The sequence below is a fragment of the Lissotriton vulgaris genome, chromosome 3_2 (assembly GCF_964263255.1).
Source record: "Lissotriton vulgaris chromosome 3_2, aLisVul1.2, whole genome shotgun sequence".
Classification (NCBI taxonomy): Eukaryota; Metazoa; Chordata; class Amphibia; order Caudata; family Salamandridae; genus Lissotriton; species Lissotriton vulgaris.
In genome coordinates, this window is record NC_141690.1 from 167,796,690 (window position 1) to 167,868,778 (window position 72,089).

Genomic DNA, 72,089 nt, shown 5'->3' on the forward strand with positions numbered 1-72,089 from the left:
CAAATTGATACACCCTTTAAATCAAAAATCAATCTTTATAACAATAATGCTGCAATTGATATTTTCAGTGAAAAAGCTCAATCACACTATTCAAAGAACACGAAGAAAGCAAGGAGATCATAACAGGAAATAGTACAATCGAATCAAGAAATTACAAAGTAACAATCAGATTGTAATACGAAATGCTGACAAAGGCTGCAATATTGTTATATGGCCAAGATCTGAGTTTTTGTTGGAGGCAAGCAACCAGCTAAATGATACCAATGCTATTTGAGGAGCAATATCTAGGATTTGAGAGCTATGAACAATAGGTTACAGCTGGAACTTATAAGATGGAAGAAGAGAGGCCTTTTGACCACGGAAGAATTTCAATTTCTCCAGCATGATCATCTGACAATGCCTGTATTATATTTTATTCCAAAATTCCATAAGAACATGAGACCACCCGCTTGGAAGACCCATAATTTCTGCCAGAAACAGCATATTTTTAATGTACATCACAATATGTTGACTTCTTTTTGCAGGAACATCTGCTCAATCTGCCATCCATTATTTGGGACACAGGTGACTTCTGAAAAACAATCTATAATATCCCATTGAATCAGGAATATTTGTTAATGACATTAGATGTCACGACCCTCTACACAAGAATAAACCATCAAGACAGTTTAAATGCTGTAGAACATATTCTTATGAGCTGACTGTTGAAACTTTATGAACACAGTAAGATACTTCTCTGCATGATAAAATTGTGTTTAGAAAACAATTTTTTCCTTTTCAATAATTAAATATTCCATTAGATACGTGGGGTAGCCATGGGTGCTTGCTTCTCCCTCAGTTACGTATGTTTTCACTTGTGCTGGTGGGAGGAGCGGATACTTATGGTTGACCAAAATGAATGTTGAAAAAATATGTTTTCTGTTACCTCCGTTATATAGATGACCTATTTATTATGTGGAAGGATACTATAGATTCTGCCGAAAGATTTGTAGAAAATATAAACATCAATTGTGTCAATCTTAATATTACAAAATCAACAGTTGATGGACAGAATGCAGAACAATGTCATACATTCACCACAGTACAGAGATCTGGGCCTAAATCTATCATTCTTTTTGCTCACCATGCCATTCCAGTTTGAAACTAGCCATATGCAAATCAGTCTTGACCCTGTGCTCCATGGGAACAGTCCAGCCAGAACTGCCAAGCCAGGTCCTCCCTGGACTGGAAACAAGCATCCTAAGACCGGATTTGGGCTTTCAGCCCTCATCAGCCAGGATAGCTTGATTCCAGTGGTATGGAGAGCACAGGACTCATGTTTGAGCATACCCGTCCCACTCGGGGTGACAAATGCAAAACCAACTGTTGATGGACAGAATACATAACAATGTCATACAGTCACCCCAGTACAGAGATCTGGGCCTAAATCAATCGTACCTTTTGCTCCCCATTCCATTCCAGTTTGAACCTAGCCATATGCGAATCAGTCTTGACCCTGTGCCCCATGGCAACAGTCCAGCCCGCACTGCCAATCCAGGTCCGCCCTGGTCTGGAAATACGCATCCAAGGACCACTTTCAGGGTTTCAGCCCTCTTCAGCCAGGACAGCTTGATTCCAGTGGCATGGAGAGCACGGGACTCAGGTCTGAGCATACCCTTCCCACTCAAGGTGACAAATGCAAAATCAACAGTTGATGGACAGAATGTAGAACAATGTCATGCATTCACCCCAGTACAGAGATCTGGGCCTAAATACATCATTTTTTTGCTCACCATGCCATTCCAGTTTGAACCTAGCCAAATGCAAATCAGTCTTGCCCATGTGCTCCAAGGGAACAGTACAGCCAGAACTGCCAAGCCAGGTCCTCCCTGGACTGGAAAAAAGCATCCTAGCACCGGTTTCAGGCTTTCAGCCCTGGTCTGGAAATACGCATCCAAGGACCACTTTCAGGGTTTCAGCCCTCTTCAGCCAGGATAGCTTGATTCCAGTGGCATGGAGAGCATGGGTCTCATGTCTGAGCATACCCGTCCCACTCGGGCTGACAAATGCAAAATCAACAGTTGATTGACAGAATGCAGAACAATGTCATACATTCACCCCAGTACAGAGATCTGGGCCTAAATCTATAGTTTTTTTGCTCACCCTGCCATTCCAGTTTGAACCTAGCCATATGCAAATTAGTCTTGACCATGTGCCCCAAGGGAACAGTCCAGCCCGAACTGCCAAGCCAGGTCCACCCTGGACTGGAAACAGGCATCCTAGGACCGGTTTTAGGCTTTCAGCCCTCATCAGCCAGGATAGCTTGATTCCAGTGGCATGGAGAGCACGGGACTCAGGTCTGAGCATACCGTCCCACTCGGGCTGACAAATGCAAAATCAACAGTTGATTGACAGAATGCAGAACAATGTCATACATTCACCCCAGTACAGAGATATGGGCCTAAATCTATAGTTTTTTTACTCACCCTGCCATTCCAGTTTGAACCTAGCCATATGCAAATTAGTCTTGACCATGTGCCCCATGGGAACAGTCCAGCCCGAACTGCCAAGCCAGGTCCTCCCTGGACTGGAAACAGGCATCCTAGGACCGGTTTCAGGATTTCAGCCCTCATCAGCCAGGATAGCTTGATTCCAGTGGCATGGAGAGCACGGGACTCACGTCTGAGCATACCCGTCCCATTCGGGGTGACAAATACAAAATCAACATTTGATGGACAGAATGCAGAACAATGTCATACATTCACCCCAGTCTTAATTTTTCAGCACATATCATCAGTCAAATGATTAAATTCCTCGATGTACTAGTGTTTATTAAGAACAAAAAGATAAAATTCTGAATATATCGAAAAGAAACAGAAGGATATTCAACTCTGCATGCTAGCAGTTTTCATTCTTGACATTTGAAAAACAGCATTCCGTATGGGGAAATGCTCAGACTGAAGAGAATCTGTAGCTGTGATGATGATCTAAAAATATACCAACAGGAAGTCAAACAAAGATTTTTAGCCCATGGATATTCTGTGAATGTTCTTGACTGGGCCATAATTAAAGCTAATAAGAAAAGCAGGGAAACTTTTTATTTGGAAAGAAAGAGAAAATATGTAAGTAAAACAACAGAAAATGAGATGAGATTAATTCTCACTTACAACAGACAGGAACATTAACTTAGGGCCATACTCAGAAAACAGTTGCCCATAATTTAGAGTGATCCTGTCATTGGATCAAGACCTCGTAAACAAACAACCATTCCTTATAGAAAGGCAAAATCAATGAACAATGCTTTGGTTAAGAATAGCCCAGAGATATTGAACCCACAAATTGGCTTTCATACAGGAAAGGATTTTTTAAATGCAATGTTTGCAGAGCATGCCAAATTGGGGTCATTATGTCTCAGTATTCTACCCCATTCCATGACAGGCAAGTTAAGATTGATACATTTCTTACGTGCAAAACTGAATTTGCAGTGCATGCTTTTTAGTGTTCCTGAAAGCTCTGTTATATTGGAAGCACTAAGAAACAAGTGCATAAACTAATCTTACAACATATAAGAGCTATTATAAATTCCGCTCTCTCCTATCCAGTGACCTGACATTTAAAAAAAAAATCATGAGAATATCCTCAGCCATTTCAAGTAGTATGTCATTGACATGGTTCCAAAGTTGAGACGTGGTGGCAACTAGGAATTGCTGTTAAGACAATTGGAGACACAGAATATTCTGAATGTAGACACCAAGTCACTGAATAGTTTGAACAGCTGTAAGGATTAATATACCTGTCTTTAATTGTAGATGAAAATGTATTCAAATAAGATCTAAAAAGTTACAATTAAATGTCAATTTCATATTAAGATGCTTTTTATAGTCTTAGAAAACGTTTTCAAGTACATCACAGTGATATTTTTTACTAAATATATACACTTTTGGCACTTATCTCTATAGGGGAGCAGAGGATATGTACAGAAGTATATAGAATGGCAGTTTAAAGTCTACTGCATAAATCTGCACATTAGGCAATTTTTTGATGTTAAGTAAACCTTTGGTTAAATAACGGTAAATTTGAGGTGCACACATTTTTACAAATATTCTGAAGATATAAATAGATTTGAATTACAGCATTTAGAAATCAAGTAAAGGCGTAATTGTGGATAACAAAGAGATTTACAATAAAACTCGAGGTCTGTTTAAGCATTACGCACTTTATGTGCAAGTTACTGATTTTTGCAAAGTGTTTAGATTCTGCTCAATTTGGAAAAAATGTATGACAAAAATGATATATATTATAGAACTCAAAATTGGTTTCTGCATTATGCATTTTATGTTTATATTATTGATTTTGCAAATATGCCAACACTGCATTGCTGCTACGTTCACTGGTTATATTCTGACTATTTCTTGAGATTCTTATATATTTTTATATGATCCTATCTATTTTTTGAAAAGAAATATATTTATTGTGTTGTGCTTATCTCTTTGTGTCTATTTCCATTGCATGTGAGTTGTATTTATATGAACAATGATGATCAGTAACTGGATTAATCAGGAAATCACGATAATTGAAATATATAGGCAGAAGTGTATGCCCACTGAGGAAGAGAATTTTGGAACATATTTGTGCTGTGCAGAACAAAGACATGAATTATGCCATGACAAAACACATAGTAACTCACCAAGGGTATAGTTGGCAACAAATGAAATACAGTGGGATAGCCACGATATCCATGAAAGAGAGAGGTGGTGACAGAACATTGAAATTGAGACGCCTAGATTCACAATTGATTATAAGATTCAGAACGAAAGAGCAGCTAGGACTGAACGGGGACGAAGAACTGCACGTTTATCTTTTAATCAAATAATTTTATATTGAAGAACAGTTATATCTATGCATATACTATTTTTATATTATTAGAGATTTTTAGAAATTTCTGAGAAATAGACACAGCCCTGTGGGTAGAGGTAGTGGATGTGGAATAAACCCGAGAAACTAGGAATGATACCCAGGATCAATAAAATATGAATTAGTCATGGGAAAGGTACTGGAAGAATCAAAATATAATAGATTACACCATGGGGCACTAAGCCCAGTATTGTGGTAATAGAGAAATGAGTTACTAAAAATATCCAGATATTATATCCAAATCCGTGCAACTTGTGGGCAACGTGGCACGAAGCCGATAGTGCAGATGTGATGGGGACAGTAAGGCTTACTCCACTGAGGATGAGGATATGTCACAGATAGTGATAGGATTAAACACAATACCATGTAAATTGAAAAAACAATGCGTCAGATGTATTGCACTTAACCCTTTAGGATCAACAGCATAACACACAACTCAGGAAAAATTAGTTGTAGAAAATTTCAATGGTAATAATAAGAAATAATTCTGCACCCAACTAGACCCATATAAAAGAAATGAAAACATCATTTTACATATGTTTACTTTATAAATGAATGTGGTTTTTAATCAAATGCATTTCCAAAATACCTACATATCCCAGAATGCTTAATTTCTGCTAGCTCTGTGGATGTCCCTCAGATCGATAGACAAAGGGTCCTGGCATTACCCTGTGCGGATGATGCCTTATAACTTGGAACAATCGATAATGGCTTAAATACCCTGTTTAAGGAATGTATTAGTTTCATGGGGTCCTTCGGTCTTGCTACCAATCTCTCTAAAACTTTTACCATTGTCTGTGGTTCCAAGTCCCACAAGATGAGGAGTGTATATATTCCCAGAACCATCCTGTTGCTTCCACTCAGGATTTCTCATATTTAGGCATCGTTTTTTATGCCAGGGGGTATTAGGCACCCTGTAAGCACAAAGCCTGCCAGAGATTTGCAAGTGCGACTGGTTGCATCTAGTACAGCTTCGTGCATTTTAATAAAGACAGTGGCTCCTTTGTGGGAGAGCTTTAAGAGTAGGTGTCTCCCTATTCTTTTACATGGTGCTGGCTTCTTGGGCTACTCAAATACTACTTCCCTTAAGGGTGAAGAGAAAAGGGGTTTGCACCAACTTTTGGGAGTCCCTCTGGCCTGCTCAACCTTTATGCTGCACCAAGATGCCGAGTTGAATATGCGGAGGACTGAATCAAATTGGCCCGCTCATGCTGTGGTGTGCAATCTGGGTAACCCTGCATGCTAGTCTCAATAGTGAGATTATCCTCTACTGTCTATCGTGCAATAGAGGTTTGCAAATCCCCTAGCTCCAATATATCAAGAGAGAAATGTCTAATTTGGGGAGGCTGTAACTCTTCTCTAATCCGGCTTCCATGTGTCATAATCGGGCCAGCAGCTCTAGGGTCTCATCGGTAACATTGTCTTCCATGGTTTTTGTCACAAAATTCATGTCCGAATGTGCTGGTTAAGTTTTGGTAGCATTGTTGCTTAGTGACTGACAAGAACATGAAGTAGCTTCTGTTATTCTGAAATTATTATGCTGTGCCAGACTTTCTGCGAACAGTAAGTAACCACAAGCACATGCATATAATACTAGACTTGTATTCTTAATCCTTTGTCAGTGGTTCAAACTGCTTAAGTATAAAGGTTTCCTATAGCTATATTTTTGTTTCTATGCTTCTAACTCTTTTGTCATGTGTTTTGCTGGCAGCACACATATGCAGCTCATAGTGCCATGAATATAGATGGTTCATTTCCACCCGTACATCTCAACTTACACAGGTACTTTATGAGTACAGCAGCCATGTTGAGTGTGGCTCCAGTAAAAAGCAAACCTCGCCTTTGACCCCATGCTTGCTATTCGTCTGTCTGCACGCGGGAGCGGTCCTTTCAGTGTTCCGGCTTCTGCATTGAGTTGGCTGTGTCCTCTTGTCCTTCGGCGATGGCAGCTGGCAATGGCGATCTCTTTGGGACAGCAGTAGATGCAGATCCTAGGTCAGCAGCTGCATATCCTATAACTGCTATATTTGAGATCGGACCGATTTCGGGGGTAAGAAAACTTTGCGCTATAATCATTGACCAACAAACGGTGTAATATTTGGGACATTTGTGCTACTGGTGGGAGACAGGTCCTGCATCTTAATCAAGACTTGTATATAGCTGGGATGAAGAGCATCATAACTTGGAACATTGTAAACCAACCTGAACAAATTAAAATACCACCACTGTTTTTCAGACTATCACCATCGCTCAAGTATGTCAAAGAGCGTGGTTCTGTATGTGTTGTGTAATCAAACTTTCATTCATGATACTTAATTTCCATACAGTTCAAGTGGTATTATTATTATTAGTAGTAGTAGTTAGCATTTATAGAGCGCGTAGCTACCCAGAGGCATCCCAGCGCTAGCGGCATAGCAGTGAGAGGGGTGGCTTTACAAACTGAGATTTTGAAATAGCCACATTTTCGGTGCTTTCGGAAAGTGAGAAGGTGGCTCTCCGAACGTAGCCATAAGAGAAGAGTGTTCCATAGCCTGGCTATACTATACGAGCATACATGATACATCCACCCCTTCCATGCTGATGACGGCCCCCGTCCGTCATGCAACACGGTGGGCGTGTGCTGATGACAGCTGGGGGCCGTCAAGGTCCCGCCCATTCTTCAGATGTGCCACACAGGCGCAGAATCGCGGCCGCGCCCAAGGGGTTAATATATATTGTTATTAGTTGTTTTTATTATCATGTTATTGGTGACATATGTTTAATCAAGTTTAGAACTACTGCAAGATCAAGTTTGTGTGAATAAGATAGATGTGCGACCTTTTGGGAGATAGTAGGGGAGCGTTTCTAAGAATTCGATTATATGCCTTTTTATTCTCTTAAGGGTCTCCCTCCCTGCGGTTCCCTTCCCAATAAGACTTTCCACCACCTGGCCACTCCGACACTCTGCACCATTATGGTATTCAGACTTGGAGCTGCCTGGAAGTGGACTATTCTAGCAATGAACAACTTACGAGGAATTCATGTCTAAATCTGGGTCAAGAAGTTGTTGAAACTGTGAAACATTAGTATAGAGAGGACATTGAGATCCTAAAGACCGCCGCTAGAGATTATGTAAAGCTTCAGACTCCACTTCTAATGGAGCCTTATTTAACATTGGTTGACAGCACTTGGGACAGAGTCCTTTTAACCAGATTTAGACTCAGTTTTGTGAGGTGGTATCTGAGTTTTCCCGTTGGCCAATATGATCCAAACAAAGTTCTAATCTGACCATATGATGAGTCCCCCCCCCATACCTACTTCATTTTACTCTCTTTTGTCACTTTTACACTGTTTATATTAAGAGGTTTCTAATGCCCGTATTAAGAGAGTGGTTTGAGATAATATGATGATGCTGTGACTTATCTGCAACAAATAAACTCCCCCTTTCGCGGTATTAGCATTTGTTCTTTTTTAAAGTGTGCCATTGCAAGAAGAAAAAGTATGGTATTTAGTCACAGCACCTTTAGTTGCATAGGGTCAGTTTATTTGATGTTCATTTTAGGCTACACCTCCAGATGGGTTTGCCAAAATTTTAGAAATGCTATTCTTATAGGACGTCCACTCTGGTCATCTTATATAAATGAGTTTTAACTAATGTATTATTTATTTTAATATTTGATTTATTTATTTCAGTTTTATGCACTTTGCAAGTGTGTCATGATGTGATAGAATTTGAGTTATTTATCTGTTGTGCTTTCATGGCTGCTTTTGTAGCCAAAATAAAGTCTTTGATAGAATGATACGATACACTGATGCAACTTTGCTCCGGAAAACAACTGCAAAAACAGCTGTCAGTAAGGCAAGGGCAACACCAATGGCAACAATTGTTATTACAGTATGCACTTCAGCAACAAAAATAGCTGTCACAACAGAAGGAACCACAGCAGTGGCAGCAGCTGCCTCCACATCACATCAACCCAAAAGGGTGCCAGAATGGTGGGTATGATAGCAGCATCTTTGAATTGTCCTCAGCTGCTGGTAAGTACTCTAGGTCCCATTCCAGTCAATTGTTTTTCGTACTATACCACTATGAATAAGAATAATCCATTTGCAAATCAGCCATAGCTCTGCTTCAATAGGAACAGATCACTCCAACTGCTAAGTCATTCCTCTACGACTAGGAACACAAGCAACCCCTGGCCCGATTTGGCCTGCTGTTCCTCATTCTTGAATGCACACCAAGAATCTTGTTGTACAGCGAGCACAGAACTAATGTCTGGGTATATATCATTTTCTCTTAGGCCATCTCACTTTTTACATTGTACTTGTACTTTACCACAGGTGGTGCTCTGCAGTTGAAGCGGAGATCTCTGTATGGCAAAGTATAGGGAACATTTCATAAGAATATTAAACTTGAAAAAAAAAGGTAGTAAAAATATTTTTATGTTACATATGAATGTAAATTCATTTTACATATCTATTTTGAACGTGGAACTAAAGAAAAAAATGCAAAAGAACCATTAAATTAATTTTTAAATAAATCTTTAATCATTATAAAGATATCAAATTAAATTGAAAAACTTTTTCTCAAGTTAAAATTACAAAATAAATTTTCACTAACAGTAAAAACATTTCATTTTTATTGTTCATTGAAAATTAGCGAAAGTGATGTATAGAATTAATTCAAAGTAGTTTAATTCTATTTTAATAAAATTTATTGTTACATTAATTTTTACATGCAAACAATTTTGATTATTTTATAATTAAATAAGAATATTTACTTGCTCTATATTGTTTTACGACAAATTATGTTGAACTATTTTTACTTATTTGTTTAGCTATTTTATATAATTTAATTTAATTTAAAATAATGTCCTATTGGGCTTTATTTTAAGTCCCTAACTCCATTATTTTCTATAGGAAGGTGTTGCAGTACTAGTGGTTGGCCATGTGTGGCGCTATTGTTTTTTTTTAGGTTTCGACTTCATAGTTCTCGCACTGTGTTTGTGAAATCTATTGTGTTTAATATAAATCTTAAAAGGGGCTTACATTCTACCCTTTCTTTTTATTGGTTTGTATGCTTGCCACTTTTCCTCCTTATTGGCTGTCGCACATTATTACCTGTTGCTTCATGTCTGGCTGCTCTTATCAGTGTCCCAAGATGGAAGTACTTCTTTTATCCACTGAACATCTCTGTGAGGCTGCTCTCTTAGGCGTGCTTGTACAGGATGCTGAGCCAACACCAAGACTCAAACCTAGCACCCCAGCTCCAAGGTTGGCAAATCTGGCAGTTACGCTACATCTTCTGTCCTGCCCCTTCTCTTCTATTTTTGATACTCTGGTTTAGCATTCACAGCTGAGTCATTTCACTGCTTCTCTTTGCAAACCCACTTTACTTGGCCCCCTCTCAGTCTACGGCTCATGCTCTGACTGCCCCATTCGCATCTGCTGCAGTTGTTACAGATAAACCCTACTGTATCTTTTATTGCAGTTTAAAGCTCTCTTGTACCGTACTTTTTGTTTGAGTGCCACACAAAATGGTGAAATAAATATATAGATAAACAAATATTAAAGCTCATCAAGTCTCTTTCTCCTCAGAGGAGATGCAGCCAGCTGCACTGCAGAAACCTCACTCAGTGCAGCCTCCCTTCCTCCAGCAATCACAGCTGGATCACTTACGTAGCTGCTCCTCACAGACCCCCCTCAACACAGCCCCCCATCTTAGTCCCCAGCTGCAGGAGGTGTCTCATTCTTCTCTGAGAAGTTGCAGCCAGCCTGAGGAGAGGGACCTGGGAACCGGACTGTGGGGCAGCAGTCAATGCAAAAGGTCCAACTTTGGTTTCATCTCCATGAAGAGTCATCAAGGCAGATCCTTGGATGACTGTGTTGCATGGTGCAGCAGGTGCAGTGGCACAGGGGCCAAAAACTCCAGGAAACCCACTGCACACCTATGATAGCTATATGTTGCTATAAGCATGCATTCACAAGTGCAGTTACCCTGCAGGCACTTGGTGCGTTATTTGGATGGTACAGCATGTTCAGTGGTAGAGGGTCCGAAAGGTCCAGGAAGCCCACTGAACATCGATTATGTTGCTGTTAAACAAACAGTAACCAGTGAAGTTACCTTGCAGGCACCAGGGCCATTACAGAATCACATCAGATTGTAAATCATTGAAATCACATCAACACCTTAATTATTGATTTACATCTTAAATAATTGCTGTTTGACGTGTTCACAAATAGCAGTACCGTGGCGTTTTCACTGTGCATGTTCACTGGCATTCCCTTCCTTCTGCAATTGCAGCTGGTTCACTTCGCCGCTGCTTCTTGCAAATACCTCTCAACGCGGCCCTCCTCTCAGTCTATGGTTAATGTTCTGACTGCCCCCTCGCATCCGCTGCTGTTGTTACAGATTCACTGTATTGTATCCTTTGTTGCAGTCAACAACTCTCTTAGACCATCATTTTTGCTTGAGTGATACACAAAATTGTTAAATAATTATATACATAAATATGAAAGCTCTTCATGTATCGTACTCCTCAGAGGAAGTACAGCCAGCCAAACTGCAGAAACCTGCCTCGGTATGGACCCTCTTCCTTCAGCAATTGCATCTGGGTCACTTCCCCACTGCTCCTCACTAAGCCCCCCTCAATGCGCCCCCTCTCTCGGTCTCCGGCTGCTGGAAGTATCTTGTTATCCTTGGAGGAGGTCGTTCCAGCTAGAGGAGGCCCCAGGAGCCATGCTGTGGGGCACCATTCATTGCAAGTGGTTCAAGTTCGATTTTATCTCCATGAAAAGTCACCCAAGGCAGCCTCTGGATGACCCTGTTGCATGATGCAGCAGGTGCAGTGACACAGTGGCCAGACGCTCCCGGAAAGACATTGAACACCTATGATAGCTATATGTTGCAACTAAGCGCTCATTCACAAGTGCAGTTACCTTGCAGGCACCAGGGTCATGACTTGGATGGTGCATCAGGTGCAGTGGCACAGGGGCCAAAAGATCAGGAAGCCCACCGAACAACGATTATTGCTATATGTTGCTACTTAGCAAGCAGTCATAAACACAGTTACCTTACAGGCACCAGGGCCATGATTTCAATAATGCAGCAGGTGCAGTGGAGTGGCACAGGGGCCAAAAGCTCCAGGAACCCCACTTAGCACCGATCATTGCTGCATTTTGCTACTAAACAAGCAGTCACAAGCATAGTTGCCTAACAGGCACTTGGTCCAGGAAGCCCACTGAACACTGATCATTGCTGTATGCTGCTACTAAACAAGCAGCCACAAGCGTTGTTCCCTTGAAGGCACCAGGGCCATGATTTTGGTGGTGCTGCAGGTGCAGTGGCACAGGGGCCAAAAGGTGTAGGAAACCCACTGAACATCGATTAGTGCTATATTTTAATACTAAACACGCAATCACAAGACCAGTTACCTTGCAGGCACCAGGGGCATGATTTGTATGGTGCAGCAGGTGTAGTGGCACAGGGGTCAAAAGTTCTTGGAAACCACCTAACACCCATTATTGCCATATTTGACTACTAAACAAGCAGTCACAAGTGCAGTTATCTTGAAGGCACTAGGGCCATGAATTGATTGGTGCAGAAGGTGCAGTGGCACAGGGGTCAAAAGGTCTAGGAAACCCACTGAACATCGAATATTGCTATATTCTACGACAGCTACAGATAACAACAAAAAACAGCTTATTGTGAATCACATAGGTGAAACCTATTGCATTTACCGGTGCTTGTTTTTTAGGAGTAATTTACTTTTAGTAGTAACTTACAGTTGGAAATTTGGCTGCTGGATAAGGGGAGTGTTATTCCTCCTCAAGCAATAGCCCAGTCCTTTTCAGGGTGAACCACAACAAGTCATTACATTAACCCATGCTTAACCCTCTGGTAGCTTGGTACAAAAGTAGTCAGGCTTAACTTAGAAGCGATGTGTAAAGTATTTATATAGTACTCACAAGGTAAAAAAGTGAAACACAAGTCAAGAAAAATCCCACACCAATTCAGAAAAAGAGAGAGTGAAATGTATCACTTAACTTCCTGTTCCCTCTCTTCTTGTGCCCTCTCTTTTATTTGCCAATTTGTGGTGCCATTATGCAGGTGACACTGCTCAAATAATCAGTACACGTGTGTATGCCAGTTTTCAAAAGAACATGAAGCCCTATTGGATTTCGCATTGCTTCTTAAAGTAGCCTTGGCAATAATTGCTTTAGCCATTCCTGCAGATGATACATTATAGAAACTAACATTGTCAATCTGCGACAGTTGTATTTCTAATTGTTTAGTTCTTGTCGAAATAAGGATGACGCTCATGCAATGAATGCATCATTCAGCTAACATCCCATGTTTTGAGTTGTAAAAGTTTTTTTTCAGCTTTCAGTAGTGCGTTTCAGCCGAGATGGGAAGGATGAAGGAAAACGAAATGACCAATTATAAACTGTGTTGTCTTTAGATTAAAGAACCCTTTTGTGGAATTCCTCAATCTCTTGTTTAGGCTGTCAACACCGATTTGCCAAAGTGCTTTCTTGAGCCTGGCCTGCTTTTTTCCAAGATAGTAAGTTATACTGCATATCACCAAAAACCCTTTAGTTAATCACAGGGTGTTCTCAATGTTACGTAATTAGCGTGTTTTAGTGTTTGTAATTGAGAGGCAGAAACAACGAATAGTGTGTTAAGTGCATTTGCCTTGCTATTTTCGCATATTAATTACATAGTGAAGGACATTTTATTTTTATATGAAAAACGAAAGCCTCTTTGCGCTAATCCCCTCTTAACTGCACACACACTTCAGAGGCCAAAGCTCATGATAACTGGTTTCTGATGAATGGTCAATTGTTAGAAAAGTCTAATTGGTTCTGGGTCACTCCCTTTGAAATAGCTGCTGTGCTCTAGTAATTTTTACAATTATATTTTGACAATTAACGACTGACAAACTTCTTGTCAAGAATGTAGCACACTCTTATATCAAGCACCAAATTAGAATGCCAATTCTTTAGGTTTGATAGCATAGATGATTTTGCTAAAGATCTATGTTCCACACAAGAGTGTGTGTGTCTTTGAGCGTGCACGCACGGACCTACCTATACAGAAAAAATACTTAATGCAATTACGCTAACCTTGGCATGACAGTAAATATTTTGCAATTGGATTGCCTTTTTCTTAGTTTTGTGTAAATCCATTCTGTAGTTTTTAAGAAAATTTGCATTACAGCAATTAGTTCGTGGTCTTCAGAGGCTTATATTTTATAGCTATATGAATTGTTTTCCACAAAACTACCTTGGACCCATTTAGCATGTAAAATTAAAAAATAATGCCACCCCGTTTGATCCGGAGCTTTTTCTCTAATTGTCTTGTTCAGGTTTGGGAAGAGAAAGATGTATTTGCAAACCTGAAACATCTGATTGGCTCACTACATAGACATGTTTCTGTTACTGCTGCCATTACAGATTGTGACGCACGATCTAGCTGTCCTAAAACAAAAGTAAAAGGCTACATAAGAGGTCAGGGTAAGGGCAACCTGACCCTTAGTGTATATCGGGAGTGGCCCCAAAGGAACCCACCACAATTAAACTTATACTACGTTTTCACACAAACGCACGCAAACTAAAAAAAATAAAGGTTCATATATGCACAGATTGATGCAAAGTCTGAGCCGAGCCCAAAAACTTTCAAAAACATGGCTCCATGGTGGGTCCAGTCTCACAGTTCATCAACGTGTTCCTGAGTCAAGACGTTTTAGACACACAGTGGGTGCCCTCTCATAGTGCCTGATTCACAAAGATTTTGCTGTATTCCACCTGTCCTAAATTCCAGGAGCAAGCCGGGAGTATACCTTGCTTACAAATATCTGTCTCCTGGAATTCAGTTGTAAGTCAGGAGAACTATAAACGTTAGTCACACCTCTGCACAGCAAACAATCTCTGTGAACTCCATTCTTAGACCATAGACTCAACGACTTGTGGACCCATGTGAGGGTCCCTCTCGTAGTTTGATAAGTATGAGCTGAGTTAGGACTACACTCACCACTGGGTGTGTCATGGGACTCAAATTTAAATATGTGCACACTAAAAAAAAAATATTTACATGTATTATTTCCTCATTATTGTTTTGTTAAGGAGCGGACGGGGTTCACATTGGATTTTATGAGGACAAATCTTAGTGCAGTCAACATTTCAAAAAATGCCCCGAGTCTATATACTGGGGTTTGAGTTTGCAAACGTGGCATGCAGAGCAACAATGGCAGTTTGACCTCTAAATTTTGTCGACTTCTGGTTGAGGACGTAGACTTTCTGGCTAGTTTCATTTGTAAAGAGTTGTGCATTCTTCCACAGAAAAGAAATCCATATACCGTAGGTATTATTAACCCACAGGGGTTGGGGCCATGCCATGGCCAAATGATAGGCCCTTTAGCCATTCCCTGCTATGCACAGGGAAGGAGATGTTGTAATAAACATAGAAATTCATATAAAAGCGCATTTAAAGTGGCAGTAACATAAAGTATTGTTAGAAATAAACCTCAAAACTATTCTTAAAAACACAGGTAGATTTATTTTTTCACTGATAAACCACAAAGGTAATGTTAGGTTAGGATTAGCTTTGACTATAACACCCTTATATATGTTTAACAACATAAATTCACATAAAAACCACGGTTAAAGGGAAACCAGGGTTATAAATGAAAACTGAAAAACCACTGGTTAGGAACAAAAGACATTAATCACAAACAAATGCAATGGTCATGACCTCATACTTAATGAAATAGATACAAAGAAAAACATTCTAACTCATTTTAGAGATGAGACTACATATTACATTACTCCCGCAACTTTAACATAGATATCTATTGCATTGTGTTGTAGGGCAACATTTATATAGCGCTTACTGCCCATATGTGCTTGCCTACATGGGAGGTGACTCAAAGGGCTTGTTGGGCTGGCCTCCTGACTAGAGCCTCGGGGACAGAAGGTTCCAACAACCTTGAACCCAGCACCTGGACTCTGCCATCTATGAGTCACACTCCACCAAGCGGTGCCACCTTGGTTCTGGACCCTTGGAAGTGGGCCTAAAGGTGCGATGCCAGCCCATGTTTGATTTCAGCAGAATCGATGCGTATCCTCTGCTGCATGGCACAACCCTGAGAAGAACCAACACATTGCCTCCGCTGTACGAACATCCCAAGTGCAAGTACATTGCATCACTGGCCGTAGCCTTCCAGAAACAGACGCTGAGCAACGCATCCTCGACCAGGCCTTCGCATCGCAAGCCCCTCATTGACAGTATCCTTTAGGAGGAAACATGACTCTGCATTGCAGGCCCTGCAGCTTCCCCAGAACCAGCCGGTGTTCGAAGCATCGCAATACAGGACTTCACATCGCAAGCCCTTCATCAACGGCAACCTGGACGATGATGCATGACCTCACATCGCCACTATGCAGCTCCTGGGAATCGCCGCTGCTTGTCACATCCTTGGCGTGGGACTTTACAAGGGTCCGTAAATAAGGATTTAAGATACTCTTGTTCACTATCCCTAACTGGGTCCCTATAGACTTCCCGCACGCCATCCTGGATGGCCTCAACTTGTGACTTTGTCCCGTCAAGCCCAAACTGATATCCACAGTTAGTGCTTTGCGGTTTTTGGTGTTATTTTCATTGATATCCCTGGTTCTACTAAGTTTTGTCATTTAGGTCTTGATTTATTTAATACACTTTTGTCTATTTTTCTAATTTAGTGTGACATATTTCTTGTATTGTGTTTCACTTTATTAATGTTTGAGGTGCTGCATAATACTTTACACATGTCCTCCATGTTAAGCCTGACTGTTCCCTGCCAAGTTACCAAAGGTTTGAGCACAGGTTAATTTGGAACTTGCCCTTGACTTCACCCTGATGAGGATTGCTGCTGTTTGAGTTAGGTTTCATCCCCCCCCACCATAAACCCATTTTTTTCCTACACCAACATATATAAATAACTCATGGGTACTGCAATGAGGACCTGCTTAGACCCTAAATATACCAAACTATTTGGGAGGAGCAGGAACTGGGCACAATGCGAGAATACAAAACTGTCATACTTTGAATTAGAGACATTGATGACAGTTTTGCTATATGGAAGAGAATTGAGATTCAGGCTACCTGTTTTATTGAGGAGTTAAAATTTAAATCAAGCTAAAATGACAATGAATTGAATTAGCACCGTACTTCCAATAGACACCAAGTGGAATTTTAGGTTACCAGCCTTACTGTTTGTGGGTTCAAATTGATGGCAGTTCTGTACAGGAAACTCTCATGCAGAGCATCTCTTATGGTGAATATATGAGGACTAAAGGAAGCAGGTGCACTGAAGAAAGCTTCGTTCTCGAACAACAAGTTATGTTCAACAAATTCAAGTTTAGAGATTACTCTAAAGCTACTCTAGATGCTGAAGTTCTCTGTGTTAATCAGGCTGAGAGGAGCTTTTAAACAGGGTCAACATCAAATAGGAGGGAGACAACTCCATCAGATGCATTACTATTTATAGTAGTAAGGCTAGGGAGATCAACCATATCCTACACAAACACTAGTGGAATTTTCTTTTAATCTTACATTAAAATAAAAAGAGTATTACAGACCATCCCAATTTGAGTTTTTGAAGAAATGAGACTTTTAGAGATTAGTTGAGTTATAATTATATAGCATATAATTTGGCCTCTACTAACACAGCCAAAGGAAGGTTCTACACCTGCAGTAAATGCAAAGACTGTAAAAATAGCATAAATGTCTTTGAATAGTCTGTTCCTTTAGAAGTGAAAGGAAAGGTAACCTGATTCATCTTTTGCAATATTAACCATGCAGTGTATGTTCTAACTTGCCCGTGCAATAAATGCTACATTGGTAGCACAATTCAGCCAACCAAAAAAGAGCGATGGATCTTATGCATGCAATATCACCATTATCCTGTTGCTTGGGATTTTAAAGAACAACAAAGCAGCAATAGAAAGTTGCTTAGCTTCTTCTGTTTTAACTGTATTCTTGTTATGGAAAGATGCGGTAACTGGGAATGGTGTCTAGGATACTTGGAATTAAAATATATTATCTTATTGTGTCTAATTCACCTACCGGTCTCACTACCAATGAAGAACTTAATATACTTCTAGATTCCCAGTAATAACTATGCCTTGTTTTCTTGCTGGAATCTACTTTTTTCTTTGGTTTTATATATGCCGATTATTAACATGTTTTTGTTATAGCTATATAAGTTTGTGAGATGGAACCTATTGAGAGTATACTGAAGGAACCTTTCAATCTTTTTTTATTTTTCTAAAATGGAGGTGTTATTGTTTGGGTGTTTTAATTTTACATATCCTATATTTACAAGCCACATTAGGATTAAAATGTTTTGTTCCGTTGGACTAATGAATTCTTGTAAAGAATCATGTGATTGTAACTTCGCATAATCATGTGTGATCACTAGGCCTTATTTTGAATTAAGTCTTATTCTGTATGTACTATTAAACTTTTGGACAATATTGATGTGATCTTGTGGTAAATGGATAATATTGGTGCATGATTCGCATACTAATCTTTCACTGCTGACTTGGCCTTGACTCCTATGAAGATTCTCATATAGGTACACAGTCCTCTTGGTGACATTGTAACACCAATACGCCTTTGGGTCTCATTATACAAAATATAAAATTAGAGTTATTTTGTAAACAATATTTTTCTCAAATCTACTCCTAGACAATATTTACATGTCCTAGAGTAGTCAGTGATTACACACTTTATGTTCATATTGTTCTTTTGTGTGTTATCAGAGAACTACCAGATACCTGTAAACATTAGTACTTTTGTGCTAACTTTGCTTGTACACCACAACATTTCACTTACCCTGCTTGTGATCTTAACACAGTACCTACTGAAAAATTTGCATGATTTAATGCTGTCACTATTATGCATAGTAGGACCCTCTATAGAAGATATCTGTATAAATAGTATGAACAACCACTTTCGCAATATGTGGCCACAAAGTAGTTATAGTTAGGTTTGTTTTTCCATAGAAAGAGCGTTTGTTTGGTTTGCTAATAACTTTTGTTTGGCCCTTTTGAGGGACCGTCATGAAATCTTTCAAAAAACATTCATCTGCCACAGTTCCTTCCTGTAAAGTTTTAGGGCTACAGCAAAAACTGCTGAATTAAATTTCACCAAATTCGGCAGGAGGCTAGATCTTGATCCACAGTTTGTGCTTTTTGTGATGTGGTGTAAATCTGTTCAGTAGATTTGGAGAAATTAAGGGTGAAAAATAATTGTATATTTTGGCAGTTAAGCTCTCGAGAGTCCAGCAAGCCTCCCACGAGAGCAGTAAATGAAAAATGAAGCCCTGTCATTGGTTAAGGTTTTTCCCGTGAGCCTTCACGCTCTTGCAGGAGTGAGCACTGTTTTTGGCTGGCTTTTGGAATGTTAGAAATCAAATGACCACCATGATATTTCACTGTAAAAAATCAGAGGTGTTATGGAAATAAAGTACAAAAGCTATACCAAAGGCATCAGAAAGGCATGCTGCTCCACTAGATTTAAAGAGGAGGTGTCTACGGGACAACTACTGTGAAGATAATAAATGTATTTTATTTTTAACAAATTTTTCAGTGCTGCAGGACTCTCACAGGATTTTGAATAGTAAAAAGGAATAGAGAAGTTCTCAATATACTCTATTAGAAGGAATACATATTGTGGTCCTTTTTTAGAGGAAGTGTTCCAGAGATAAGTACTGTGGGGAGTAAATAGTTAATCTTTATTTTCAAAAATGTTTATGATCTCATGAGACCCCTGTGTGATTGTGAAAAGTAGAAAGGAGTAGGTGATCTTTGAATACACTGTAGCATGCATACCAGCTACTGTAGGAAGAAGTATTACAGGAGATGGTGTTTATCAGAGTCTAGGATGTATAACCTTTGGCTTGGTAAGAGTTGTTAGAAGAGTGAAGTCTCTTTCCACACATATTATTCACATCTGTTATCAGAGAGAGGGGCCCTCTCCACTCACTAATGCACCCATCCATCATCCAAGAGAGAGGTCTCAGCAGAGAGGCCAGTCTCTCTGGAAACACTGTACTATGCACACCCGTCATCTGAGAATGAGGTCTGACGGGAAAGGCAATACCCTCCCACACACTACTACTCACGCCCAGCATATGAGAGAGAGGTCTGAAAGAATATGCCTGTCACTCCCCACACACTACTGTGCACACCCATCATCTAAGACAGAGATCTGAAAGGAAAGGCCAGTCGATCCACACACCCTACTAAACACACCCCTCATCTCAGAGAGAGGTCTCAGCAGAGAGGCCAGTCTCTTTCAACACACCCTGAGAGAGAGGTCTTAAAGAAGTGGCATGTCCTTCTCCACTCATTACTACTCACACCCGTCATCTGAGAGAGAGGTCTCATAGTAGAGTTTACTCCATCCACAGACCCTCCTATGCACACCAGTTATTTGAGAGAAGGGTCTGAAAGGAGAGGCCATTCCCTCCCCAATCTGTACTACACACATCCATCATCTAGGAGAGGGATTTCAATTGAGAGGCAAGTCCTTCCAAACATCCTACTACACACATCTGTCATCTGAGAGAGAGGTTTCATAGGAAAGGACAGTCCATGCACACACCCTATTAAGCACACCCGTAACCTGAGAGAGAGGTCTCAAAGTAGGGGGGATGGGGTCCGCAGAGCCAAGAGGCTGAGAAAGGGGAGCATTGAGGACCCTCTCCCCTTTCATAAAAAATCAAAAGGCCCTGGTGGATGGAATCCCCAGGGCTATGCACTACGGCTAATCTCTCACCGCACAGCGTGGCGTTGGCTGCATGGATGGGGAATTGACTGGAGCCAGTCCCCGATGCGCCCAGCAAAAGGCTGTGCATGGCAAGGGGGTGCATTTACATATAGTAATTAAGTATAGCTTTACGCCAAAAAATTCTAGAAATCAGAGTTGGAAGAGAAGTTGTTTAATTCACAACGCATTTCGCCACACACGATGGCTTGATCACGTGAATACAAGTGCACACCCACAGTTACATAAGTATCACACGGGTAATAAACATAGAAAAGGGGACTGAAAGTCTCATCAACATCTCTAGACCAACAGTGAGTATATTACTCAATAAGATAGTACATAATCTCTGGCTACATATCCACTATTTGTTCTTTGTGCAGTAAATTCATGAATATATAAAAAATGTGCGTACACTGAAAATTCCCCAAAAGAAAATAAATTGGCCCAAATGAAAATACATTGGCGCTTATAATGTTCACTGAATCACACAATATCTGTGTAAAAGGGTACAATGATCTGATCACCTAACAAGATGATATGCTGCTATGAGTGATTAGAACGAATAACGTAAACACAATGTTTCACGTAGAATGGACCACGTGACCGTCAACATACACAAAATGGCTCCCCAGTGAAGTGTCACGCAAAATGCATGAGAGCCCGTTTCAGTATTCAAAAAGGCAATGCACGTATCACCCAAGTCAGGGCTAAATTTGTGAATGAAAAATTAAAGGGCAGTGCATATAGTGTAAAGCGCTATTCAAAAGTGCCTGGTGCATGACATTAAGAAATAGAGCAGACAGGGCAGTAATCATAACATCATACTCGGCAAGTGCCTGTATAAGCTAAGGGACAAAGACCCAATACAGATGGACAGTGGACATCCAGCGACAGAAACAAAGTTGAATGAGGCAACAGTTCCAAATAAATGAAGGTCACCCGTGGTAGTAGATGTGGTAAAAGGTGCCGCAATACCCTGGTGCTTGTGAATGGAAAAGAGGAGAGGGTAAACTGCCCGTGCAGAGTGAGTGAAGGGGACTTGGGACCCTCTTTCTTATACTAAAAAGTAAACAACGGACAAGGTCACATTAAAACCAGAAAGTTACAACTAAAAAGCTATTCACTTGAAAATCAATGTTCTACATATCGGTTACTAAACAACAAGGGCTGATGTCAATACTATTAAGAGGGGAAAGAAATGAAAGAAAACAATGAGAGAAAATAAGAATCCATGCTAAGTAAAATATTCTTTTAGATGAACTGACAGTTCTTCATCTTGATTGAGGCCCCCCCGGGTCTTTGCTAGAGAAATCTATAATCAACTTAGATTCTCTCTGCCGTAGTAAGAGGACCCTGTTACCGCCTCTGGGATTTTTGACAATCTGCTCAAGGACGATGAAACTAAAATCTTTAAGATTCGAAAAGTGCTTGTTTCTAAAATGACGTGCTACAGGATACTTAGGGTCAAAGTTGGAAATTGCCCTGGTATGTTCAAGAATGCGATTCTTGGCCATGCACGTGGTGCTGCCAATGTACCACTTGTTGCATGTACATACTATGGCATATATCACGAACGTGAAGCTACAAGACAAAAATTGTGTAATTCTCTTCATTGTAGCTAACCATACTGTGGCTCTTACTGTTGGCACAGGCTTTGCAGTAGCCACAAGGGAAAAAGGCCTTGAGGCCCTGCACAGTCGTAATGGGATAAGTAGTGATATCATTGTGTACCAGCATGTCTCTGATGTTATAACTGCGCCGGCACGTGATGCTGGGCCTATCTGAAATTATATTACCAATAACATTATCAGACTTGAGTATCTCCCAGTTTTTTACAATGATTTTTCTAATAGCCTGGGCATCAGAGCTATACAATCTGGTGTTGTCCTCTTCAGGTTCACTGACAGAACAAATGTCACTTAGAGTTTGTTGCCTTTCAATTTTCTTAGCTCTATCAAGGTCAGTTTTTAACACCCAGTTGGGATAGCCTCTTTCCCTGAACCTTTCCACATTAACATCACTTTCAAGTTTGTAAGAGTGATCAGTATTGCAGTTACGTTTTGCCCTCAGCAGTTCCCCATACGGGATGGACCATTCGAGGTTGTCCGGATGACTGCTGAAGGCATGTAGGATGCTATTCCTAGCGGTGGCTTTGAGATGTAAAACCGTATGCACCTTGTTGTTAGAAATTTCCACTTTGACATCCAAATACTCAATTTCAGTTCTGCTCATTGTTCCACTCAGTACAATGTTACAGTCATTTTTATTCAGTTTTTCGATAAAGATGCCAGCCTCACCGATAGACCCCTTCCAAACAATGAAGAGGTCGTCGATGTAGCGTAGCCACATTGACACATTGGAAACATCTTGCTGGAATACGGGATCAGCAAGTATATTCTCCTCCCATTTTCCCAAAAACAAATTGGCAAAACTGGGGGAGAAACAAGACCCCATAGCTGAGCCGTTCACCTGTCGGTATAAAATGCCATTGAACAGAAAAATATTGTTGCTCAAACAATACTCCACCATCTCGAGAAGCATCTGTGTGTGTTCTCGGAATCTGATATGTCTGCTAGCAATATAGAATTTGCATGCCTCCAAACCTTGTCTGTGGCCAATTATAGTATAGAGGCTTTGGACGTCGAGAGTCATGAGAACATAGTCACTGTGCCATACCAAGCCCTCAATTTTGTATATATATATATATAGATACATAGTAGGTAGTTATAGTTAGGGCCTATTATCCATAGGAAATTCATAACATTCTTTTCCAAATAACTTTGGCGCCGATTGATGAATCTTCGCAACATTTTTGAAACTCGTGGGGCGCTCCGTTCCGCTCCTATCTTGAAAAACTTGGGGTGATTAGGCAAGCGGAGGCTGAGAAAAAAGGGGGGCCCTAAAACATTCCATTGGAAATTTTAGACACGGCTACAGTTCGAACTGCTGAACGGAATTCCACAAAATTTGGCATAAAAGTAGCCCTTCATTCTGAAAGAACTCTTTTTGGTAAATGGTGTAAATCCGTTCAGTAGTTGCTGAGAAAATAAAAAATAAATGGATATATAAAGGCACGCTGGATCCATGCACACTGCCGATCACGAGCTGTATGCTAATTTGCTGTCATCACTTCAAATCAGGAAATGTTGGCAGTCATCTTGAGCCTCGGTAGAACCGAGACACAAGAAAAGAGAAATACAAACTTGTTAAACACAAAAAGGGGGCAGGGTAGAAACACCCTAGAGAGTTGCAGAGAGGTGTAAATTGGGGCATGGCCTCGAAACACCTCTTCAACGTAGCTCTGTGATGCTTACTGGAGGTACATGGTGGGCTAGTTGGACCCAGGGTCTGTCAGGATTCAAGGGGACTTAATCCCCCAACTTTAAATGTGGCACAGGGCGCCTTTGCATAGTGGTAAAGGGAGAGGGCGAGGCCAAAGATGAAATGTGAAAACACGCCCTGTGGCACGTTTTAAGTTGGGGAATTAAGTCCCCTTTAATCCTGAGAGTCCTTGGGTCCAACTAGCCCGCCATGTACCTCCAGTAAGCAACACAGAACTGCGTTGCAGAGAGGTGGTCTAAGGTCATGCCCCATTTTACACCTCTCTGCAATGTAACTCTGTGGCACTTACTGAACATACCTTGTGGGTTAGTTGCCCCCCCAGGGACCCTCAGGATTCAAGGAAACTTTATCCCCCAACTTAAAATGGCCACAGGGCGTGTTTGCACACATGTCACCTCAGGCCCCCCTCACTTCACCAGTGTGCAAACGCGCCCCATTACGTGTTTTATGATGTAGTTTTAATACCCCTGCCTTATTATGTACCAGGGCCTTACAGAGGAGGTCATGCTGATCACAGGGGTACCCCAACGCATAGTGTTCCCTAGTGTATGTAGGTGTTTTCACTGTATTTCAAGTATCTTTTAGCATACCACTATCTCTAAGCCTGGTTAGTCAGAGACAGTTACCACCAGTGCCCGTCTGAATAAGTTGAGGGCAGAGAATGCTTTTGTAGCAAGGCCTCTTTCTGCTCCTCTGTTGGTTCTGCCTGCACATGTCTTGCTTCTTCCTGTACTTTTCTTCGTCTTTGAGGACTTCTGTTGCTTCTTTCTGCATTTCGTTTCCTTCTTTCTGTGCGTTTTTTCTTCTTTCTTCACATGTCCTCCCTCTGTAGGCATAGTTAGAAACTAACATTTAAAAACCTTAGAAATTCACTTAATATAGAGTTAGGAATTAGCATTTAAAAACCCATTGAAATTCACTGAAAAAAACACAGGTTTCAGGCACGTTATAGTTAGAAATTAGCATTGAAAAACCTTTGAAATTCACTGAAAAAACCATAGGTTTCAGGCACATTATAGTTAGAAATTAGTATTTAAAAAACCTTAGAAATTCACTGAAAAAAACCATAGGTTTCAGGGGCGTCATAGTTAGTTGGACACTTCACTCGTACAAAACCATAGAAATCCCCCCATTATAGTTAGTTCATCTAACTATAACTCGCGTGCCCGCAAGGCTCTGATGACGTCACATATTACATCACTCAATGCATGGTCAATGACATCACTGATGACATCATCCTTGTGATAGAGTAGCCGATCTCATCTCACCCTAATATAACCTTTGCTACACACACTCAAAAAAAGAAACTAACATTTTCAAAACAATGGACATACCAATAGCAGTTGCAACACACCTTTTCAGTAATTTCAAGAACTACACGCACATCCACTCTTTCACCAACAGTTGTGTACAGTCACTCATGCATGTACTCACTCATCATATGTACTCATACACCTATACATCCTGTTAAACACCAACACTCATCCATAGAGTTACTCACACACATAGTCACACATACAAACAAAGTTTCCAACATCCATTTACTTGCATATACAGTTATACACACACCACACCACTTACTTCTACAGAAACCTACACTCTCTTCAACTAACACTTATAGAAAAACATACTTATTTATACAGGAACTCTTTCAATCTCTCACTCTCACATACTCCAATTCTCACCTATACTAGTTTAAAACATATGTAGTTACACATAAAGACACTATTGAGGTAGTCATTCACTCAGGAACACACCCATACTTACACTCATCCACCCATACAGTCCTGCACACTTGCTGTCTTCAACACATACAAACAGTGAGTCACTCATTCATGCATCTATGCACTACGTAATACCCCCACCGAATCATACAGACACTCAGACACTCCTACTGACACTCAAAAAACCAACTATTAACCCATGTAGACACTCAAGTAACTACTCACCAACCCATTTAGCCACTTATACACAAAGTGAGAGACTGATACAGATATTTACATATTTAAACATTACTCACTAACACATGTATTCACTAAGATACACTTAATCACTCAGTTATACAATCAATTTTACAAAAACATAATCATCCATTTAGACACTTATATACCCATTTTCTTCCATCGACCTTGAGATATACATATATAAAACGTATTTAATTTTCAGAAAAACACAAATTCACTGGATGATGTCATCAGTGATGTCATTTGAGATGTCATCAGCGATGTCATGAGTGATGTCACTGACCATGTCATGAGTGATGTATTATGTGATGTCATCAGCAGTGCATTGCTGGCGCCCAGGTTCTAGTTAGCTGAACTAACTATAATGGGGAATTTCTATGGTTTTGTATGAGTGAAATGTCCAACTAACTATAACGAACCTGAAACGTATGGTTTTTAAAGTGAATTTCTAAGGTTTTTGAAATGCTAATTTCTAACTATGATGTGCCTGAAACCTATGATTTTGTCAGTGAATATATAAATATATAAGCACATATATTTACATATATATATATATATATATATATATATATATATATATATATATATATATATATATATATATATATATATATATATATATATATATATATATATATATATATATATATATATTCACAGAAAAAAAACATAGGTTTTAGGGACGTTATCGTTAGTTGGAGATTTCACTTGTTCAAAACCATAGACATTCAGGCTTTATAGTTTGTAGACCTAACTATAACTCTCGCCCCCGCAATGCATTGCTGATGACGTCAATATTACATCACTCATGACATGCTGAGGACCCTTAGGACCCCATCCTCAAGGGCCTAACCCCTTTGTAGGGAAAAGGGCCCCCCACCTAGGCCACTTCTGGCCCCGGGGACCCAATCTCCTGGGGCCTGGCAAATCCTTTTTTAAATTTATTTTTCGCAGGGGGAGCTATGTGGCCCTCGGGACCCCATCCCCCGGGTGCCGGACCTATCTGTTGGGGACCATGGGGGACCCCGATTCTCCCATGGTCCCGTTGGCTCTCCGCCTCTTGTGGGAGCCAGCATTACTTTTCCACATGGGGAGCTGCCAACATGCAGCTCCCTGTGTGAAAAACCACTCTACTTTGGATTTTGGAAGCGAGAGCAGGTTTCCCTAGTCTTGCTTCCTAAATCCAAAGCAAAGTTTGCTATGAAAGGGTGGGAGCCACACGGCTCCGACCCTGCCATAGCAAACAGCAGTGTCCCCGGGGTGGGCAGACTAGGACACTTCAGGAGCCAGCCCTGGGGATAGGTGGTCCACAGGGCAATCAAGGGCTCCTGGAGGGGGGCTGCGCAGTCCAGCACCAGCACCTAAGGGCCATTACAAATTCTGACGAGTTCGATCTGGTTGCAAAGCATTTTAAAGAAGTACATTCAAATGACCTGCAACACCTGAAATACTTTGTAATAGATTGTGTTCTCTGCCCCAAACGTGGTAGGAATAGGGAGGTAACTTTCAGGTGTTTGGAGAGCAAGTATATCTTCTAATTGGATTGTAAAAGTCCAAATGGATTAAATACCACTGAGGACTTATATACATGACTCTGATCATCTTTGCATTGCATTATTGCGACTATTGAGTTTTGTAGGATTTCATGAATTTTTCATGTCTGTACATAAATTGTTTTTAGTGGATTACATGGTGTAATGTTGTAATGATTTTTATATGATGCATTCCGTTGCCTAATCAAGACCCCCTTCCCCATTTTGTTGTTTCCGATTTTGGCTGCTTGGGATAAATTGAATCTCATATCCAAGGCATGCCAAACACTAATGTATGTTCCAAGAGGTTAGGTAACAACCAATGGAACTCCAGATGTATGCACTTTAAGCACCAGGAAGATGCACAGTACAGATGGTATTTTACTGATACGCAAATAGACATTGGTAGGGCTTTGGACAGTATCAGGGCGAGCATTGAGGGCATCCGATATTGACGCCAGCAATTAGGATGATTTGCAGTAAGGCCAGACATAATGAATAACAATGGGTATTCAAACCGGTAGTAATTATGTGAAGCTCAATTAGTTTGTATTGTGAACTATGTTAGTGTGCACTGAAATGCGTTCTTTGCACTGATTAATGTGTTATTTGCATCAAGATCAAGCAGGAGTGTAGACGTTTACATGGGCACAACCTTAGAGATTTGAGCGCACCTATGACAGCAAATATGAATAGATTTTAACAATATTTTTCGTCTTGACCTATTAGAGACTATAAATATTTGTTTTTAGGAATGCTCTATTATATAATAATGTCTTTTGCACAGGGTTTATTATAAATTAGAACTGTTTTTTACTTTTTGAGGATAAAATCTATGTACTGTATTAAGCACTCTATTGCACTTTGCATTATGGTATTTTAAACCGTAGGCAATTAATATGTGCACAATGAAATGAAAATATAATGCATAGCTAGCATGGTTATTGCTGTATGAAAACAGACGGAGAGTCTGTTTTCAGTTGTTATGATGCACCGTCCCTTTAATGGGTAGAGATAACATGAGTATGTCATGTGATCAAGGCCTCTAGGGGCTGAAACAGATCATGGCGGTATTACACTGAACTGAATAAATTACTTGCACGAAGGAAAACTGGTGTCTGTTCCCTTTCTAACTCAGCATTATGGAGTTGTGGAGATTCAGAGTTTGGGATATATATATATATATATATATATATATATATATATATATATATATATATATATATATATATATATATATATATATATATATATATATATTGATGTTATCTTTTAGACCTGGACATTTATTTGCCTTTCTTGGCTTTGATCTTTCTCAGGTAGAATTCCAACTCTTTGCCTTCTGTAGGAAGGGGGAGGCTCTAGTTGGCGCAGTGTAACACTAGCGACAAGCAGGGTCTCTCTCTTCCTCGTCAGGGCTGAGGGTTACCTTCCAGACAACCTCTGCTTACCCTCTAGGTAGTGTGGCTTAAGCAGTCGTAGGCTAATCTTTGGGGCACATCGGGTTAAACACCTGCAACAGTACACCTTTACAACCAACCCACCACACAACGAGACCAGACTGTATTCTTGTAAAAATATATCTCTTTATATAGATTTTACGCAGGCTTGTGAATACAGTCAATAACTTTATGGATACGGTTGCAGGATATTGGATTCAGGTTACCACAGTTCTTATCGCAGTCCTTTTGAGGCCCGTAGGCCGGTGTTAACCAAAGTTCTTTGTGGAGCCGGCGGCTTCCAGGGGATCTGTCCCACGTCGCGTTGCCTTCTCGGTGTCGCTGATCGTTGTGGCTCTTCGGCCGAGCAGGTCACTGGTCGTCCGGGGCAGCGGTGCTCTGTGGCGGCACGGTCCTCTCTTTATCGCCCGCTTCGACCTTGTAGACGGCGGCTGTGCGGCGGTGACAAGTGGCAGTACGGTCCCCAAGTGCAGGACGTACCCAGCCAAATGTCGGTGCAGCTGTGGGCTCACAGCTGGGCTGTCGGGCAGGCTACCGACCTTGTGGATTCTCGTAGGGCAACTGTCTGTCCTTGCAAGTGAGTGACGGCTCGCTATGCAGTCACCTCGATAGCTCGGACCGGACGGGTCCTCCTTTGCTTTGCTCTCGGGCTCCCGGTGCAGTTGTGGTCACGATGTTCGGGCCAGCGGCTGCTGGTCCTCACTTTGCTTCCGCGGTTGCCTTGGGCCCCGGTCACGGTGGTCGGGAGGGTGTGGATACCTTAGAGGAGATTCCTCTTTGTCGATGCTGCGGCGAGGGTCAGCACCCGCAGTCGCTTTCTTCCAAGGGGGTAGCGTCCACTGGTCCTGGGACGCTGGTCAGGGGGCAAGTTCAGTTGCAAGCCCTTGGAGATCTTTTTGCAGAGTTTGGCACAAGTAGCACAAAAGTCTTTTCGTAGTCTTATTGTCTTCCTCTCCTTCAGCAGCAAGGCACCAGACACAGGCAAGAGTCAGCACCCTTCCTTGTCTCTCACGGTCCTTCTCGTAGGGCAGAGTCTTTCTGTGGCCCAAACCGGATCTAATTTTCAAGGAGCAGGGCTCTGTCTTTTATAGGCCAATTCTTTTGTTCTCGCAGGCCAGGGGGGCCTTTGCATAACCACTCTCAGTTCTGGAGTACCCCCGCGGGTGTACTCCGGCTTCTGCTTTCAGTGTGAGGGGCAGGCGCATCAGACGCCCCACAGGAGGTGGAGCCAGCATTGTCCGGACAGGAGTGGCCAGAGTACCTTGTTGATGGGGGCTTCGCCCTTCCTGGGCCAGGTGCCGGCAGAGTCATCCGCCGCTCCCCAGGAGGGTGGAGCCAGCATTGTGGAGGTCGAGCACAGTGACAGCTCGAGTCAAGAGGCACTCCTACCTCCCACTAAGGTATAATCTGCGCATTCACCACCTGTCATCCCTCCAGCCCTGTCACTCACACATCCCAGACAGTCGGATACACATACTGGCAGAGGCAACTGAAATGGTTAAGCAAGCAAATGCTAACTTTCTAAAAGTAGCATTTGCAAACCCAGGATACTAAAATAAACTTGCCTACAAGAAATATCTCATTATCCTGAGTTCAGGCATACTAAACATGACTCACTACCATGCTCCTTGAGCCTGTGGGGGTTATAGGGTGTAATAATCCTCGCAGCTCAGTCTGGCCTAAGGGAGCAGGTAGCCTTCAGTAGTGAAATACGGTCTTCGTTGTAAGTCACTACCAGGACATGCCACGCACATCAGGGCTTGTCCTACCTTACACCTACAATGCACCCTGCCCGCAGGCCTACCATAGGGGTGACTAATATGTAGTCAAGGGAAGGGTCGGTGCTGGCAAGTGGGGACACTTGCCCAGCTAGCGTGATAGTACGAGACCGCACGCGGGTTCTGCGGTCGCAGTTCCCAGACACATCTTTACGGCTGCTTCGGTGGGTGGCGCAACCAGCGCTGCAGGCCCACCAGCAGTATTGGCATCTACAAGCCCCGGCACTCTCTCGTGCGCTTTACTAGGGACTAACAGTAAATCCACTGCACCAATCAGGGATACCAATCGTATATACAGTTTACAGTAGGGAGCACTTGCACTGCGGCACGGATTAGCCGTGGCGCAGTGCCCTGAGTATCGGAAAACCAGCAAAACATCGGAGGCACATCAGCAAAAAGTGGAAGGGAGACTCACGCCAAGGTGCCAGGTCTAACATGTGTCCCCTCCAGCTGAAATGTGGGGGGAACTACCCTTCCCCAGGGAGTTCCACATCACTAAGGCGGAAAAATCTGGACAGACCGTCAGCGTTGGCGTGATCGGTGCCAGGGCGGTGTTCCACCGTAAAGTCCATACTCTGTAGAGAAATGGACCACCTCAACAGTTTTGGGTTCTCACCCCTCATTTGCATCAACCATCTGAGGGGCCTGTGGTCCGTCTGAACTCGGAAGTGAGACCCAAACAAGTAGGGTCTTAGCTTCTTCAGCGCCCAGACCACAGCAAATGCTTCACGCTCTATTGCACTCCACCTACTTTCCCGTGGAAGTAGCCTCCGACTTATGAAGGCTACGGGTTGGTCAAAGCCCTCCTCAGTCATCTGTGAAAGAACAGCCCCTACACCATGCTCTGAAGCGTCTGTTTGCACAATGAACTCCTTGGAGAAATCTGGGGCCAGGAGCACGGGCGCCGTGCACATGGCAGTCTTCAGGGTGTCAAAAGCCTTCTGACAGGTGTCAGTCCAAATCACATTCCTGGGCTGCTTTTTCGAAGTCAGCTCTGTCAAGGGGGTCACGATCGTGCCATAGCCCTTGACAAACCTCCTGTAATACCCAGTGAGCCCCAGGAAGGCTCTCACTGCAGTCTGGGTCTTGGGGGGTTCCCAAGCCAGGATGGTTTCGATTTTGGGCTGCAAGGGGGCTACCTTGCCGCTCCCAACTTGGTGTCCCAAGTACACCACTGAACCCTGCCCAATCTGGCACTTGCTTGCCTTGATTGTGAGGCCTGCTCTGCGCAGGGCCATCAACACTTCCCAGAGGTGTCGCAGGTGTTCGGGCCAGGTGCCGCTGAACACCGCGATGTCATCCAGGTAGGCGGCACTGAACTCGTCCAGTCCAGCCAACACCTGGTTGACCAATCTCTGAAAGGTGGCAGGGGCATTCTTCATTCCAAATGGCATAACCCGGAACTGGAAATGCCCATCTGGTGTTGAGAATGCCGACCTCTCCTTTGCCCCATCGGTCAAGGCGATCTGCCAGTACCCAGACGTTAAATCAAACGTGCTGAGGAACCGGGCAGCCCCTAGCCGATCAATGAGCTCGTCAGCTCTGGGGATGGGGTGCGCGTCAGTCTTCGTGACTGAATTGAGTCCTCTGTAGTCCACACAGAACCGGAGTTCGGGTGTGGCTCCCGGCGCAGCAGCCTTCGGCACCAAGACCACGGGGCTGGACCAAGGACTGCTGGAAGACTCAACCACCCCGAGGGCAAGCATCTTGGAGACCTCCTCCTTGATGCAGGCCCGGACCCTGTCAGTCACCCGGTAAGCCTTATGCTTCACCGGTAAGCTGTCTCCAGTGTCCACATCATGGACGCCCCAATCTGTGACACTCGGAACCAGGGAGAACAGGTCTGGAAACTGTCCCAGCAACTGGCGGCAGTCCTCCTGTTGTTCGGCGGTCAGGGAGGGTGAGAGGTTAACTCCATCCACTGACCCATCCTTCTCACAGGCCACCAAGAGGTCAGGAAGAGGCTCCGACTCCTCCTCCATTCCGTCATCGGTTGCCAACAACATGCCCACTTCGGACCTTCGCAAGTGGGGCTTGAGGCGGTTGACATGTGGGACCCGCAAAGGGTTCCTGGGCGTCTTCATGTCCACCAAGTATGTCACGGGGCTCTTCTGCTCCACAACCTCAAATGGTCCTGTCCACTTATCTTGAAGGGCACAGGGCTCCACTGGGGCCAAGACATACACCTCTTGTCCAGGCTGAAGCTCGACCAGAGTGGCATTCTGATCGTACCACCGCTTCATTTCTTCCTGGCTCGCTTCCAGATTTGCCTCGGCAAGTTGTCTGAAGCGTCTGGTTTGATTTCTGAAGGCCAGCATGTAGCTATATACATTCTGGGGAGGTTTCCTGGGAGATTGCTCCCAGCCTTCCTTTACCAAACTCAGTGGTCCTCTCACGGGGTGGCCGTACAGTAGTTCAAAGGGGCTGAACCCTAGGGACTTCTGTGGCACCTCGCGATATGCAAACAGCAGGCATGGTAAGAGGACGTCCCACTTACGCCTCATCGGACCTTCCAGGCCCATGATCATGCCTTTGAGGGTTCGGTTGAATCTTTCAACCAACCCGTTACCTTGGGGATGGTAGGGGGTGGTGAACTTGTACGTTACGCCACACTCCTGCCAAAGGGACTTCATATATTTCGATATGAAGTTGGTCCCCCTGTCGCTCACCACCTCTAGAGGGAATCCTACTCGTGAGAAAATTCCCATCAGTGCACGCCCCACCACGGGAGCCGTCACTGTCCTCAGAGGGATGGCTTCAGGGTACCGGGTGGCATGGTCCACCAAGACCAGGATGAACCTGTTGCCCATGGCTGTCTTGGGGTCCAGAGGCCCAACGATGTCAATACCCACTCGCTGGAATGGCGTACCGACCACAGGGAAGGGTTGGAGGGGAGCCTTGTTCTTCCCTCCCGTCTTCCCACTTGCCTGGCAAGTCGGACAGGTTCTGCAATAAGAGTCTGAGCTTTTATGCATTTGGGGCCAGTAGAAGTGGGTGACAAGCCTGTCATAGGTCTTGTCCATCCCCAAATGTCCTGCTAAAGGCACATCATGAGCCAGACCCAGTAGGAAGGCTCTGAACTTCTGGGGTACCACCAGCACACGGGCTGACCCAGGTTCAGCAGCCTTAGGCTCCGAATACAGGAGGTCGTTCTCCCAGTACACGTAATGTGTTTTGGCCTGAACACCATCGGCCTGGTCTGCAGCCTGCTGCCGCATACCCACGAGAGAAGGGCATTCTTTCTGCTCCCTGCAGAATTCCTCCCTGGAGGGTCCTCCTTCTTGCTGCCAATGGGTCAGCTCAGGCAGGTCCCCCAGTTCAGCGATCTGTTCCCCTGTAGGCTCCAGGGCATCCCCCTCAAGGTCTGCCTCCTCCTGGACCGTAGGAACTTCAGGGGCCGGTTTCCCGCGCCCCCTGCGCCTTCTCCCTAAAGCCTGTTCCTGGGCCTCTCCATCAGGCCCCAGGACCTCTCGATCACCCTTACTGGCTGCCATCGACCGGGTGGTCACGCACGCCCAGTCAGGCAGACCCACCATCCGCAGATGAGTCGTTTTCTCCACCTTTTCCCAAGGGGAGTGCTCCAAGTCGTTCCCTAGCAGACAGTCAACAGGCATGGTTTTTCTCACACAGACCTGCAGAGTACCAGAGACCCCCCCCCACTCGAAGGGAACTTGAGCCATCGGACACTGACTCTCAGAATTATCAGCGTTGATAACCCTACAGTAGGCATGGGGTACAACCTGCTCTTGAGACACCAGGTGCTGACTTACCGCAGTCACACTGGCTCCTGTGTCTCTAAGAGCCTCAGCCTCCTTACCATTGATGATCACCACCTGCCCATATTTCTTAGTGTTAGAGGGCAGGTAGTTCGTAGGGATCATCTCGCTGTCTCCTAGCGAGACCAGGGTCATGTGAACGGGATCTCCACCCCCCGGGACCATCATTTCTTCTCCCAGGTGAGCGCTAGTCACTTGTCGGGGCGGAGCACCAGTGGGTGCGGGTTTACCAAATAGGCGACACTTGGGGTCACTGGATATGTGCCCAGGCTCGCCACATTTGAAACAATTGAAGGGCCCCTTTGGAACAGGTTTACCTGTCGGGGCCCCGTTCTGCTTCGGGGGTGGGGGAGGCTGAGAACCCTGCTGCGGATTCCCTTGGGAACTACTTTGTGGGCCTTTTTGGAACCCCTTCTGTTTTCCCCCCTTGTCCCCCCCACTCTTCTGCTGGGGACCCTGCCCACTCTTGGCGGAATCTCCCACGGGACCCTTGTGGACCCTGGTGCTGAGCCAGCGGTCCGCCTCCTCAGCAAGCTTCCTCGGGTTGGACAGCTTGCTATCGATCAGGTGTTGGCGTAACTCAGGAAAACAGTGATCAGACAAGTGCTCCCATGCAATTAAATCAAAGAGACCTTGAAAATCATTAACTTTGTTACCTTTCACCCAACCATCCAGTGCTCTGCAAAAGTAAGTCACATACTCCACATACGTATTCCCAGGCCGCTTAGTACATCCCCTAAACTTCTGTCTATACATTTCAGGGGTAAGCCCGTACCTGTTCAACAAAGCTTCTTTCATGTGGGTATAGGACCTCTGATTCTCAACGGGCAAATCTAGCAAGGTATCTCTCCCTTCGCTAAGGAACCTTCCCCACAACCCCGCTCCCCAATCCTTGTCAGGGACCCGGTGGGAGGACATGGCTACCTCATATGCCCTAAACCATTGTCCTATGTCATCCCCCTTAAAGAACTCCTTGACTACGTCCTTCGGGATATGCACTCTTGACTCTACCTGCACTGGCGATGTGCTGCCACCAGAGGGAGGCTGATCCAAGTCTCTCTCCTTGAGACTCATCTCCCTCATCTTGATTTCGTGATTCATTTGGTGCTTTCGTTCTTCCAGCGCCATTCTTTTTGTTTCCAGCTCCAGCTGGATTTTCAATTCTGCCAACTTTCTTTCGTGATTCCGGGTTTCCTTCCTGTCCGCCAGCTCCTCTGGCGACAGGCCTTTACCAAAGCTGTGCTCGCTGTCTTGCCTCTCGAGATCGATCAGGTCCCCAGGCGCATTCTGCTCCTCCGTCGTATTCTGCTCGGCGAGGACGTCTTGCTCTTCCGGGGTCTTTCTGGACTCCACCCAGGCTTTCAGGGCCTTGTAGAGCTCCGGCTTGTTTTTGCAACCAGCGTGCGGAACCTTTAGTTTCCTACAAAAAAACTTCAGCTCCATCTTTGAGTATTTGTCCAGCTTTGCGGCGTCCCATTCCACCTCCAACACCTCGGAGGTCGTGGACTCCGCTCCATCCAGGCTCTTTGTGCCCGGCATGGTTTCGGCACTCGGAATCTTCTTTCAAAAAAGCAAAGTCTGTGGTTTAGTAACTGTACCGTAATCCTTGTGTAGTGATCAGAAGCTCAGGTATAACTATCGCAAGTGTAAATTCGAAATCCTCACCGCTGCGTCCAATGTAGGAAGGGGGAGGCTCTAGTTGGCGCAGTGTAACACTAGCGACAAGCAGGGTCTCTCTCTTCCTCGTCAGGGCTGAGGGTTACCTTCCAGACAACCTCTGCTTACCCTCTAGGTAGTGTGGCTTAAGCAGTCGTAGGCTAATCTTTGGGGCACATCGGGTTAAACACCTGCAACAGTACACCTTTACAACCAACCCACCACACAACGAGACCAGACTGTATTCTTGTAAAAATATATCTCTTTATATAGATTTTACGCAGGCTTGTGAATACAGTCAATAACTTTATGGATACGGTTGCAGGATATTGGATTCAGGTTACCACAGTTCTTATCGCAGTCCTTTTGAGGCCCGTAGGCCGGTGTTAACCAAAGTTCTTTGTGGAGCCGGCGGCTTCCAGGGGATCTGTCCCACGTCGCGTTGCCTTCTCGGTGTCGCTGATCGTTGTGGCTCTTCGGCCGAGCAGGTCACTGGTCGTCCGGGGCAGCGGTGCTCTGTGGCGGCACGGTCCTCTCTTTATCGCCCGCTTCGACCTTGTAGACGGCGGCTGTGCGGCGGTGACAAGTGGCAGTACGGTCCCCAAGTGCAGGACGTACCCAGCCAAATGTCGGTGCAGCTGTGGGCTCACAGCTGGGCTGTCGGGCAGGCTACCGACCTTGTGGATTCTCGTAGGGCAACTGTCTGTCCTTGCAGGTGAGTGACGGCTCGCTATGCAGTCACCTCGATAGCTCGGACCGGACGGGTCCTCCTTTGCTTTGCTCTCGGGCTCCCGGTGCAGTTGTGGTCACGATGTTCGGGCCAGCGGCTGCTGGTCCTCACTTTGCTTCCGCGGTTGCCTTGGGCCCCGGTCACGGTGGTCGGGAGGGTGTGGATACCTTAGAGGAGATTCCTCTTTGTCGATGCTGCGGCGAGGGTCAGCACCCGCAGTCGCTTTCTTCCAAGGGGGTAGCGTCCACTGGTCCTGGGACGCTGGTCAGGGGGCAAGTTCAGTTGCAAGCCCTTGGAGATCTTTTTGCAGAGTTTGGCACAAGTAGCACAAAAGTCTTTTCGTAGTCTTATTGTCTTCCTCTCCTTCAGCAGCAAGGCACCAGACACAGGCAAGAGTCAGCACCCTTCCTTGTCTCTCACGGTCCTTCTCGTAGGGCAGAGTCTTTCTGTGGCCCAAACCGGATCTAATTTTCAAGGAGCAGGGCTCCGTCTTTTATAGGCCAATTCTTTTGTTCTCGCAGGCCAGGGGGGGCCTTTGCATAACCACTCTCAGTTCTGGAGTACCCCCGCGGGTGTACTCCGGCTTCTGCTTTCAGTGTGAGGGGCAGGCGCATCAGACGCCCCACAGGAGGTGGAGCCAGCATTGTCCGGACAGGAGTGGCCAGAGTACCTTGTTGATGGGGGCTTCGCCCTTCCTGGGCCAGGTGCCGGCAGAGTCATCCGCCGCTCCCCAGGAGGGTGGAGCCAGCATTGTGGAGGTCGAGCACAGTGACAGCTCGAGTCAAGAGGCACTCCTACCTCCCACTAAGGTGTAATCTGCGCATTCACCACCTGTCATCCCTCCAGCCCTGTCACTCACACATCCCAGACAGTCGGATACACATACTGGCAGAGGCAACTGAAATGGTTAAGCAAGCAAATGCTAACTTTCTAAAAGTAGCATTTGCAAACCCAGGATACTAAAATAAACTTGCCTACAAGAAATATCTCATTATCCTGAGTTCAGGCATACTAAACATGACTCACTACCATGCTCCTTGAGCCTGTGGGGGTTATAGGGTGTAATAATCCTCGCAGCTCAGTCTGGCCTAAGGGAGCAGGTAGCCTTCAGTAGTGAAATACGGTCTTCGTTGTAAGTCACTACCAGGACATGCCACGCACATCAGGGCTTGTCCTACCTTACACCTACAATGCACCCTGCCCGCAGGCCTACCATAGGGGTGACTAATATGTAGTCAAGGGAAGGGTCGGTGCTGGCAAGTGGGGACACTTGCCCAGCTAGCGTGATAGTACGAGACCGCACGCGGGTTCTGCGGTCGCAGTTCCCAGACACATCTTTACGGCTGCTTCGGTGGGTGGCGCAACCAGCGCTGCAGGCCCACCAGCAGTATTGGCATCTACAAGCCCCGGCACTCTCTCGTGCGCTTTACTAGGGACTAACAGTAAATCCACTGCACCAATCAGGGATACCAATCGTATATACAGTTTACAGTAGGGAGCACTTGCACTGCGGCACGGATTAGCCGTGGCGCAGTGCCCTGAGTATCGGAAAACCAGCAAAACATCGGAGGCACATCAGCAAAAAGTGGAAGGGAGACTCACGCCAAGGTGCCAGGTCTAACACCTTCCAAGACATAACCATCTGCCCGACCACACTGACCCGGTCTGGAAGCTATACAGGCAAGAAGCTTTCCCTGCTGGAACTGCTCTTCAAGTAGAGTGCTGATCTTCGCTGTCTTTTTTCGCTCTTCATATTTCTTCATGATCTTCTTGGATCTCTTTTTGTTGAGGATCTCCTCCTCTTCAGGAGTCAGCTTAGCTCCTTTCTTGCGTCCAAGCGGCAAGGCAAAGTGGGCCTCATACCACTGCCTGTAAGGAGTGCTGTCGATCAGGACGATGCAGTTTTTCACCAGGGTCTTCGTTCGAACCAGTTCATTGTTGGAGGCATTGTAGACAACATCAATGATCCTAGTCTTGCGGGTGCAGCACTCTGAGCCCCAGGAAAAGTTCCCAGCATCAAACCTGAGGGCGCGAAACTTCTTATTACCACCACGGAATCTTACTGTGTGAATACGTCGAGGCCCAATCTTTGTGTTAGCAGGAGGGCGCCCCAATTCATACTTCCTTTTTTTGTGGTAGGGCTTCCTTTTGCCTCCAGTTTTGCGGCGCTTGTGCCAGTTGTCCCGTGAGATACCCATTCTCAGGTGCTGGCTGGAAAGAGGAGCTCTATATAGCTCCTATATAGCTCCTGCTGAAAATCCCTCACCTTCCCAGGGGTGGCTCAGTGCCGGGGGTATTTACAACAAGGGGTGGTGAGGGACAGAGTCTCTGAATTAAGCAGAAAGCTCTCACCCAGTCAAGAGATCAGGGCTAGATCCAACACCGTTTTTTAGCTCACTGCACCATCCCAGTTTCAGAACCTGGCTGTATGCAAATTAGTCTGTTCCTGTCCCAGTGCATGATGGGAACAGGGCAAACCAAACTACAAAAGCCAATTCTTACACTGGGAAGGAAACAAGCTCCCGGGGACCGGTTTATGGCATTACAGCCGTCTTCGGCCCGGTTTGCTTGAATCCTGATGGTGCAATGAGCAAGGGTCTCACATCTGAGAATACCCTTCCACGCTTAGGGTGGACAAAAATATTTACAACAAGGGGTGGTGAGGGACAGAGTCTCTGAATTAAGCAGAAAGCTCTCACCCAGTCAAGAGATCAGGGCTAGATCCAACACCGTTTTTTAGCTCACTGCACCATCCCAGTTTCAGAACCTGGCTGTATGCAAATGAGTCTGTTCCTGTCCCAGTGCATGATGGGAACAGGGCAAACCAAACTACAAAAGCCAATTCTTACACTGGGAAGGAAACAAGCTCCCGGGGACCGGTTTCTGGCATTACAGCCGTCTTCGGCCCGGTTTGCTTGAATCCTGATGGTGCAATGAGCAAGGGTCTCACATCTGAGAATACCCTTCCACGCTTAGGGTGGACAAAAATATTTACAACAAGGGGTGGTGAGGGACAGAGTCTCTGAATTAAGCAGAAAGCTCTCACCCAGTCAAGAGATCAGGGCTAGATCCAACACCGTTTTTTAGCTCACTGCACCATCCCAGTTTCAGAACCTGGCTGTATGCAAATTAGTCTGTTCCTGTCCCAGTGCATGATGGGAACAGGGCAAACCAAACTACAAAAGCCAATTCTTACACTGGGAAGGAAACAAGCTCCCGGGGACCGGTTTCTGGCATTACAGCCGTCTTCGGCCCGGTTTGCTTGAATCCTGATGGTGCAATGAGCAAGGGTCTCACATCTGAGAATACCCTTCCACGCTTAGGGTGGACAAAAATATTTACAACAAGGGGTGGTGAGGGACAGAGTAGTTTAGTCTGCCCTGTTCCCATGATGCACTGGGCCAGGGACAGACTGATTTGCATATAGCCAGGTTCTGAGCTGGGATGGGGCAGTGAGATAAATAACTGTGATGGATCAAGCCCTGATCTTTGGACTGGGTAAGAGTGTTCTGCTTATTTCAGACACTCTGTTCATCACCGCCCCCTTTTCTGAATCTTTTTTGCCCACTATAGGTGTGGCAGGGTATACTCAGACATGAGTCCCTTTCTCACTGCTCCATCAGGATTCAAGCAAGCCGGGCCGAAGACGGCTGAAATGCCAGAAACCGGTCCCCGGTAGCTTGTCTCCTTTCTGGTGAAGAATTGGCTTGGTAGTTTAGTCTGCCCTGTTCCCATGATGCACTGGGCCAGGGACAGACTGATTTGCATATAGCCAGGTTCTGAGCTGGGATGGGGCAGTGAGATAAATAACGGTGATGGATCAAGCCCTGATCTTTGGACTGGGTAAGAGTGGTCTGCTTATTTCAGACACTCTGTTCATCACCACCCCCTTTTCTGAATCTTTTTTGGCCACTATAGGTGTGGCAGGGTATACTCAGACATGAGTCCCTTTCTCACTGCTCCATCAGGATTCAAGCAAGCCGGGCCGAAGATGGCTGAAATGCCAGAAACCGGTCCCCGGTAGCTTGTCTCCTTTCTGGTGAAGAATTGGCTTGGTAGTTTAGTCTGCCCTGTTCCCATGATGCACTGGGCCAGGGACAGACTGATTTGCATATAGCCAGGTTCTGAGCTGGGATGGGGCAGTGAGATAAATAACGGTGATGGATCAAGCCCTGATCTTTGGACTGGGTAAGAGTGGTCTGCTTATTTCAGACACTCTGTTCATCACCACCCCCTTTTCTGAATCTTTTTTGGCCACTATAGGTGTGGCAGGGTATACTCAGACATGAGTCCCTTTCTCACTGCTCCATCAGGATTCAAGCAAGCCGGGCCGAAGACGGCTGAAATGCCAGAAACCGGTCCCCGGTAGCTTGTCTCCTTTCTGGTGAAGAATTGGCTTGGTAGTTTAGTCTGCCCTGTTCCCATGATGCACTGGGCCAGGGACAGACTGGTTTGCATATAGCCAGGTTCTGAGCTGGGATGGGGCAGTGAGATAAATAACGGTGATGGATCAAGCCCTGATCTTTGGACTGGGTAAGAGTGGTCTGCTTATTTCAGACACTCTGTTCATCACCACCCCCTTTTCTGAATCAGTGCCGGGGGAGCAGCCGGTAAAACTATCACCATGAAAACGGTGATCAAGCGCTCTTTATATCCACAACGTTTAGCTCCCGCAACTTTCAACCCCACTCAGCGGCGGCGGCGAAGAAGGAGACTCGGACCCCACAGGACTTCAGGCAGAATGTTTGATTTGGTAAAAAACAACCTCACATGCCGCGTTTCGGGCCACAGAAGCCCTTGTTCACTGTTATATATATATCCCCTGGAGTGCTGTTAATCCAGGATCCCCACTGTTCATGACGAGCTGAGCTCGTCAGCTCGTCATGAGCACACGACCAGTGTACTGCATGACGAGCTGAGCTCGTCATGAGCAGCGAAGGGGTTAATAAAATATATATATGTGTATATATATACATATACATACATATATATATATATATATATATATATATATATATATATATATATATATATATATATATATATATATATATATATATATATATATATATATATATATATATATATATATATATATATATATATATATATATATATATATATATTCACTCCAAGGTTCCTTTCCACAAAAGAACCACTCGGACACCCCAAGTGCTGTTGCTGTATTTAATCAGCAAGGGGAAAAACGACGCATTTCGGGGATTAGCCCTTGATCACGCTATGATAGGAGCGTGATCAAGGGCTAATCTCCGAAACGCGTTGTTTTTCCCTTGCTGATTAAATACAGCAACAGCACTTGAGGTGTCCGAGTGGTTCTTTTGTGGAAAGGAACCTTGGAGTGAATTTGTGTGAAGCGCCGGCTTTAACAACTCGGACCTCCTAGACAGCCTTGTTCTCTTTTCCGGCATTCGTGGAGTGGGATATATATATATATATATTTCCTATTAATGTGTACACTCAAATACCACCACCTCGCAAAATTTCGGATTTAACCTGTGACTGTCATTTAAAATGTGCTGTTTACATATAATTGCTGCAGCAAAAGTCTGTTTTCACTGTCGTTACCCACGTGACACGGGAGGTTACCACCAGGGGGTGGTAACAAAGTATTAGCATTGCATTTAAAAAAGGCTTGTGATTGTTTCATTTTTTCACTGCAGCGTGAACAAGGGCACCTGTGCTCGAAAAGCGTCGCTGACCTGGCTTTGTGAACTAAATAAACAAGAACTTTTGCTGACTTGGTGGTCCGTATTTCCTTTTGTGGATGGCGTGGAGGCTTTGACCGCGTACGCAGATCCCGAAGAGAGGGAACTTGGGCTCATATATATACATATATATATATATATATATATATATATATATATATATATATATATATATATATATATATATATATATATATATATATATATATATATATTCACTGAAAAAAACATAGGTTTCACACCAGTTATAGTTAGGAATTAGCATTTAAAAAACCTATTAAATTCACTGAAAAAACCATAGGTTTCACACCAGTTATTGTTAGCTGGAAATGTTACTGACATAAAACCATTGAAATTCCCACGTTATAGTTAGTTGGACTCACTATAACTTGCGCGCCTGCAATGCACTGCTGATGACGTCACATATTACATCACTCATGACATGGTCAGTGACATCACTCATGACATCACTGATGACACCATCCAGTGAATGTGTGTCTTTCTGAAAAAAAAATATGTTTTATATATGTATATGTAAAGGTTGATGGAAGAATAAATGTTTTAATAAGTGTGTAAATGGATGTTTTTTTAAAAAAATTGATTGGTTAACTGGCTTATTAATTGTATCTTGGTGAATACATATATTAGCGAGTAATTTTTAAATATTTAAATATATGTATCAGTGTTTCACTTTGTGTATAAGTGGCTGCATGGGTTGGTGAGTAGCTACATGTGTGTGTGTATATGGGTTATTAGATTTTTTTAGTATCAGTATGAGTGTCTGTATGGTTTGGTGGGGGTGTTACTTAGCACATAGATGCATCAATGAGTGACTCACTGTTTGTATGTGTTTTGAAGACAGCATATGTGCAGGACTGTATGGGTGGATGAGTGTGTATATGTGTGTGTTAGTGAGTGAATGACTGTCTCACTAGTGTCTTCATCAGTAACGACATATGTTTTAATCTAGTATATGTGAGTATTGATGTATATACGTGAGTATATGTGAGAGTGAGAGATTGTAAGAGTTATTGTTTAAATAAGTATGTGTTTCTATAAGTGATTGTTTAAGAGAGTAAGTATGTGTAAGTTTCCTTAGCAGTAAGGTGGTAGTGTGTGTATAGTTGTATGTGCAAATAAATGGATGATCAATAGTTTATTTGCATGTGTGAGTATGTGTGTGAGTAACTTTTGGATGACTGTCGGCGTGTAACAGGATGTATAGGTGTTTCACTACATATGATGAGTGAATATATGTATGAGTGACTATATAGAACTGTTGGTGAATGAGTGGATGTGTATATAGATGGTGGAATTACTGATTTGGTTGTTGTTACTGGTATGGGTATCTCCATTTTTTGAAATTTTTAATTTCTATTTTTGAATATGTGTTTCAAGGGTTACATTACACTGAAAGGAGGTCTGTCACTCTGTCACATGGATGGAGTCATCAGTGATGTCATGAGTGATGTCACTGACCATGTCATGAGTGATGTAATATGTGACGTCATCAGCAGTGCATTGCAGCCGCGCAAGTTATAGAGAGTCCAACTAACTATAACGTGGGAATTTTAATGGTTTTATGTCAGTAAAATTTCCAGCTAACTATAACTGGTGTCAAACCTATGGTGTTTTTCAGTGAATGTAATAGGTTTTTTAAATGCTAATTCCTAACTATAACTGGTGTGAAACCTATGGTGTGCGCACCGGAAAGCGCAGTCTTGCGGTGCGCCCCGGTGCGCGTACCGGTGAGCGTCCCGTTTGCGCTATTGCCGCGAACTAAAACATCATCGTGACTTATCGCGTAGCCGCGTCCGCGTGATACGCACGGCGTAAGCGCACCCGGAAGCACCCGAGCGCATACGATCGTGCTACGAAGCGCCTCGGGGCGCGTAGAGTAAGTGCATCGGGGGCCTGTGACCTGAAAATAACACTTTTCATTGGTTCAGAACAGTTTTTTTTTTCCAAATGATGAAAGACCCCACCTTTTTTCCTCGTTCTCACTTTGTACTTTGACTGAGGAAGACCTATTTGCAGACCTATTTGTACTGAGAAATGGCTACAGTAGCAGCAGGAGCATCTCAACCACCACCACCACCACCACAAGGACCACCACAACACCACAGCGGTGGAGAAGAAGAAGAGGAGGAGGAGGAGGAAGAGGAGAGGCGGTTCCTGACTGAAGATAATACCCCCTATAAGACAATGGAGCACATTGTCTGGGAGTTTTTTAAAATCCCAAGGGGCCTAAAGAAAGTTAATGCTCCAAAAGTTACATGTCTGATCTGTGGCACTGTACTTTCCAGGTGGAACCCTGCCAAAAAGTATTCTTTTGGCATCAATACTATGATTCGCCACATGCAACGCCGGCACCCAAACAACTATGCTGCGACAGAGGTCAGAGAACTGACCAGAAACCCTCCCCAATCTTCTCCCAGCACCTCCCACAGTAAACAACCCACTCCATCGGGTCCAGAGACAAGGGAGATGGTCCCAAATATCCAACTCCAGTTTGGAGATTTTAAAATAGTTTGTAGATATTGCGGGACTACAATTTGCTAGGGAGAGCAAAGTATTAAACTGATTAACCATGCAGGAGACAACCACAAGTGCAAAAACAAACCTTAATTTTTTCCTGTTTTTTTTTGCTTCAGTTGAGCCGTTTACAATTCCCTGTTTTTTTGTATGTCCCCATAAAAATTAAAAAAAATATATAAAATTGTTCATAAAAGCCAAAAAATTTAAAATTGTTCCGAAAAACAATAAAAAAAAAAATAAAACAACAAAAAGAGTAAAAAAAATTCTTTTTAGAACTACCTCCAATTTATAAAAAAAATGCTAAATTTTTTAAAAACTCTTCATTCTTTTTTCTCCATGGTACGCTCCCCAGTACGCTCCACGGTGCGCGTACCGAGCGCTCCCCCCGCGCAAATCAGAATTTTTTAAAATATTTTTTGCCCAGCGGGGCCCTTTTATGGCCCCCATATCAAACCTAGGGGGTCCGGGGGGTCTACCCTGCCCCCTTTTGGTCATTTCCCCCTTTGTTTTTGCCACCTCTTGTGTCTCAATCCTACCGAGACACAAGATGGCGGCCGCTCCGGACTGTTTGGAAAGTTGACAGACACCCGAGAGCCAATCTGCTTTCCGCTCACGAACTCGCGTGTCACGCTGGAGCGCGCCCCGGTGCGCGTACCTGTGCGCGCTTATAGATATATATATTTTTTTGAACCTAAATTACTCAAAATCCACTGGAGCACATATCTTGAGACATAGCAAAGGCACATCGGGCTACCAGTCCCTACAATTTTGCCAAGTTTTGTGGAAATCCATTCAGCCGTTCGGGCTAAAAGTGAGTTCAACCGCCCTATGGAATTAACATGGGGAAAACACGTTTTGGGACCCCCCTTTTATCTCGGCCCCGGCTTGACGAATCCCCACAAACTTTCAGGGAAGGAGCGGAGCGCAGCAAGGCAAATTTAAGGAAAATTACAGGCAGATTGCTCAACCGGCACCAAAGTTATTCCCAATAGAATGTTGCGGATTTCCTATAGAAAACAATCCTAACTATAACTACCTACTGGCGACCACCAGTAGGTAAATATATATATATATATATATATATATATATATATATATATATATATATATATATATATATATATATATATATATATATATATATATATATATATATATATATATATATATATATATATATATATATATATATATATATATATATATATATATATATATATATATATATATATATATATATATATATATATATATATATAGCACAAAGACGTCTCAAGCAGTCAAGCAGGTTTTGAAAAGACGAGGCGAACCCAGGTACTGGTGCTAGTTATTTTATTTTGCTCTCCACTACACCACCATTACGCGTTTCGGCCAAACGAAGCCTTGATCACATGACAACGTGCAGGGGCGTATGTGCTCCTTTTAAAATGCTAGTGCCAACAAAAAAGTAATCGTTCAATAGACATAGAATAAATCCTGTCTAAACAAGTTACTGCATAAATGCAGGTATGCAAGTAAAAATAACATGTAATGCTCATAGTTTATAAACTATATATAATATATATAATGGACCTAGGTATATATCGACAGGTGAAACTATCTTTAATCATAACTATAAATATAAATACATAAACACAATTATAAATACACATATAAATATAGCAGCAATTACACAATGGAAACAATAAAAATTGAATTAATATATATATATATATCAGATTTATATTAAAATTGATGTTATTACACTACAATACAGTTAAAACCATGGTCCTATGTGTGTACTTGATAGTTTTTCTAAGATGTTGAGAGAGATCCTGCCACTGATCGGGTCATCTGTGCATAAAAGATTCATACATTAGCCCTATGTACGGGTTAAAATATACGAGGGCAAGCCCACAAATGTATGCGCATAATAGTCGCTACCATTTGTTTAGAAATCATACCCAAGTAGGTAAGGCAGGCAACAGTACACATTGAGCAACAGTTGGCATACGTGCAAAATCAGCTAAATATTGGCAGAATAAATGACGAAATTGGGCTACCTAAAGAAAAGTGAATTAGCAAAGTGTTAAAAAACAATGCTTTTGAACAATAAGAAAGATAGTTGAGATAGCTTGTATGTGTACATTTATATAGTTAATTAGTTAGTGAAATGAAATGAAATGAAATGAAAAAAGGAATTTATTTAACGCACATACACCAACGGCTTCTTGGCGCTTTGGACGGCGGAGGAGAAACTGCTAGTTGATAACCTGAACAGAAGAACGATTAATCAAAGGCTTGAGAAAATAACCAAGTTTTCAGAGCCTTTCTAAAGTTGAGGTAGGAAGGGATGAGTCTGAGGCCTGGGGGCAGAGAGTTCCAAAAGAGGGGAGCTTGGGAGGAGAATCTCAGTCCGCCCAATCTTTTCCGTTTGAACGGACATGACAGTTGTGAACAATGTTCATAAATATGTGTGGCAGTCCTCCCCAGCATTGAGACCATTAGGGGTCTTGGTGTCTAACAGGGTTATATGCCTGGTCTCTAATCTACGCAACAGAAGCTCGTGATCGCCTCCCCTTCTCTGTGGTGGTACTGTGTCAATGACAAAATATCTCAATTCTGAGGGGTTTTCCCATGGAACTCCTCAAAGTGCCTGGCTACCGGGTAAGCGGTGGCACGGTAAGCCCGTAGGTGCTGGAGGATGCGTTTGTAAACGTGTGGTCTTGTGCTACCGACGTAGCGCAGACCACAGGGGCACACCAGCACATACACCACGTACTCGGTGCGGCACGTCAGTTGGCATTTAATTAGCGTGGGTTTGTTACTAAATGGAGTAGAGTATTCCTTTCTGCTTACTCCATTTCTGCAAGCCTTGCAGGAAGAACACTTGAGAAAGCCCTTACTAGAGTCCAACCACGAGCCCGTGGTCCTGATCTCAGGGCTGCTAGTCACTAAACAGATACCCATAGTTCTAGCTCTTTTATAAGCTATGCTGGGGGAGCTACTGACCAAACTACCTAATACTGGGTCACTAGAGATAAGTGTCCAGTTGCGTTTGACTATGTTGCGAATAACCGAATGTTGATTGTTGAAAGTTAGAATTAGGTGGGTTTCATTGGTAGCAGCTGTGGATGTAACATTCCTGCTTTGGGTGCTACTAGGCAATAGGGATGTCCTGTCGAGGGAGTTTGCTCTGCTTATCACTTTATCTATACTTTCCTTCGAGTACCCTCTTTGCAGGAATCTGTCCTTACAGGCTAGTTGAGCCTCCTTGCAGTCTATGTCAGATCCTCCTGATCCGGAGCATTTCCCCATAAGGGATGCTCCTTATGAGGTGGGCAGGATGATGACTACCAGCGTGGAGGACACTGTTACCCGCAGTTGGTTTGCGGTATTACTTGGTTTCAAGTTTCCCCCCTCTAGGGAAAACCTCCACATCTAGGAAACTGACTGACGTGTCACTGATCTGAGCAGTAAACTGAAGGTTAAGATTGTTCTCGTTCAGTTTTTCAATAAACTCAAGTGCCTCATTTTTAGACCCATCCCAAATTACAAAGAGGTCATCGATGTACCGTAACCACCTTATAATTTTGGTATTCATGATTTCCCTGAATTTGGGTGTGAGGACATGCTCCTCCCAGTATCCCATGTGCAAACAGGCATAACTGGGAGCGAAGCAGGCCCCCATCGCCACACCCCTCGTCTGCTGGAATAATTGCTTCCCAAACAAGAAAAAATTGTTTTCAAGACACAAGGTAATCATGGCAATGATCATGTCTGTATGTTCAAACAGACCGGCTGGTCTTGAGTTGAAAAAGTGTTGTACTGCTCTAAGCCCATCCTTGTGAAAGATGCTGGTATACAAAGAAGTAACATCGAGTGAAATTAACAAATAACTATGTTTCCACTCCACATCTTTTATCTTACTCAAGAAGTCTCTTGTGTCAAGCACGAAAGATGGTAAGGACCTGACAAATTCTTGTAAGAAAAAGTCAACATACTGGCTCACATTTTCAAGTATACTATTGCAAGCCCAAATGATGGGTCGCCCCAGCGGCATCGACCTATTTTTATGAATCTTAGGTATGAATTAGATTACTGGTGTTACCGGATTTTCCTTCTTCATGAACTTGAACTCGTCAATAGTGATAACACCAGTACTTCTCCAAGCCATCAATATGGAATAGATATCGCTCTTAGCTTGCTGAACTTGGTTAACATCAGTCCGTCGATAGCATACCCAATCATTAAGTTGTCCTAAAGCTACTTCCATGTACATTTTACGTGGCCACAATACAACATTTCCTCCTTTATCGCATTGCCGAATGATTATGTTCGTGTTCCTTTGCACTTTTTTGATGAGTTGATGGTACTCAAAATCCCAGTAGTGATGCTTTTTAGAGAAGGTGCTGTGTTTAAGGAAAAGTGCCCTTAGTTCTTGAGAGACTTTGTCATGAAATGAGTCAACATTGTCTTTAATCCTTAGTGGACAAAATTTTGACTTGGGTTTAAAGTTAGTTGCTGTCATAGACATGCTCGTGCCCGGGCTGGATAAAGGTAAAACAGAGTCATTTCCCAAATCCAAGAGCTCCTGAAGCAATGTAGAGTCCTCTGCAGGGGGAGTAAAGGATTGGGTGCATTGCACGGCATCTGCAATTGGTTGCAATGGTTTGTGCAGGCAGTGGTATTTACGCAGTTTGAGTTTGCGTACGTATTTGTATAAACCGATTTTCGTTCCCGCATAATCAAAATTGGATTTGGCACTGTATGACAGACCTAAGGCAAGTATGGAAGTTTCTTTAGGTTTTAGCGGGACATCTGTGAGGTTGACGACTGTTTGCGATTCATCAGAACCCTGACTTATCTGCGGTTCCATTGCTTGCGTGGCTTTTTTACCTTGTTTTTTGCCCCTCCGCTGTCTGTTACAACACCTCCTTGCTGCCCGCTTTGTGTTGGCGTTTTGCTGGAGTTTGCACCCTGAGCACCTGACGGAGGGTCTGTTTGCGATCCCGCTGTATTACCTCTAGCTCTTGTGCAGCCGTGAATTTGCAAAACCCCACCCTCTGTGCCCGTGCAAGCTCATTATCGGATTCACTATCGATGTTGGAGCTGCCTTCCGAGATAGATAAGGCTTCAATCCCTGACACCTGTGATGTTTGTCTTGTGGGTGGCGGGTTAGTGGTTGGGGTTCCATGTGTTGTTTTTAGGCGATCGTATTTTTTGGCAAACGTGAAAATTTGGCAGTGCTCATAGTCGAGGCGGGCTCTTTGAAATGTATATGCCTTATGTCGTTTGATCACATCCTCTTCACTCTTTAAACGGACCAACATGTCATCACAGTACTTTGCCATCAGGGGCGAACTTGGCAATTTCTCAATTTCATCATTTAATCTGTCAATTTCCGCAAGTAATTTGGCTCTGTCCGTTTCAGCATATTTTATGAGTATTATCATGAGCTTCCTCAAAGTTGTTGCCAAAGATGCACTCCTCACGTAGGTAAATTTTTTTAATTTCCCATATTTGCACTGAAATAGTTCTCTTTGCCTTTTGCATTTTAGACTTCCCAGTCCTTGTTGCTGATGCTTGGCTTTACAAAAATGTTTCAACATAACCCTACTTTACATGGTAATTGGCAGTATTGCCCTCAGCTGGGCCTCCCATGTGAGTTTTCCATTTGTTGCATGTAGGCATACATGGTTCTGGAGCGTAAATTATTTCCCTTCAGTGGGTTTGCATTGCCAAACATTATTACTTCATAATGTCCATAGCCATCTTGTGGACTTTTAAATGTTATCTGCCCTGTGAAATTCATTGTTCATTGCCAAACCTCACGTTCCATCTTTTGGCTGTAATCAGTTAAAAGCCAAGGCAGACCCATATTCAGTAAGTGTAGTGTCATAATTAACTTCCCAAAGTTGTCCCTTAGACAAAGACACACTCCTCATGCAGGTTAATTTTTTAATTTAGGCTAAAACAGATCCGGAATCTGCATTGAAATAGTTCCCTTTGCCTCATGTATTTCAGACTCCCCAGTCTTTTTTCACATCCCAATACATGGAATTACAGAAATGATTCAACTGAACCCTAATGTGCATGCTAATTGGCAGTATTACCCTGCGGTGGGCCTGGAAGGTGAGTTTTCCATTTAGTTGCATTTTGGGATTTGTGGTTCTATAGAGTAAATTATTTCTGTTAGGTGGGTTTGCAATGCCAAACATTATTTCTTTAAAATGTCCATATATCCCTCCAGTGGACTTTCCTATGTCATGTGCCCGAATTATTGAAACTCATTTTTCATTGCCAAACCTGACATTCCATCTTTTGACTGGAAGCAATTCAAAGCCAAGACAGACCCACATTCAGTAACTCTGGCGGTGCAGTCTTTGCGGCAGGACTACAGTCATAATTCATTTCCCAAAGTTGTACCCAGACGAAGACGCAATACTCATGTAGGTTAACTTTTTAATTTAGACTAAAACAAATCCGATGAAGATGGCGATCGGGACGGACGCGTAGGCTCCCGGCTCCGTGATCCTCCGAGCCCCGCACGACTATCCTGCACATCATCCTGGCATCGCACTGTACCCCGTGTTGGGGAAGAAGCGCTGAAACCGATGACGCGGCCCCGATATCTCTGTCGGCCCCAGAACCGGAGAAATCTGCGGTGGTAGTCAGCGGCCCTGAAGACCCTGAAGGTGGGACATAGGCGGAAGAAAATGGCCGGGTGAAAAGACAACAACAGCGGCCATTTGCACTGGAGCGGAGTCGATCCGTTGGTGTGCGGTGACCATCGGTCGGATTTTTGACGCGGATGCCCTAATCGGCAAGCAACTCGGAGGCGCATCACCCCCTGAAACGCTGGCCTGGAGGACGATCTATATGCCTGCGGAGTACATCAGTTAGTTGCTCCGACGCTACATAGGGTTCGGCCCGGTTTTCGCGGGCCGCTCCCGAATTTTCGTCTGGCGACCATCGGGGTGAGGATGACCGATGCGTGAGATTTTTCATTGGGTGTCTGCCTTCATTGTCTTCACGAACCGTAAAGCGGCCGCACCAAGCTGATCCGCCTCTGACCAGCTCCCAGTCCCCATCAGTGATGGAAACGCCAGAGTGTTGTCTGGATGGGGTGGAGACTGCCATCCTGTCTACCGAGGTACGGCAGGGGGGGGTATGCACAGCCAAGTCGCGCCGCGATACGGGAGAACAGGACTACGTTGTCCTGCGGTGACATCCTTGCCGCTATTTATGACTTTCGATCGGCTTGGGAACATAGCTCCTGTGTGCTGGGGAGGAAGCTGGATGGTGCTACACTCCTGCTGGGGCACTCACGGTCGGATGGCCCCCTGGCCCATAAGGATCTGCCCCACGCTGTTTCTGAAGGTTGCGCCGTGGCTGCCCCTCTTTCCGGAGGGGTACATGTGCTGCTGAAGTGTGCGGTGAACTATGGACAGCTATCCGTGGGCCTGAGCTACTCTGATGGTCCCCCTTTACAACAGACGATGGCTGCTTCGCACTCTACACCGCTGCCATCGCCCCATGCTTGTTCACAGCAGCGGCTGTCTCCTTTGCCTGCTTCTTCCGCCCTTGTCCTCGATTTTCCGATGTGGACTACGTGTACTGGGACGGAAGGTGGCCGCATGTACTGATGTCCTTGTTGGTGGCCAGCGACGTCCATCTTGTATGTCCGTGCTGCTCTTTGTCCTTGCTTGGACACTTTGTTTCTCTCCACCAGCTGAAATGAGAATTAATCGGCAGACATGCCTCACGGGACTTGAAAGGTCTGGCCAGGGATGAAATGTATCCCATTAATGTTGACATCTAGGTGGCTGGCGGGGGTGAGGGGCGCGCGTTATTTTTGATATGCTTATCTGTGCAGTATTTTGATACTTCTCCCCATCACTGATTGACTCGATTGATTGCTGTAGTGACTATAGGTCTTGGGGATGAGTGCTTCTGCGGGAAGGGGTGGCCGGGAGCCCGTACAGATGGCCCTCCTCCAGTTTTATAAAATATCTTTTCCTTCTCTTTCTGTGACTAAATTTTGGGTATTCCTCGTGGGTGACAGGCACGCTGCTAGGGTGGGGGTAGGCCGTAGCCTCTGCAGGGGTGCAGGGTGGGGGGTAGGGAGGGTGGGGTTCTTTTAGTTTTGTCCTTTTTCAGTTTCTATGGGCCTTTTTGTCTCTTCTCCTTTTCTTTCTTTGTCCTCTTTAGCTTTCCTTTCTTTTTGGGTCAGCGTGCTGGTTAGGTACTGCGCTTTTTGCCATTTTTTGCTTCATGTGCTTTCTGTACTAATTATTACGGTAACTCCATGTTCATGGGGTGGGCGATGACTGGTGCAAAATACGTTTATGTGTTTACTCATCCTGATAAGTATACTCTAGCACTGATACCTCCATTATGATTACTTGGTCTGTTGATACTTTGTTGAGGGCGTTGCTCACTCCCTGCTCTCGATTGCTTGTACTGCATCTGATCCTTTTTATTTTATAATAGTAAAATTAACCATATTAATCCTATAGCTCAATGGTCACGTTAAACTGAAGTACTGTTTTTGAAATACTGTCGTCTTTAGTACTGGGGGGACTGTTGAGTTGTTTTATTGCTGGCTGATGTGCTAATAACTGCTTCGAAGCCGGCCAGGTGGTTGTAGGCCCGTATATGTATGCTGATGATGCACAATAAAGGTTTTCCAAAACATTTTTTTTTTAAAAATCCGATATTTCCATCAAAATAGTTTACTTTGCCTTACACCTTTTGGACTTCCCAGTCCTCGTTCACAAACTGATGCTTGACTTTACAAAAACGTGTCAACTGAACTCTAATGTACATGCTAATTGTCACTATTGCCTTCCGGGGGGCCACCCAGGTGAGTTTTCCATTCAGTTGCATTTTTGGACTTATGGTTCTATAGCATAAATTGTTTCCCTTCAGTGATTTTGCACTGCTAAACATTATTTCGTCACAATGTGCATAGCCCTCTACTGGGCTTTGTAATGTCATGTGCCGACTTGATGAAATGCATTTTTTGTTGCCAAACCTGACGTTCCATCTTTTGCCTGTAAACACTTGAAAGTCAAGACAGGCCCACAATTAGTCATTGAGGTGGTGCAGTCTTCATAAGAGATAGATGGTCAAACTTTAAGATTGGGACTCTCTTTTTGTCCAGATAATTCTGTAGATTGTGCACAACTGAGGGTTGATTCATACAAATTTGCTTGCAAATGTAAGTTACATAGGGCAAATGTTCTTAAAAACAGAGGTCCACTGCACAAATACCTCTACACCAACCACCTGATACATTTAACCTCCTAATCAGTGATATAGAAACATTACATACAATGTATGATTTAATTATAAGCGGGGAAGAACTGACACATAAGGGGTTGCAGGATCCCTTTTGACCCCCTTTATATAAAAGAATTACCATCTTTCAATGGCATTGACACTGGGGCTACTCAGACACAGGATTAGTGCTTGCATCCAAATATGTCCCTCAGATACCCAGCGACAACATAGATGTTTTCTGCTTTGTAGTTACCAATGATTAGTTAAATTGGGCAAAGAAAGTCCTGGTTAAACACAATATGCACAAAGAGCAATGGGAAGCTGCACTGGCTCTACTGAAATATCCTAACATGATAATCAAACCTTCTGATAAAGGGAGGACCATGTTCCTCATGGATAGGGAGGACTATGTCAGGGAAGGCCACAGGCAACTAGGCACCACTGCATGTTACATTAAGGTGGACAGAAACGATGTAAAAGACCTTCAGGTGATGTACACTGACCTTTTACAGAGTTGATAGAACTCAAACTATTGAATTGGGATGAGCTACAGTTCCTTAAGATTGGTGCACCTATTATTTCCACTTTATATATGCTCCCAAAAGTGGGTAATAGCATGGAAAATCCCCCAGGTCACCCCATCTATCTTAGGGGACCACTTTCTGTTTCCCTCTGTGCCTGCTTTGAACTCTTATGTTAGAGATTTTAAAGAATGTATGCAGAAAACCCGGATCTTACCTAGAGGAAGGTATGTTGTTTGGTATGCTTGGATGTAGAGAGTCTCTACATGAGCATGAGACATTTTGATGGTTTGAATGCCTGTAAATACTTTTTGCAGGCAGGGAATATCAATGTTTTGAAACACACATATGTAATTCAAAACATGATTACAATTTATTTGCAGAAAATGTGTTCAGGTTTGAAAAAATTTATTTTTAAGCAGATTCAGGGCACTTCCACAGGCACCTGTTCGTCCCCAGCCATGCGAATTTGAAGATGGGCTGGTAGGAGGAACAGGAGCTCTGGGGCAGTGACCTAGCCCACTGGATGTAGAAGATCGATGTTTGGATCTGGTACATGGACAATATTTTCTTTGGTAAGGTAATGAAAAAGATTTGAACACTCTTGTACGGAAATTGAATGACAACCAAGTACATTTTAAATTTACTATGCAATACAGTCAAAATACTATTGACTTTCTCGACTTAAGACATGAGAAACAAACAATGGGTAACTCTATGTTAAACACATCTAGTAACTCCATGTTAAACGCATCTAGTTGTCATCCTCCCAGTTTCAGATGAAGTATCCCTTACAGCAAGTATCTCCGTGCTAAGGGAAATTGTAGCTCTGAACAGAGCTACCCAAAAACCAAAAAGGAGATGACTATGAGACTCATAGCTAGAGACTACCCAGGTAAGGCACTGAAATGGGCAAGTCAGAAAGCACATGCAGTCTAGAGGGAACAAGCTTTATTTCACCCACTATAACCCCTTACTCATGTTATTACATGATAGTCAAACATACAAATTTCTCTTACACTGCTTGTGCACAGACAGATATATATGTCCCTAGTAGGTTTGGCACTGTCTTATATTTAACAAGGGTAGTTTACCTAAAGCATCAGTAGATGGAGGACACCAACCTGAGGAACCCTGTAAATACACTCCTGTCGTCCCAGTGTGGTTCTAGTATGCTGCGGCACTAAAGCAGGATACAGGGATGCACATGAATTTAGTAAGAGGTCTCCCTGGGGCAAATATGTTTCCTAATGGCATTGAGACTTGAATGCATATTCAGTGGGATCACAGGACTTCTAGTTGGTGCTACTTTGAGCCGGAAGCAATCGTAGTAACTCTGGTGTCAAGCTAAGCAAATTTTAATTGCCACTCATCACAATGAACTACGTTTTCCTTGGTTATCACTATTTGTTTTGACTGATACTATGTTGATGAATATTGTTTTTTGTTTGCAATGGAACATTATTTTAGGTTGATCGAGGGCATCTTGAGCTGTAGTCTCTTCACTGGTTCCATTTAAGGCATATCGTGTGTAACACAGTATTAAAGTGAACTGTTTTTGAACTGTGGTCATGTGACCAAGACTGTATAGGTCAAAATGCATTATCAACTGTCTACTGCAACAAAAAAATATTGCTTTGAAATACTGAACTGTTGTGTCTTGATTTCTTCAACAGTACTGGGTGACAGACTTGTATATGTATGTACCATATTTGTTTAAAATGTCCTTAAATTATATCATTACCTTTAGTACTTTCACTGATGATTGAGACAGTGAAACAGTGCACAATTTGCTTGCATACTTAGAACAATCATCTGCATTTTCTTCTGATGAATTGTATGATGGAACTTCTTATTTCTGTGATATGTTTTGCTATCAACATTATGGCCACCCTTGTTACACAAAGCTGGTATCCCATGTGCTGTTTATAATTACACTCAAAGGGAACACTGCCCAACACCACCGAAAAGTTGCTCAAAAACATTTGCACAAAAATTTGTCTATTTTCCCATTTTTGACACGTCTGACCCAGCCTCTTACTACTATAGGCTTGAACCAACACATGCAAAGAAAAATATGCTAACAAACACAGAGCTGATATGCTCTTTTTCCTTTCTTTCCCAGCTGTCTGTACAGAGTTTCACCTTTTGGAAAGACACCATAGACACAAAATCTGTCTGGGGGACAAAAGATTGTCAGGTTCAGGGAACTGAGGCCATATTCAGATCAAGCCTCATACCACATCAGATAATTTTTCTGAATGAAACAGTGCAACAGACTTCCTGTCTTGGAATAGCCAAGATGAAGGATTTAAACACACCTCGTATTCCCGCATTCTCACACTTTGAGAACTGGCAGAATTTCACACACTACAGTGAGGATACACTAGATACCATGATACAAAATGGTTCTTACCATTCATCAGACTCACCAATTGGAAGGGATGGTTGTTTTGGCCTGTGGCCACAAATGAGTGTCAATCTAGATTCCTGGTCAACACTGAAGGGTTTAGGATCAAAAGGCCTGATAAGCGATATGTCCAATCAGGAAACTCTGGGGTGGTGACATCATATAGTGTTGGGAAGATGTGCATTGATTGAATAAAAACCTCAAAACTTTCTCAGGTGAAGCAACACTTGTCCCTTATTTCTGATGACATGGATCTCAAAGATTTCTTGTTACGTCCCTGGAACCCATTTCAAAAGCGCCTCTTGTATGCAATATACAATGAACTGTGAAACGTTTCTCAACAGAAAGCTGCTGAGAAACTGCGCAAAATTGATAGGGTTTATTTAGAAAAGGCTTTGGCTATGGTGGACAATCGTATGACTACATTAACATCCAAAATATATTCCCTGGGCAACATAGTTTCTTCTGCAATTGACATAATACCCCAAGATGTGTCTATTATACAACATGGACAATCTCAACTACGGTCCATTGTATTATTGAGGTGGACACTTCAAACATTACATTCTGGCCAAGCGCCGTGGTGTTATAGCAACAGCACAAATCTGTTTTCTATATATGATCCAATGGAAAGACAGATATTGATGGCACAAAGAGATGCAAAATATACCACATTGCACATTGCGAAGTTATACCACCATCCAAATACTAGATAATGCATGGTTACATTAACCTCCCAGTCACGACTTTCCAATTCTAAAATTGTCTACAATACCAACAAGTTAGGCAGATATGAGGCGCTAGTGGAAGGTTATGTGCTTGAATACTTGGAATTACCATTCATAATTAGATGTAGGAATGGGGACACAGAAGTTTTTCTTAGTGGTTAAGACTGTGAGGATGCTTTAAGGGGGCCCTTAGTTTGCAAGGACATTTCACTTCATGGGGCATGCAATGCTTCAGTTGCAAACTTGTCTGGATGGTTCTCCAGCTGCCATGATTCATCCGGTTTTCAAGCTGCTCTCGAATGGGAGCTATCTGATGCTGAATGATCAAGGTTGCTGTGGAACAGAACCAGGCATTGCTTATCTGATAACAGTCAACTCCATAGCCCCTTGTTGCACACAAGCACTGTTTCCACGCTCACACTGTTAGGGAGGCAACGCTATGGTCTTCAATTAATTTTTCCAACATACGCTGTGATTCACTGGGTTATACGGAACAAGGGAACCCAAAGGAGAAATTGGTCAGGGACCTTGGGTGCTTAGACTGTTTTAAAAGATAATGGTCCCTAGACAGTATAGATAGCGAGAGGTAATGAATATAGAAAAAGAAATCTATATTGTCTGTCCAGCCGGACAGTGTTTAATAACAAGTATATTTGTATAATCATTAATCCATGAAGTATCAAGCGGGACACGGCCGTGTCCAACTACCACACAAGGACAATCGTGACATACATAGGGAGTGTCGGTTTAGGCAAGAAAGAGAAGTCTGCATATAGATCACATTTGGCAGACTGATAATGCATAAATACACTTTTGTGACTTTACATATATAATATAGTCTAGCATATAGTGCAGGGTGTCGACGGCGTTTCGATCCTTGTTAAAATGGTAGGATCATCTTCAGGACATATTAATTCATGCCTTCAGTACAATTCTCACAATGTTTTAAAATCAAGCCCAAAATGTGGTGAGAAAAAAAAATGTGAGGGAGAGAGAGTGTAAATATACACAAGGAATTAATTAGTTCACAAGAGGATGTACATATAAACAACTAATAGGCATGTTAAGACCATTTGTGACAATTAATACAAGGGGATGTGAATGTAACTAACTATTAGGCATGTATAGACTGTTTGCTTCATACAATTTGTGACAATTATTACAATGTGGTGCTGCGTGCCGCAGTACGTGAAGGTGTAGAATGGTTCAATCATGACAATGCCAAAGGCATGGTGCTTCATGGGTCGGTTAAGTAATGATAATGCTAACAGGTGGACCGCTGCTCTTGAAACAATTACCCTTGCGGTTCCCGTGAGGTAACCCTAATGGTAGTGAATTATTGCGCAAGAGAAAAAGGTGACAATTCCATACAGCGTGGTGCTTCGTGGGTCGGTTAAGTAAAGCTACCAGGAGAACCACTGCTCTTAAAAGAATTGACCTTACTGTTCCGTGAGGTAAACCTAAAGGGTAGTGAATAATTGCGCAAAGAACGAAAGGGTGACAACGATGCGTCCCGCATTAATGGCTTATAATCTGCAAGGATGGATCAAGGACCGGCGGTGATAGTGCCTGGAGCGAAGGTGCAGGGAATTCTATTCGGGAGTCAGTGGTGTGTGTGAGCCGATGAGAAGCAGGCATACAGGCTTACCTCAACCGGAGAGTGGGAGGCGAATTCCTATTGTGATGGAATTGATAACGGAATGGCAGCCTGAGGGCAGAATGGAATATGGCCATTAGAGTAGGCCTAGTGAGTTAATTCGGAAAACTTACCACGGTCAGATGCCGGGCACTGCGAGGAAACCTGGCGGGATAAGAAAGGCGGATTAGGCAAACCCAAGGGGATATTCAGGGAGTAGAATTAAGCCATAAGGGCTAGACCGTTTACCTTAGTAGGTGCGGTGGCGTGATCCTCAAAGGGGTCCAGTGGTGAGCGCGAGGCAGTGCTCGGATAGATCTAAGTGAACGGGGCGGCCGGGCGGACATTTCTAAGAAGTATGAGCCATGTGACAGACGTCACGTGATTGGGAGGAGTATAGTTTGGTGAAGAAGCGGCAAAAAGGGAGGGATTTGTGCTGCATTAATTGTTATTGTGAGTTTGGTGGAATCTATGATAAAGTACACCGGAAAACAGTATTTACATATTTGTAGACACTCTATGATATAAATAACAATAACAGTGTTGGGACCCAATTTAAGTTATTACAGTGTTTGGGCTTAAAATGAAGAACCAACGGTTCATATGAGTCGTACAAACCCGGGAGGTGACACATTAAGACATGCTAGAGTGTGGTGTATAGGCATAGTCAAGGGCAATACATTGGAGAGCCACAGCGAATTAAACTGTGGAATTAAACATTTAGAGATATCAAGGATTGCCATCAAAGTTATATTTGTCAAGGAAATTTCAGCCTTTGCATAATAAGACCAGAGGCTGCAACAGGTCTCTATTAACCAGTCAGTTATATTGAGGTCTTACACTTGAGTTCTTACACTTGAAGGTTCATATTAGGGAAGTCCAATCCTCGAGGCGATTGAGTCCAGTGTCGATACTTTTAGTCCTAAGTATCCATTTTAGTTCTTCCTTGTTTAGGAGTGTGCTGAGGTCGCCGCCCCTAGATGGAGTTTTGATCACGTCAATGATAGTGTTCGGATCAGCTCCACGGAACTCGATTGTAGTTTACAAGGGTCCACCTCCAAATGTCACAAGACCTCTAGTTTTAGACACACAGAGGCCTTGAGCCATTAGGCGAGGGATAAATGAACCAGAAAGGGAAGGGAAGGGGACATCAGGAAAAGGGATATACCTGTAATGACAAGAACATAAACACAGATATTAATACTTAAACACTCACAGTCTACTCTCATTAATTCTCACTAGTTTGAACCATAGATACCTTATAAAATAGAAGAAACCAGCCGTGGTACAACACCGCTACCTCTCTTGACACCCTATGTACCTACAGGGACACAAACGTAGGTCAAAGAGCAGTTACACCCATGAAACACTATGTTCGCATGACTCAACCCCCCGTACTCCTAACATACCATGAAATGAATGCCAGAGAGTGGTATAATGGAATCTGCTAAATAAGGTAGTTCATAAGAGAAACAACAGAACGATCCGTGGCCAAAGCAGGAAATCCTCTCCTCCTTATTTGTAGAATCGGCAGTGCGTGGGAAGCAAGAACCACAGCACTCCGCTCTACTGGGCATAAGGTTGGCTTCAGTACAAATACAGAGTGTAGGAATATGATCCTAGAGTTAATAGCACCATCGCAACAGGATCATTGAAATGTTAAGAGAACACGATCCGTTGTCAGGTAAACAAACAGCATCCTTTAGACGAGTGCACGGAAGCCTGTGGTTGTCCTTCACCACGGCGCTCCGCGGACCCAGCACCCGGAAAACAAACAATAAACCCTTCGTAGTTAACTGCACTACGTGAAGGAGACAAACGGCAACGCGTGGCAACCTACCACCACGCTCCGCTTTCTCAGAATAGAGGCGAGCAGAATGCGGCAAAGTGACGCCCGCAAGGTCTGAACCCCCTCGTACTCAAGTCAATCCTGATCCTACCTTGATAGGAGGACCTTGGGCAAGTACGAGACTGCTGTGAAAAGCGCCAGCCCGCAACCTGCAGGATCCGTCTCAATGCAGCGTCTCGGAACGGCATCTCTGGCCGGCGTCTCCTGGAAGCGGAAACACCAAGAATTACACGCAACAGGAAGCGTGCGTGCGACCAACAAATACTCACAACTTGCCAGGAGTTCTGGGAAATGTAGTTCGGAATCTGTTTCTGACTACAGAGAGCTCAATTCTCTCGCTCGCGCCACTAGAGACCAGTATTGCAGGCGCGACCTGTAGGTTCCTGACAGATAGTCCATTGTAGGCCAAGTTCACTGTGGCCTTTTTCTGCGAAATGGTCCACCAAAGGTGCATTGGGTGTCCGGCAGCGGATCCTGCTCTTGTGCTGGCTGATCCTTAGGCGAGCCTTCTGCGTTGTTTGACCAATATATATCTGGTGACATGGGCACAGTATTGCATATATAACATTCATACTATTGCAATTAGTGAAATGTTTTCTGTGGAACGTTGTTTGCTCAAAAACAAAGGCCTTTCCTTCAATAGTGCAGTTGCAAGCACTGCAAGAGCAACATTTTACATGGCCCGTCAAAGTTGGGAGCCCCCACAATTCAGTTATGGTTTCTCTAGTATTGTCAGTGGGTAGGGCAGCTCGCACTAGGTGGTCCTTCACGCTTTTTGATTTTTTGAAGGCAAACAACGGTTGTTCAAGATTAAGTGTGCCTACGTTGAGGGTAGCCCAATGGTTTTTAATACTTTTTTTGATTATATTAGAGGCTGGTGTGAACGTGGTTTCACACACTAACCGGTTCTGCATTTTTATCTATTTGGGCTCAAGAAGGGTGTCTCTTGGACAGTACCAAGCTCTTTTGAGTGAGCTACGAACAAGCCTTCTAGGATGACCTCATGCTCATAGTTTGTTTCTTAGCGTGTTGGCCTCCTTGAAGTAATCATTTTTACGGTAACAGTTCCTTCAGATTCTGAGGAACTGTGAGTAGGGGAGTGGCTCGCGTAGTGCCCTTGGGTGGTGGCTCTGGTAACTTAGTAATGTGTTCCTCTCTGTAGGTTTCCTGTAGAGGCTAGTTAACAGTATTCCATCACAGTAGATGATGTTGAGGTATAAGAAGGGTATTGTTTGTTTACTAGTGAAGAGTGTAAAAGTAAGGCCACTACAACTGTTATTAAGCCAGTGTTGGAATTGTATGAGCAGCTCGTTGGATTCCTGTCAGATTAGGAAGATATTGTCTATGTATCTCTTCCACAGGGCAATGCCACTGTGGAAGGGATTCATACAAAATACGGTTGCATTCCAGGTCGTCCATGTACAGGATAGCCAAGGTGGGAGCAAAAATAGCTCCCATGGATGTGCCCCTAACTTGGCCACAGTATTGGCCATCGAAGAGACAAAAGTTTTTTGTGAGGCATATTTCCAGCAACTGCAGGATGAACAATGTTGGGACTGCGTGTGGGCGAGGGTGTGTATCAAGGATTTTTTTATGACCAACATTGAGTCATTTTGAGGGATGTTAGTATAGAGTGACTCCACATCCAAAGTACAAAGTATCTTGGATGTGGGGTCAAAGGGATACTCCTCTATCATGTTTATCATTGCCATGCTATCCCTTATGTAGCATTCAGTTATGGGCACAAAGTCTTTGATAAATAGTTGACATATTGCCCTAGGGGCTCCAATATAGAGCCACACCCGGAGACAATTGGTCGCCCTGGGGGATTGTCAGAGTTTTTTGTGAAATTTTGGCAATGCATAAATTACCGGCGTCCTGGGTGACTTGGTGTTAAGAAATTGGAATTCTTTTTTGCTGAGATAGCCAGCGGCAAGGCCCACAGTGGTCACCTGGGTTATGAGATTCTGTATTTCTTTAGTTGAATTCAGGGGTAGGCCACAGTCATGTGCTGTATTGCTGAGTTGACGTAAGATTTCAGCTTCATATTTGTCCTTCTGCTGTAAAACTATCCCTCCGCCTTTGTCGGCTGGTTTGATAACTATTAACTTTTAAGTCAGCCAAGGCTTGTTTCTCTGCCAGAGAGATGTTGTACGGGACAAATGTCTTAGTAGTTTTCAATTTTGCCAGATCTTTGAGTACCAATTTTTCAAATGTTAAGATTTCGCTGGGTATCATGCCTCCCGTTGTAGAGAATGTAGATGGTGGGCGAATAGGAGTGTTAGCAGAGTTGGGAGTCATTGGATAGAGGAGAAAAAAGCTATGAAGCCTTATCTTCCTAAGGAATCTTGGGAGCTCAGTTTGTAGGTCAAGGAAGTTGGGCCGAATGGTAGGGAAAAATGATAGTCCTTTATTGAGAATAGATAACTCATAGGGTGAAAGACAGTAAAGATAAGGAGCAAGTTATCTGGTTGCTCGGGATGGGAAGTAGTCATAATAGCTAGGCTATTATTGTTGGCCGTACCTACCATTGGTAGTGCTGTCTGCGCGTGTTCCGTTCTCCCTGTGGGTTTGGCCAATTCAATTCAATTCAATTCAATTCATTTATATAGCGCGCTACATACCCAGAGGGTCTCAAGGCGCTTGGAGAAGGGTGGGGAATTACTTGTCGAATATCCAGGTTTTAAGTTGCTTTCTGAATGCTAGGTGGTTCTGAGTGAGGAGAAGGTGAATGGGAAGTGAATTCCAGGTTTTAGCCGCCAGGTAGGAGAAGGATCTTCCTCCCATGGTGGTTTTGTTGATGCGAGGTACAGCAGCAAGGGCTTGGTTGGAGGAGCGTAGCTGGCGGGAGGGGGTGTAGAAGGAGAGTCGTGTGTTGAGGCATTCGGGTCCAAGTTCGTAAAGAGTTTTGTGTGCGTGGGTTAGGAGGCAGAATGTTATCCTCTTATTGACGGGAAGCCAGTGGAGGTTTTTCAGGTGACCAGAAATGTGGTCATTATGCGGGATGTCTAGTATGAGTCTGGCTGAAGCGTTCTGGATGCGTTGGAGTTTTTTCTGAAGTTTTGCGGTGGTACCGGCGTATAGGGTGTTTCCGTAGTCCAGTCGGCTTGTAACCAGTGCGTGGGTGACCGTTTTTCTAGTTTCGGTGGGGATCCAGCGAAATGTTTTTTTGAGCATGCGAAGAATGTTGAAGCAAGATGAAGAAACGGCGTTGACTTGTCTGGTCATCGAGAGTGAGGAGTCCAGAATGACGCCCAGGTTCCGTGCATGGTCTGTCGGAATGGGTGCTTTTCCAAGGGACTCTGGCCACCAAGAGTCGTCCCAGGCAGAGGGGGAGTTACCTAAGATAAGGACTCCTGTTTTGTCGGAATTCAGTTTCAGACGGCTGTGCTTCATCCACTCGGCTACTTCTTTCATTCCTTCATGTAGGTTGGTTTTGGCGGTGTTAGGGTCTTTGGTGAGTGAGAGGATCAGTTGAGTGTCATCAGCGTAGGAGATGATGTTGAGGTTGTGTTGGCGTGCGATGGCCGCGAGGGGGCTCATGTATACGTTGAAGAGGGTGGGACTGAGTGAGGATCCTTGTGGCATGCCGCAAATGACTTCAGAGGCCTCTGACTTGAATAGTGGGAGGCAGACTCTCTGCGTTCTTCAGGCAAGGAACGAGGTGATCCATTCCAGTGCTTTTCCTTGGATTCCGATGTTTCTGAGGCGTTGTAACAGGGTGCTATGACAGACTGTGTCGAAGGCTGCGTAGAGGTCGGGGAGGATGAGGGCGACTGTGTCTCCATTGTCCAGTAGAGTTCGAATGTCGTCTGTTGCTGCGATGAGTGCGGTCTCAGTGCTGTGTTTGGCTCGGAAGCCGAACTGTGAGGAGTCGAGGGATTTGTTGGTTTCGAGGAAGGCGGCGAGCTGGTTGTTGACAGCTTTCTCGATGACTTTGGCCGGGAATGGAAGGAGCGAGATGGGGCGGTAGTTTTTGAGTTCGGTGGGGTCCGCTGTGGGATTTTTCAGAAGGGCGCTGAGTTCGGCGTGTTTCCAGCTTTCCGGGAAGGTAGCGGAGTTGAGGGAGCAGTTGATGACGTCTCGGAGATGTGGTGCTATGATGGAATCTGCTTGGTTGAAGATGTGGTGAGGGCATGGGTCTGTGGGGGATCCTGAGTGGATGGAGTTCATCAGGCGGATGGTGTCCTCAGTGGAGATTGGGTTCCAGTCATTAAGGATGTTCAAGGGGGGTGAAGGTACGGCAGAGGGTTGGGTGGGTTGGTCTCCGGGTTGGTTGACAAAGCTGTTGTGGATGTCTGCGATTTTGTCGTGGAAGAACGAAGCTAGGGAGTCGCAGAGGGCTTGAGAGGGAGTGATGTTGTTGGAGTTGGCAGTGGGGTTGGTAAACTCTTTGACGATGTTGAATAATTCCTTGCTGTTGTGGGCGTTGTTGTCTAGTCGGTCTTTGAATGCGGCTTTCTTGGCAGTCCGGATCAGTTGGTGGTGTATGCGGGTGGCATTTTTAAAAGGCGTCCCTGGTGTTGGTGTTTGGGTCTTTTTTCCATGCCTTCTCAAGGGAGCGACAGAGTTTCTTGGATTTCTTAAGATCATCGTTGAACCAGGGGGCGTTTTTGTTGCCTAGTTTGATTTGACGTTTTTGCAGGGGTGCTAAGTTGTCGGCGCTGTTGGTTAGCCATTGAGTGAGGTTAATGGCTGCTTGGTTGGGGTTCGAAGAGTGGGCAGGGGGGTTTTGAAGAAGCGATGAGGAGATCTGGTCGATGGTGATTTTGTTCCAGTTTCTTCGCAGAGTAGGTTGAGGGTGGTTGTGGGTTGTGGTCTTTTTGTAGATAAAGTGAACGCAGCTGTGGTCCGTCCTCTGCCTAAAAAAGGAAGTCTATGTGGAGTCTCTTGACCGTCACTTTGTTCTGAATTCTCAGAAGAATCAGCAGAGGTGTCCCACAATATTTTGTCTCCTATTGAAACGGGCCCATGGTCTTAGTTTTTGTGGGCCGCTATAAGACCTATTGATGTAGTAATCTTTTGAGCGGTACGGGTAAGCCCTTTCCTGTGTGAATGCTTTTATGTCTTTCTTAACTTTGTTTGATTCACTGAGCAAACTGAAACCTATGCTTTTTCAAAAAGTTGTGATCTTTAAATCAAACAGAGAGACATTTGATCTCGAGGTCGCAAGTCGTTGTCCGAGGGGGGGCGCCAGGTGGCGCTTGACCTTAATGGCCGCGCTGTTGTAAGGCTCCCGCCGATCCGGGCGGATTTAGCAACATAACCCCCATCCTTGGCACTAAATTTATTATACTGCATCACCACTGCACAGAGGAATGCACGCGGCTGCCGTGGAATTGCTTTGAATATCTGTAGGTCACTGACCTGAGCCGCGATGAGCTGCGGGACCTGGCTGCGGGGCACGGAGGGAACAGTCTGGAGCGCCTGATCGGGACACGGAGCTGCGAGGAGCCGAGGCTGCGTAGGCTCAGGTGCGTGGCAGCCTGTGATGCAGAGTAGAGGCCCGTGACTGGGAAAGGCACCGAGCGCATACGCCGGGAATAATATCCTCTCAGGGGGGGAGCCCCGGTGATTGTGAGTCCGGCCGCCGAGAAAGAGAACTGGTGCACTGCTGAGCGGGGAAACCAAGCTCCGGACACGGACGGGAGAGACGCGGAGCGGCCCGCTGCCTGATATCAGCCGGCGTATGGTGAGAAGGCAGCTGGGAGCACCGTAGTGGCCTTTAACAGCAGAGGGGCCCGGCGGGTGTTCTCGTACCCGTGCGTGAAGGTGGAAAGAGGACACTGAAGGCGGCGCAGGGCCAGAGAGTCAATAGCACTGCAAGGTAGGCCACGAGGCGCCATTTTGAAGAACACGCATAGCGACACACTTGCCAGAACTGAAGCAAATGGCGGACACATGACAAGCACCTCACATCTTGGTTAGGACACCGCTTGGCTCTACCTTTTGGCGACACGCACAAGACTGTGCTACACCTTAGTGAGGCGGGCGCAGGCTCTGACCCTGTACCAAGTGGGGACATACTGCGGGCCTGAAGCGCTGGCATCGATTGCGCATTGCGGGGACAATTCCGGAGGAACAGAACCGCGCTGAATCCCCCCATGCAGCTACTATATCACCACCGCACGGTGTGTCCATTTGAACTCCTGGTAGCTCATCATGGGGCAAACTGAGACCAAGCAGACGAAGCTGTCCTTCAATGCAAGGAAGGTTCCTGGCCCCAGCTCAAAAGAGCGGGTTGAATCTGGCCCGCCAGAAACCAGAGATGATGACTGGAAGGTGCTGTTGGTAGGGATGCAACAGAGCCTCACCTCCATTGACTTCAAGATGGACGCTATGAATAGCCGACTAGAAAAGGTGGTGGAGAAGATTCACCAGCATGAGGAACGGCTTAAGGAGGTGGAACACAGAGTGTCGGGGCTGGAGGATGGCGCAGGTACCACTAAGCAACAAATGCTGCAGATGGATAAACTACTGAAGGTCATCGCAGACAAGAATGAGGAGTTGGAGGCTCGCTCCCGAAGGAACAATGACCAATACTGGCAGGCTTGAGGACTTCATGGAACGGCTCCTAGCTGAACTGTTTGGCAAGGATTCTTTTTCTGCACATATGACTATTGAGCGGGCGCACAGATAATTGGTGGCACGTCCACCACCGGGTGCCTCACCACGACCCGTGATTGTGCGCTTTTTAAATTATCGGGATCGGGAAACGGTCCTACGGCTGGCACGTGAGAAGGGGGAAGTGCGGTACGAGAACACTACCTTAGCTTTTACCCTGACTTTACCCAGGCTGTGCAGGAAGCTCGACGGAAATTCACAGCCGTGAAGAAAAACCTGCAAGCGAAAGAGATCTACCCTGCGAGATTGAAGATTCATCACCGGGGAAGACAACATCTGTTCAGCTCACCCCAGCAGGTGGAAGAGTACCTAAAGCGTGACCGCAGCACTGAAAGGGGGGAGGAGGCTACCCGCAGGGGCTCCCGGTCCCACTCACCATTGTCGGAACCTGGATGATGCTGTACTCCAGTGGTAAGCGGACAGTGGCAGTCCTGAAGTACAGAGGTTCCTGACCGCTGATCCAAGTGGGTGATGTACTACTATGGCTTAATGACTGTTGAGTTTTGGTTTGCCGGCCGGACGCTCACCGACATCCCATCACGGATGGGTGAAATAGTTCAGCAGAGTGAGGTAGTGGGAGCCCCTAGCAGTCCCCATTAGAGGGCATTCCTCTTAGATTGAGTTTGGGTTAAGCTTGTTACGGGATACGTATGACTTTTGTTGAGTTTTATGTAGGGGGGGTTGGTAATTCCTGAACAGTTGGGGCTGCCGGTGTGGGTGGGGGTAGGGTAGGGGGAGAGGGGGCACAAGCACATTACAAGATTGAGCACAACGGAAGTGATTATTGCAGCACGCTGAATGCATTGGGAACTCAGCATGGCTAATGACATCAATACTAAAGATGACCTTAATGTAATTTCCTGGAACGTGCGAGGCTTAAATGATCCAAGAAAGTGAAGGAAGGTACTGGGATATTTAGAGCGTCACTACATCCATGTGGCCCTATTCTAGGAAACCCACCTCCCACATGGAGGGGCGCCTCAGTTTGCCACACGATGGGCCTCGCATAGCTGTTTTGCTTCATACTCCAGTTACTCCAGATGGGTGACTAAACTTATCAAACGGGGAGTGCGATTTGTGTTGGGAGGGATGGAACTTGATCCAGAAGGAAGGTACTGTGTGCTTTGGGGAGGCTGCATTCCCATGATGTTGCGATTGCAAATTACTATGGCCCCAATATTGATGATTTACACTCCTTACTTGTGATGAAAGACTAAACACGCTGGGGATTGCCCATGTCCTATGGGGAGGAGATTTTAATACTTTTGTAGAGCCCACACGCGATCGATCCCATGCTGTGGCAGCGCATTACACCATTGCACAACGTACCCTACATGACATCATAAAGTCTGATAACTTGTTAGACATGTGGCGTCACCTGCACCCTTCCCGGAAGGAGGGGACACCTCACTCCGCTGGACATGACACATGGGCCAGGCTAGATTATGTACTGGTGGCGGTGGGGATGGCACATTGGGTAGGTAGGGCAATACATCCAGCGCGTACATATTCAGATCACTCTCTTGTGATGGCGACATTACAACCACCGGCAGACCTCTCCCCCTATCTTGGCTGGAGACTAAATCCACAGCATTTGCAGGACACGGTTTTCAGAACGGAGATGGAACAGGACATTAAGGATTTTTTTACTAGGAATATTGACTCTTGGACAGCCTAACAACGGTCTGGGAGGCATTTAAGGTGACAGTGCGGGGATGGTGTTTGGCCAAAGGTGAGGGTATATTGCGGGACCTTTGACGAGAGATACAAAAACTGGAAGGAGAGCTGAAATCACTAGAAAGGGAATTAAGTGTTAGGGGTGATTCGGGAGAATTAAGAGCCAACCTGAGAGAGAAAATGTCAGCATATGAGGAGGCAGCAGACAGGGAGTGTAAGTTCGGTGGGAAGGACTTTGTGGATCAAGTCTATGGCGAAGGAGACAGGCGCGGTTCGGGCCCCTAGATTTCAGAACTATATTACGGAATTGCAGGATGAGCGGGGATGCGTGCATAGAAACCTCCCAGACCACATGGCTACTTTAGTAGAATTCTACACCAGGCTTCATACATCGCAGAGGGGTACCCTATTAGACCTTAAGGAATACTTGGCAGATACGGCTCTGGCATGGCTAGGGGATGCGCAGTGTAAGTTTCTGGCCCATGAACTAGAGGTCGATGAAATAAATGAGGCCATTATGACCATGTCATCTGGGAAGGCTCCGGGGTCCGATGGACTTCCTATAGATTTTTATAAAACCTATGTAACCGTCTTGGCACCGATACTTAAGGCAGTTTTCTATGAAGCATTAGAGGAAGGCCGATTACCGACAACCATGAGGGAAGCACAAATAATGTTGTTATTAAAACCTGGTAAGTCCCCACTACATTGTGACTTGTATCGCCCACTATCGCTTCTTAATAGCAACACCAACATTTTAGCCAAAGTCCTTGCGACAAGACTGAATTCACTTCTAGAAAAACTAGTCTTACAGGACCAAGCAGGATTTGTGCAGAACCGAGCCACAGTCCATAACCTAAGGACTCTCCTGGCTGTTCTACAAGATACTGACCTGAATAGTGCGGCGGCGGCTGTCTTTTTAGACGCCACCAAAGCGTTTGAATCTGTAGAATGGGATTATTTGATGGGGACGTTACAACATATGGGAATGCCACTCTCCTTTGTTATTTGGATTCAGCTGCTTTACACACAGCCATGTGCCAGGGTTCTTCTCAACGGCTCTAGATCCACGACCTTCCCCATCGCCACAGGAACGAGACAGGGCTGTCTGCTCTCCCCGGTGTTGTTTGCCCTGGTGATAGAACCCCTGGCTGCAAGCTGAGGCAGCACCACAATCATAGGAGCCTCATATACCCCTCCAGACAGCTGCTAGTGTCGCTCTACGCAGACTACATAACGCTGTATATCCATAGACCACAAGGTAACCTTAACCCAGTTTTGAGAGGGATCACTAAGTACGGTGCGTTGGCTGGAGTGCTAATAAACTGGGGCAAATCTGCTGTTTTCCCCTCAACGAGTCACACCCTGCCACACCCATTGGACTACCCCCTGACGTGGGAGTCAGTAGACTTTAAATATCTGGGCATCCAGGTCGCCAGAGATAGGGATGCATTACTGAGGTCCAATTATGGGCAAGCTATGGAAAAGGTGACAGATAACATATCCAAATAGATAAAACTACCTCTTTCAATGGGCGGGAGGATAGCTTTAATTAAAATGAACATTCTACCGAAATTTTTATACTTATTCATAAACATTCCGTACTACCCGGGGGCCTTCTTCTATCATGCGCTTAATACACAACTAGTGCGTCTCATATGGGGCGGTAAGCAAGCGCGGTTGAAGTTAACCACACTTATGCTGCCATACCAGGCGGGTGGATTTGATGTTCCTAACTTTGGACAATATTATTATAGCGCACAGGCACACTATGCGGTATACTGGGTTCATCCACCCCCGTATATGCCTCACCTCGCGATAGAGGATGGGTATATGGCACCTGTCCCGACGTCTGAGTATGTGTTTCTTCCATCCAAGCAGCAATATGAAGACCCTTCCACGGTGGACTGTACAGTTCGAGCGTGGAACTGGCTAGCAAAGGCTGAAGGGATACAGCTGATGTACTCTCCTAGGATATCCTTAAGACATTGCCCTTTGTTAGCTGTGACAGGTGAAAAGATTTGCCAACGTTTGTTAAGTAAACTACAACTTAAGAATTGGGGAGATCTGTATGTTAATGGCAAATTCTCCACAAAAGATCAGTTTTTTGGAGAACATGGGCACTCCTTCATGGATGTGTTCCTCTACACACAACTTAGGCAGAGTGTTAAGGCCAAAACCTCGGAGTT

General features: G+C 44.4%; 1 protein-coding gene across 1 annotated transcript; it reads right to left on the minus strand.

Annotated features, from left to right (window-relative positions):
* Window positions 1-28,788: 28,788 nt before the first annotated feature.
* LOC147725466 (small ribosomal subunit protein eS8-like) lies at window positions 28,789-39,141 on the minus strand. The gene is made up of 2 exons (XM_086964144.1): window positions 38,549-39,141; window positions 28,789-28,863 (listed from the first exon to the last, which is right to left on the minus strand). The coding sequence occupies exons 1-2, from the start codon at window positions 39,120-39,122 to the stop codon at window positions 28,811-28,813; spliced, it is 627 nt and encodes a 208-aa protein (XP_086820270.1). The 5' UTR covers window positions 39,123-39,141; the 3' UTR covers window positions 28,789-28,810.
* Between the last annotated feature and the right edge of the window lie 32,948 nt (window positions 39,142-72,089).

Coding starts and splice junctions, on each gene's coding strand:
- LOC147725466 (XM_086964144.1), bottom strand. CDS start 39,122: ATGGGTATCTCACGGGACAACTGGCACAAGCGCCGCAAAACTGGAGGC. Junction 28,864..38,548: donor AGATGGTTATGTCTTGGAAG/GTGTTAGACCTG, acceptor TTCCTACAGAAG/GCAAAGAGTTGGAATTCTAC.